The sequence below is a fragment of the Dipodomys merriami genome, unplaced genomic scaffold, assembly GCF_024711535.1.
Source record: "Dipodomys merriami isolate MVZ:Mamm:240054 unplaced genomic scaffold, mDipMer1.0.p SCAF_9, whole genome shotgun sequence".
NCBI classification, from domain to species: Eukaryota; Metazoa; Chordata; class Mammalia; order Rodentia; family Heteromyidae; genus Dipodomys; species Dipodomys merriami.
Window position 1 is genome coordinate 11228374 of NW_027206512.1, and position 71267 is coordinate 11299640.

The window sequence follows — 71267 nt, forward strand, 5'->3', positions numbered from 1 at the left end:
CCCACGACTGAACCAAAGAGAGAGAGAGAGAGAGAGAGAGAGAGAGAGAGAGAGAGAGAGAGAGAGAGAGAGAGAGAGAGAGAGAGAGAGAGAGAGATTGAGAAGCTCAGGGACAGTGACCAGGTCCTGAGTTCAACCCCCAGGACTGGCAAAAAGAAGGAAAGGGAGAAAGGGAGGGAGGGAAGGAAGAAAAAGAAAGAAAGAAAAAAAAGAAAGGAAGGAAGGAGGGAGGGTAGGAGGGAGGAAAGAAAGGAGGAAGGAAGAAAGAAGAAAAGAAGAGGCTGGGAGCTAGTGGCTCACACCTATAATCCTAGCTACTCAGGAGGCTGATATCTGAAGACTGTGGTCAAAAGCCAGCCAGGGCAGGAAAGACTGTGAAAATCTTGTCTCCAATAAACCACCAGAATACTGGAAGTGGCACTGTGGCTCAAGTGGTAGAGCGCTAGCCTTGAGCTGAAGAGCTGAGGGACAGCGCCCAGGCCCAGAGTTTAAGCCCCACAACCAACCAAAAAAAAAAAAAAAAAAAAAGAAAAGAAAAGAAAAAGAAAGAAAGAAAAGAAAAAGAAAAAGCTTCAGGGCCTGTGCTCAGGCCTTGAGTTCAAACCTCAGGACCAGCATAAACAAACATTAATTAAAATATAAATAAAATGTCATTAGGATCAAGAAAAAGAAAAAGAGAAAAATACATGAAGCTGGATGCTCAGTAGCTCAAGTTACTCAGGAGGCTGAGATCTGAGGATCCTTATTCAAAGCCAGTCTGGTGGTGTGGGGGGTGGGGGGAGAGGAGAAGGGATGGTATGGGAAAACAAAGGAGGAGGCAACAATGCTTGATAAGAAATGTACTCATTATCTTGCCCATGTAATTGTAACCCCTCTGTATGGTATTTTCACAATAAAAAAAAAAAAAAAGCCAATCTGGCCAGAAATGTACAGTGTTATGTCCAATTAACCAGCAAAAAAGCCAGAAGTGGAGGTGTGGCTCAAGCGATAGAAAGCCAGTCTTTTTTTTTTTTTTTTTTTTGGTCCAGTTGTGGGGCCTGAACTCTGGGCCTGAGTGCTGTCCCTCAGCTCTTCAGCTCAAGGCTAGCACTCTACACTTGAGCCACAGCGCCACTTCCGGCTTTTTTTTTCTTTTTGCTTATATGGTGCTGAGGAATCGAACCCAGGGCCTCAGGCATGCAAGGCAAGCGCTCTACCACTGAGCCAACTTCCCCCCTAGAAAGCCAGTCTTGAGCAAGAAAGACTAGCAAGAGCAGGAGGCAGAGTTCAAGCCTCAATACTTGTGCAAAAAAAAAAAAAAAAAAGAAGAAGAAGAAGAAAAAAAAAAGGAAACAGAAAAAGTAGATCTGTTGTAACAGCACTGAAATCCTAGAAATAACAAATATTGATATAATGGGTACTTTAGGAAGAACTGAGAGTCGTGAGAGGATGTGTACATAGAGAACATGTGTATATAGATATGTGCATATGAACATGCATACTTATTTATATTAGCAGTACTGGGGATTAAATACAGAGTTTGTTTAGCCCATGCTAGGTAAGTGCTGTACCATTGTGCTACACTCTCCACCCAAAATTTAATAAATAAGTAGGAAGGAAACAAGTTACAGTGGTATCAGTCCAGGAAACAAGAACTATACTGAGATATATATGAATTTGGTGCCAGTCCTGGGGCTTGAAACTCTGGGCCTGGGACCTGTCCTTCAGCTTTTGTGCTCAAGTCTAGCATTCTAGCACTTGAGCCACAGCTTGATTTCCAGCTCTGTGTGTGTGTGTGTGTGTGTGTGTGTGTGTGTGTGTGTGTGTGTGTGTGTGTGTGTGTTTGTATTTAATTGGAGATAAAGTCTCACAGACTTCCTGTCTGGTCTGGCTTCAAAATGAGATCCTCAAATCTCAGCCTCCTGAGTAGCTAGGAATTCAGGCATGAGTCACCAGTGCCCAGCTTATACAGCTATTTTATCAGGAAAAACACTAATATACAGTTTATTAACTAATAAAACTTAATTATTAAGAAGGATCAAGAACAACTCTAAAGAATAGCGGCAGTAGTTTTATATCTGCTTTTAAAGCTAAGAATTACCCAAGGGAGGAGCACAGGTAGAAAACGTGAGAACTACAGGATACTCCTTTCGGCGGGTGGTACAGAGTGCTGAAGGCTTAGGTTCTCTAGTGGGTCTCAGGAAAGAGCCCCTGGGAAGCATAGCCATCGCCTGGCTTTGCTTTACACTGTCCCTCTAGTGTCCTCTGCTGGTGAGGTCTAATATTGCACCAGCAAGCAAACGAGAAAGGCGCTCCAGATCCAGCTCCAGATCCAGACTGGTAACTCAAAGTAAGATAAGGAAAAAAAGGGGCTGGAATGTGGCTCAGTGGTAGAGTGCTATGTTCAAGCCTCAGTACCAACACCCATCCATCCACCCACCCACCCACTCAACCCCACCCTCCACATTTATATAATCACAAAATGGCTAGTATTGCAAGAGTCTTCTTACATGAGGTCTCCAGAAAAGTCCAGTTCATAGAGATAGAAAGTAGAATGGGTTGGGAGGAGGACAGGGAATGTGGCTTAGTGGTAGAGTGTTTGCCTAACATGTATGAGGCCCTGGTTTGATTCCTCAGTACTACAAAAACAAAAATAAAACTAATAAAAGGAAAGGAAAAAAATAACCATAAAAAAAGAAACTAGGCCCGGGCACCTGTGGCTCACGCCTGTAATCGAGCTACTCAGGAGGCTGAGATCTGAGGATCGCAGTTAAGAGCCAGCCCGGGCAGGAAAGACCATGAGACTCCTATCTCCAATAAACCACTAGAAAACCAGAAGTGGTGCTGTGGCTCAAGTGGTAGAGTGCTCACCTTGAGCTGAAGAGCTGAGGGACAGTGCCCAGGCCCAGAGTTCAAGCCCCATGACTGACCAAAAAAAAAAAAAAAAAAAGAAAAAGAAAAAGAAATGTACATATCATCTGATGAGGAAGAAATAGCTTTATTGTCAAAGCTCATAGATAACAAATACTTTTGACCATGATAATGACAATTTGTCTTGTGAAGTTTAAAATCTGTTTGTGACTTTAAGCATCACTATCTCACAATACTGTGAAATTTGTGAAATTTATGTAATCAATCTCAATAAAATTATTTTAAAAAGTAGAGCTGGGTTTAATCACCAGCATTAAAAAAGGTTAAAATTATAAACTTTATGTTATGTACATTTTATCAAAACATTAAAAGTAAAAATATACTTTAGTATTGGGTATATTATTTGCTTTCTTAGTTCAGTCACAGTTCTACTAAATTCTGTTATCCAAAGCCTAATTGTAGAGCTAATATCAACAACTTGTATATGGAATCTTCTTCTTTCTTCTTTTTGCAGTCCTGGGGCTTGAACTAGGCACTGTCCCTGAGCTTCTTTTGCTGAAGGCTAGCATTCTACCATGTGATCCAAAGTGCCACTTCTGGCTTTTTCTGTGTATGTGGTACTGAGGAATCGAACCCAGGGCTTCATGCATGCTTCAAGCACTCTACCACTAAGCCTCATTCCCAGCCCTGGAATTATCTTCTCCTTTTATCCATATAAAAGAAGACAAGCTGGGTGCTGGTGGCTCATGACTATAATCCTAGTTACTAAGGAGAATAAGACCTGAAGGATCCTGGTTTAAAATTAGCTGGAGCAGAAAAGTCTTCAGGATCCATCTCCAATTAACCAATAAGCTGGATTGAAGATGTAGTTCAAGTGGTAGAGCTCTCGTCAGGAGCCAAGCACACATGTGGCCCTGATTTCTATCCCCAGTATGAACACAAAGACACAAAAGCTTACTCTGGATGGGAATCCCAGTCTGGATGGGAAGCTTCTATTTGGTACAGTAGTAAGATGAGCCACGCCCTGTTATGCCCCTTGATTCTTGGACCTACGTGTCCTTCCTGTGGTAGAGATGACTGTATATAATGTTCTCTGACTTAAATCCCACCCTTCATCTTGCAAGACAGAAGATGTCTTACTCTGAGGAGTGAGGAAATGGACACTCTTATCTCCAATTAACTATCAAAACTCCAGGAGTGGAGCTGTGGCTTAATTAGTAGAGTGCCAGCCTTGAGGGAAAAAGCTAAGGGATGGTGTCCAGTTCCTGAGTTCAAAACCCAGTACTAGCACACACACACACACACACACACACACACACACACACACACACACACACACACACACACACACACACAATTGTCTCAAATCTGGTCCTGCTGTGGTCTGAATTTTATCCTGAAACCTTACCTCTCATAATATTATTTGGAGGTAAGACATTGGCATAGTAGCTTGTGGACACAGAGTCCTTATGAATGTGCCTTATAAATAAAAGGAATACTTTTATTTATAAAAGAGACTAATAGGGCTGGGAAGGTGGCTCAGTGGTAGAGCGCTTGCCTTGCATACCTGAGGCCCTGGGTTCGATTCCTCAGCACCACATAAGAAAAAAGAAAAAAGCTGGAAGTGGTGCTGTGGCTCAAGTGGTAGAGCGCTAGCCTTGAGCTGAAGAGCTGAGGGACAGTGCCCAGACCCAGAGTTCAGGACCCACGACCGGACCCCCCCCCAAAAAAAAAGAGACTAATAAAATACAACAAATATAATAAATATTACATTGTTAATAATAAAAATATTATAATAAAATATAATAGAAGAGAGCAATACTTCCCTTTTGTCAGCATAAGAAAATGGAGTCAATCTGATGGCATCTTGCTCTTGAATTTCCCAGCCTCCAGAAGGAACTAAGTAAAATTTTCTTTTCTTTTTTTGTCTGTGCCAGACCTGGGGCTTGAACTCAGGTCCTGGGGACTGTCCTTGAGCTTTTTGCTCTGTGTGTGTGATTAACTGGAGATAAGAGTCTCACTGAATTTCCTGCTCAGGCTGGCTTTGAACCACAATCCTCAAATCTGAGCTTCCTGAGTAGCTAGGATTACAAGTGAAAGCCATTGGCACCACACCTAGATAAATTTGTGGGTTTTTTTTTTTGTGGGTTTTTGTTTGCTTGTTTGGGGGGGCAGTCCTGGGGCTTGAACTCAGCCCCAGCGGGTTTTCTCAAGGCTAGCACTCTACAACTTGAGCCACAGCACCATTTACAACTTTTTCTGTGCATGTGGTACTGAGGAATCGAACCACAGGCTCCATGCATATGAAGTAAGCACTCTACCATTAAGCCACATTCCCAGCCCAGTTTGTATTGTTTATAAACCACTCCATCTATAATACTTTTTCTTTTTGCCGGTTTTGGGGGCCTGAACTCTGGGCCTGGGCACTGTCCCTCAGCTCTTCAGCTCAAGGCTAGCGCTCTACCACTTGAGCCATAGCACCACTTCCGGCTTTTTCTGCTTATGTGGTGCTGAGGAATCGAACCTAGGACCTCATGCATGCCAGACAAGCACTCTATCTCTGAGCCATCTTCCCAGGCTTCAGTCTGTAATTTTATCTTTAGGTTATGGGGTTAGTCTCTGCGTGTGCATGCATGTGTGTGTGTGTGTGTGTGTGTGTGTATGTGTGTGTGTGTGTGTGTGTGTGTGTCTGTGTGTCTGTGTCTGTGCATGCATGCACTGGAACTGGGTCTTGAACTCAGGGCCTCGGCACTGTCTCTTAGGTTTTTTGCTTAAGGCTACTGTTCTATCACTTGAGCCATTGCTCCACTTTTGGATCTTTATTGGTTAATTTAGAGAAGAGTCTCATGCATTGTTGTGTATGTGTGTGTGTGTGTGTGTGTGTGTGTGTGTGTGTATAGAGGTCTTGGGGCTTGAACTCAGGGTCTAGGCACTATCATTGAGCTTCTTTTGCTCAAGGTTAGTGCTGTACCACTTTGAGCCATAGCACCACTTCTGGTTTTCTGGTGGTTAATTGAAAATGAGTCTCACAGACTTTCCTGCCTGGACTGGCTTTGAACTGTGATCCTCAGATCTCAGCCTCCTGAGTAGCTAGGATTATAGGTGTGAACTACTAGTATCCAGCTTCATGATCTTTTCTTCATGGGCTAGCATTGAACTATAATCCTCAGATCTCACCCTCCTGAGTAGGTAGAATTACAGGCATGACTGCCACAGAGTAGTCAAATAGTATAAGCTTGTGAGTTCACAGCCAGCTTTCCATTACTGAGAAATGAGTTTGTTGATCAGAAGCAGCAGTAGAGTGGTAATGCTACTCCAGGGCTGAATAAAGTGCTCTGCGTAGGTGTAGAGACCATCTTCGTGGATAGACACAGAGCAGAGTTGGTTCTAATGAGGATGAATGTCCAGTCATTCTGCAGTGAGAGTCTCAACATAATCAGCCCAAATGGCATAGCTGATGATCACCCAGGCAATGGCAGCATATCAGTGGACCTTGCTGGTGTCTGCTGTTGGCAGATATGACACTCAGCAACTGCATTGCTGGTCAGCCTTGATAGGCAAAAGTAAATGTCACTGAGCCCCTGTCCAGCCCCACCACCCCTGCTCACTCTGTTGGATAGCTGGAACACAATCGATGGTTCCACATTCACAGAGTATGTCATTTTGTACATTCAGTTGAGAGCTTCCTGTGCAGTGAATCTCCTTTGCTGATCCTTGTAACACAAATAGCTTGGTAGTTGTATCCTTGCCAAGAGAGCCCCCCCCCATACCTTTTTTTTTTTAACTTCTTTTTCCCCAAAATGAGGCTTAAAATCAGGTCCATGAGCTCCCACTTGACTTGTTCAGTCAAGTCTACCACTTGAGCTACACCTCCACTTCTGGCTTTTTTCCCCTAGTCCTGGGACTTGAAATCAGGGGCCTGGGCACTGTCCCTGAGCTTCTTTTTGCTCAAGGCTAGCACTCTACCACTTGAGCCATAGCACCATTTCTGGCTTTTTCTGTGTATGTGATACAGAGGAATTGAACCCAGGGCTTCGTGCCTGCTAGGCAAGCACTCTACCACTAAACCACATACCCAGCCCCACTTCTGGCTTTTTGGTGGCTCATTGGAGATAAGAGTCTCACAAGCTTTCTTCTCTAGGCTGGCTTCAAACTTTGGTCCTGAAATCTCAACCACCCGAGTAGCTAAGATTACAGGAGTGAGCCAGGAGTGCCCAGCATTTCCAAAAGTGGGTCCACTGACATACTTCCTCCCTCCTTCTTTGTCACCAGTCTGTCAGCCTCCTCCCTTCCCTGACCACATGCATCAGGCATGCGCATCTGCCCTCTTGTCTAGACAAAGTAGACATACTACATTCCTAAGCCTTCCATTACAAATTATAGTGCCAACACAATTTTTTTTCTCACTTCTGCAGTCTAGAAGTCTGGCATTTATGTGAGCAAGGACCTGCTGTCTATGGAGGCCATGGGAAAGGATTGATTCTTGTCTCTCCCAGGCTTCTGATGTTGCTGCAATCGTTGATGTTTCTTGTCTTGAAGAAATACTACTCCAGTCTGTTTCCATCATCACATGGAAACTTTCCTGTTGCCTTTGATTCCAGATTCTCTTCTTAGCAGGACACCAATCACTGAATTGGGATGCGCTCTGTCCACTGTGACCTTATTTAACTTGATGATGTCTACAAAGACTCTATTTCCAAAAAAAAAGTTGTATTGTGGGTAGGCATGGATGTGAAGGGGGAAAGGACATTGATCAACCACATGTTGAACTCAGGAACAGAGCCCAGGCCTTGAGTTCAAGCCCCACAACTGAAAAAAAAAGTTTCATTGACAATAGAAATGAAACTTTAATGGAGAAAATTATAAAATGAAACCAAGAGAGAAGATTATCCGAATTAATCATCTTTGAATCAATGAGCAGACATCTCATGCTTTCAGATGAGATATTCTATTATAAAGATATCTAATTTTTCTTAGCCAAGTGTAGTGACTCACACTTATAATCCTAGCTACTCAGGAGGCTGAGATCTAAGGATCACAGTTTAAAGCCAGCCAGGGCAGGAAAGTCTGTGAGACTCTTACCTTCAATTGACCACCAGAAAACCAGATGTAGCTCTGTGGCTCAAGTGGTAGAGTGCTCACTTTGAACTCAAGAGCTCAGGGACAGTGTCCAGGCCCAGAGTTCAAGCTCCATGACCGACAAAAATAAATAAATAAATAAATAAATAAATAAATAAATAAATAAATAAAATTGCACCTAGAACTTTAATGAGCTTGTTACTGTTTGACTCTTCCATGCCCCCCACAAGCTCATATATTGGAGGCCAGGTTGCCTGGTACTGGATTTCTAGGGAAATGATTGGATGGTGGGGCCTTCAATCTCATCAGTCTATTCATCTTCATGGACTTATAATCTGATGAGATTCTTACTTTTTGTGCCAGTATTGGAGCTTAAATCAGCCTGGGCAATGTCCCTTAGATGCTTTTTTTTTTCTTCTTTGTCGGTTGTGGGGCATGAACTCTGGTCCTGGGCACTGTATCTCAGCTCTTAAGCTCAAGGCTAGCACTCTGCCACTTGAGTCCAGCTCTACTTCTAGTTTTCTGAGTACTTTATTAGAGATAAGAGTCTCACCAAGGGCTGGGAAGGTGGCTCAGTGGTAGAGCGCTTGCCTTGCATGCATGAAGCCCTGGGTTCGATTCCTCAGCACCACATAAGCAAAAAGAAAGAAGCGGGAAGTGGCGTTGTGGCTCAAGTGGTAGAGCGCTAGCCTTGAGCTAAGAGTTGAGGGACAGCGCCCAGGCCCAGAGTTCAGGCCCCACAACCGGACCCCCCCCCCAAAAAAAAAAAGAGTCTCACAGACTTTCCTGCCTACTGGCTTTGAACCGCGATCCTCAGATCTCAGTCTCCTGAGTAGCTAGGTTTACATTGATGAGCCACCAGTGCCCAGCTCCCTTAGCTTTTTTGTTCAAGACTAGTGCTCTACTTGAGCCACAGCTCCACTTTCAACTTTTTGGTGGTTAATTACAAATTAAAGTCCCATAGACTTTCCTGCCTGGGCTGGCTTCAAACCTGGATCTTCAGATCTCATCCTTCCAAGTCACAAGAATTATAAGAGTGAGCCAGTGGTTGATGGCATTACTGAGAGGAAGAGGGAAGTAGGAGGTGAGGCCTAGCTGGAGGAAGTGTGTGTGTGTGTGTGTGGGGGGGTGCCCTGGCCACCACAAAGTGTACTGCTCCACCATCCCCTTTTCTCATAACAATGGACAGAAACTTCTGAAGCCCTGAACCAGATAAAGCATTCCTTCTCTTGTTTATTCAGGTATTGAGTCACAGCAACAAAAGAGCTCACTAACTCAGAATTTGACAAACCTTCACAGAACAGTGAAAGTGCCTACATACATAGCTAAGTCAACCCTGGAAACAGGATAAAAGTAGATCTTGGCTGGGAATGTGGCTTAGTGGTAGAGTACTTGCCTAGCATGCATGAAGTCCTGGGTTTGATTCCTTAGTACCACATAAACAGAAAAGGCCAGAAGTGGTGCTGTGGCTCAAGTGGTGTGGTGCTCTAGCTCAAGTGGTAGAGTGCTAGCCTTGAGCAAAAGCAGCTCAAACACAGTGCCCAGGTCTGAGTTGAAGCCCCAGGACTTGCAAAAAAGAAAAAAGAAAAAAAAATTAGTAGTCCTTACACTTTGAGGTGTTAGGACATATTGCAAAGATAGAAGAATAAGTACTGTTATTGGCACAGAGATAGATACATGAGAAACTGGGTCACCATATGGAAATCAATCTTCTTAAACCTATGTACAGAGGCAGACTATAGATGATTGAAGACATAAATGTGAAAGACAAAACTATACACAGTCATCCCTCAGTGTCTTCAGGCATAGAGTTCAGCTCCACCCAACCAAAATCAACAGATGCTCAAGTGCCTGACAGAAAATGTTGTATGCATTAAATCCATTCATATCCTCCCATTTGTTCTAACCATCTCTATGTTATTTTTTTTAATTGTGAAAATACTGTACAGAGGGGTTACAATTACATGGGCAAGATAATGAGTACATTTCTTATCAAGCATTGTAGCCTCCTCCTTTGTTTCCCCTTCCCATCCTCCCCCCGCCCCCCCCCCCAATCTATGTTATTTATGATACCCAATGCAAAGTAAATTCTATAGGAACAGTTGTCATATATTGGTTAGGCAAGTATGACAGGAAAATATACATCTACATGTTTAGTACAAATGCAATTTTTCTGAAGTTTTCTTTTATTAGCATTAATTGTCCAAAAGGGTTTTACTGGGATATTTACACACATGTGCACAATGTATTTGGTTCAATTTTACCCCTGTCTATCTCTCTTCCTTATTCTACTCCCTTTTCTTAAAATGATTTCAATAAGTTTCACTATTCTATTTTCTTTTGTTTTTGTGCCAGTCCTGGGGCTTGAACTCAGGGCCTGGGCTCTGTCCCTGAGCTTATGCTCAGGGCTAGTGCTTTACCATTTGAGCCACAGTGTCACTTCCAGCTTTTTCTGAATAGCTTCTTGGAGATAAGAGTGTCACAGACTGCTGGGCACCACTGGCTCACACCTGTAATCCTAGCTACTCAGGAGGCTGACATCTGAGGATCGTGGTTCAAAACCAGCCAGGGCAAAGAAAGTCCCTGAAACTCTTATCTCCACTTAACCACCAGAAAACCAGAAGTGGCGCTGTGGCTGGCCTTGAGCTGAAGAGCTCAGGGACAGTGCCCAGGCCCAGAGTTTAAGCCCCACAACTGACCCCCCGCCCCCCCCAAAAAAGAGTGTCACAGGGGGCTGGGAAGTTGGCTCAGTGGTAGAGTGCTTGCCTTGCATGCATGAGGCCCTGGGTTCGATTCCTCAGCACCACATAAGCAAAAACAAAAAAGCCAGAAGTGGCGCTGTGGCTCAAGTGGTAGAGCGCTAGCCTTGAGCTGAAGAGCTGAGGGACAGCACCCAAGCCCAGAGTTCAGACCCCACGACCGGACCCAAAAAAAAAAGAGTGTCACAGACTTCTGTAATCCTCAAATCTCAGTTTCCTGCGTAGCTAGGATTATGTGAGCCACCAGTGCCCAGCTTCACTGTTCTATTTTTATACATACAAACAAGTTACTTGGACTATATTCACCCTAATTTACCTTCTTTATTAGCTCTACTCCAACCCCCAGCAGATCTTGATTTCCTGTCATTTGTGTGTGTGTGTGTGTGTGTGTGTGTGTGTGTGTGTGTGTGTGTGTGTGTGTGTGTACACATTGTGGATCAAACACAGGTGTTCATGCATGAAAAGCAGGTGTTTCTACCACTGACCTCATACCAGTTTAGCTTTTTCATTCAATCTTTGCACTCATCCACTTGAGCCACATCTTTATTTCTGTCCTTCCTTCCTTCCTTCCTTCCTTCCTTCCTTCCTTCCTTCCTTCCTTCCTTCCTTCCTTTCTCTCTTTCTCTCTTTCTTTCTTGGCTATCTGGAGATAAGCATCCTCATAATTTTCTACCCATATTGACTGAACCTCCATCTGCAGATCCTGGCCTCTGAATTAGTTAGGATTATAGGCATAAGCCACAAGCACCTGGCTCTAACTTATTACTTTTTTTTTTTTTTTTGCAGTTGTGGGGCTTCAACTCAAGGCCTGGGCTCTGTCCCTCAGCTCTTTTGCTCGAGGTTAGTGCTCTATCACTTTGAGCCACAGTGCCAGTTCCGGTTTCCTGATGGCTCATTGGAGATAAAAGTATCAGGGGCACCTTTCTGCCCAGACTGGCTTTGAAACACAATCCTAAGATCTCAACCTCCTGAGTAACTAGGATTACAGGTGAGAGCCACCAGTACTTTTTTTTTTTTTTTGTAATCAGTCATGGGGCCTGGATGCTGTCTCTGAGCTCTTTCACTCAAAGCTGGTGCTTTATGACCTTGAGCTACAGAGCCACTTTCAGTTTTCTAGTGGTTAATTGCAGATAAGAGTCTCACAGATTTTCCTGCCTGGGCTGGCTTCCAAATGCAATCTTCAAACCCACCCTTCTAAGTAGCTAGGATTACAGGTGTGAGCTACCAGCTCCTGGCTAATTTATTACTTTTTTTTGGGGGGGGGGAGGGGTCCAGTCGTGGGGCCTGAACTCTGGGCCTGGGCGCTGTCCCTCAGCTCTTCAGCTCAAGGCTAGCGCTCTACCACTTGAGCCACAGTGCCACTTCTGGCCTTTTTCTTTTTGCTTATGTGGTGCTGAGGAATCGAACCCAGGGCCTCATGCATGCAAGGCAAGCGCTCTACCACTGAGCCACCCTTCCAGCCCTAATTTATTACTTTTTAATGAGTGAATACTATCTCATTGTATGGATATTCCATAAAAATGTGTTTGTTCATTCATTCGGAGATGGACATTTAAGTTGTTTCTACCTCTGAGATATTGCTTTTGTGTGGTTATGATTTTATTTTATGGTTTTTATTTCAAAGGGTAGATTTGCAGGTCAAATACTAGCACTATGTTTAGCTTTTAATAGGACTGCTAGATTCTTTTCCAAGGTGGTTGAATCACCTTACCTTCACAGCAAGAATGTATGAGGGTTCTAATTTCTCTACTTGGTTTAAAGAACCATTATGACTCCCTGCCAAAGGCCTTCAGAGCTTGAATAAGGTGAAGATGGCCAGATATATGGCGTCAGAACCTGCCAGGGTTAGGCATACACTCATGGCTGGGAATGTCAGGCACTGGGTGTTGGAGCTCAGGAAAGGAGATCAAAGACCCATATGTGGGAGCTGCCTTGCATAAGGAGGAAAAGGGTGTGGGGCAGCTGAGAGGATACAAAGGCACCTGTGCTGTGGTCTAAATGAGTCCATTCAACTATGAATGAGGGAAGGAGGTATCTGTATGGTGAGAGGCTTCTGCATAGATGCGAGGTGGGGTATATTCAGGAAGACTCATTAAACCAAGTAAGTTTATTGATGAACGACAACAGGACCAGATTTCTCTGTGTCTGTGAAGGGATTAAAAGTATAGAAAGGAGTCTGGGTGCCAGTGGTTCATGCCTGTAATCCTGTAAGTTTAGCTACTCAGGAGGCTGAGATCTGAGGATTGCAGTTCGAAATCAGCTTGGGCAGAAAAGTCTGTGAGTCTCATCTCCTATCAACCAGCAAAAGAGCGTAGAGTTGGGAGCTGGTGGCTCACACCTGTAAACCTAGCTACTGGGGACTATGGTTTAAAGTCAGTCAGGTGGTAAAGACCATCAAACTCTTATCTCTAATTAACCTCTCGAAAACTAGAAGTGCTGCTGTGGCTCAAGGGGGTAGAGTACTGCCTTGAGCAAAACAGCTCAGGGATAGTACCCAGGCCCCAAGATCAAGCCCCATGACTGACCAAAAAAAGAAGGAGGGGGAAAGAGAGTAGGATAAATCTTTTGGTGGTAGATTAGAATTGGAGGTCATGGTGTAAGCTCTTGATTTTTAATATAGAGAAAATGAGCTCCATTCCTATAGCTTAGTCCACTCCTTCCCCTCTCCAGCTTAGCATGCTCCCTCCTAGACAACACTAGGCCCATTTAGTAAAGGCAGTAAATAATCAGCCTCCAACCCCCTTTACGTTGGGATGGCACTTCTCTGGGGCAGCTACCACCATATAAGGCAACAGGAATCCCTTAGAGTGACCTTCAGGTCTGGGCAGCTGCAGGGCCCTTATCTACTATTTGGACAGCAGCCATAAATCCTAGTCCACCATGATGAAGCCCCTGGCCCTTATATCTACACCAGGGTCTCTGCCTCCTAGTCCCTTCTAGTTCCTTCTAAACTTCCTAGGTTATATAGGTCACCAGGGACAATAGCTGGCACTTCTTCTCACTTCTCCCTTGTGAGAAGGAGTCTTGCCGGCTACTTTCCTGGCAATAAACCTTTCTTTGTTCTCTGTACCTGGATATATGCATGGTTTTCTGGCAAAGTCGAAATAATCTAACAGAGACAGCCATGTATCTTTTTTTTTCTTTTGTTGGTATGGGCCTGAACTCTGGGCCTGGGCACTGTCCCTGAGCTCTTCAGCTCAAGGCTAGTACTCTACCACTTGAGTCACAGGCCACGTATGGTTTTCTGGTGGTTTAACCGAGATAAGAATCTCACAGACTTTCTTGCCAAGGCTGGCTTTGAACCGTAATCCTCAGCTCTCAGCCTCCTTAAGTAGCTAGGATTACAGGTGTGAGCCACGGGTGCCCGGTGCAATGTACATGTTTTTAAATTATGTATCCATACATACGGGTATAAATTATCTACACATGTAGTTATTAGTTCTGATTTCCGAAGGGATCAGAGCATAGTGACATCTCCACATCCAAGGAGTAGTTTCTAAGTAGTAGGGATAAGTTTCTAAATAGTAGGGATTATTTTCTTCTTTTTGGAGCTTGGGGCCTTGCAATTTCTAGGCAGGTATTTACCACTAAGTCACACATCGAGCCCTTATTGGTCCTGTTTATTTGTTTTGTTTTGTTTTTGGGTCCGGTCATGGGGCCTGAACTCTGGGCCTGGGCACTGTCCCTCAGCTCTTCAGCTCAAGGCTAGTGCTCTACCACCTGAGCCACAGCGCCACTTCTGGTTTTTTTCTTTTTGCTTATGTGGTGCTGAGGAATTGAACCCAGGGCCTCAGGCATGCAAGGCAAGTGCTCTACCACTGAGCCACCTTCCCAGCCCTGGTCCTGTTTATTTCAAGATATGTTCTTGCTTTTTGCCTAGGCTCTTGACTGGACTTTGATCTATTTTATGCATCCAAGCATAGCTAGATTGGCAGGTGCATGCCATCAAGGCAAACTTCTCCCACTGAGATAGAGTCTTGTGAAAGCCCCTTGCAACTCCCCTTGAAATGTCCTGTGATCTCCCACGTAGCTGGAATGACAGGCATGAAATATCATGCTCAGCTATTGATTGAGAGGATGGGTCTCACCTAGATGCCTGGCCTGACCTTGAACTGTAATCCTCTTGGTCTCAGCCTCCCAAGTAGCTAAGATTACCAGCAAGGGCCACCAGCACTGTTTAAATAGCATTTTGAGAGCCGGCAAAGCAATAGGCATGTAGATGAAGGCAGAGGGTGACTCTTGAGAGACTGTGAATTCCATGAAGCAGTGAGAAAGCAGTGGGGACTGGAGCCATTTAGGACCCAAGCTTTGGTCTGAGATCAAGAGAGCTTGAGCCGGCTCTGGTCACTAACTACGTGATGTTCAGGCACCAGCCTCCCTCACTTTTTACAGTATCATCTTCTCCTTTGTGTCACGGGTTATCATAAGGACAAAAAGAGACAACATAAGTAAAATCCATGGCATGTTGTGAACACTGGCTCTTCTCACTGGGAGCCCTGGGAAGGCTGAAGCAGCAAAAATCAATCACAGAAATAAACAAACCCTAAAACCCTAGGAAAACTTCCCAAAATCTTTATCTGAGCTCAGGACAGGAACTTGGTGGTGTTCCAGGGGCTTTCCAGTCTCATACACCAGGCATGAGATGAATATGCAACACTTGGTATTTTAATTAACCTATTGAAATGATTTGAAATAAGAGAGCTGACCTTTGTGTTGGATTTTCCCAAGAGCCCAGTGAAGGACGGGGTGGGATGAGAGGAATTATGCCAGTTTGATTTTATTCCAGGAAACCACTGAGATGAAAATTTTCTATAAAAAGGCATTGCTCCTGGGTTTCACTGCTACTCAAAATCAAAACCTTTTTTTTTTTTTTTTTTGGTGTTGGTACTGGGGCTTGAACTCAGGGCCTTTCTCTCTTAGTGCTTAGCTTTTTCTACTCAAGACTGGTGCTTTGTCACTTGAGCCACACCTCCACTTACAGCCTTTCTCTTGTTAATTGGAGATGAAGAGTCTCCTGCTCCCAAGAGAGCTCATACAGCCGGCCAGTCACCAAGCCTTCTACTTCAATCTCTCTAAGATCTTCTTTACACCTCTATCACCATCCTAGGGTTCCAGCCTTTAGTTCTGACTTGGTGAGTTTATGCAACACTTTCTACTAGTTCTTTCTACCCCTTGTTTTCACTGTCCACAGCATAGAGGTAGTTTTTTCTAAGCATAAACTAGATTTATGTCCCAGTCCTGGGACTTGAACTCAGGGACTAGTCACTGTCCCTGAGATTCTTTTGCTCAAGAAAAGTACTCCACCACTTGAGTCACAGCTCCAAATCTGGTTTTTTGATAGTTTACTGGAGATAAGAGTTTCACAGGCTTTCTTGGACTGGCTTTGAACTGTGATCCTCAGAACTCAGCCTCTTGAGTAGCTCAGAATTATAGGCATGAGCCACCAGCCCAGCTGTCTGTCTCCCTTTTGCGGTGATTGTTTCTGCTTCTATGCTGTAAGAGCCTGAAAATCTGAACTGTGAGACACCAAAGGACTGGGAGTTTGGAAAGCCTTCTCCCAACAAACTCTGAGAGTTTCCTGGAAAGGTCAATCAGTCCTGGCTTAACCAGAATTCAGATTTCTATCCTGGGTGTGGGCTAACTCCACCCTAAACTGTGTGGGAGCCTGTGAGAGAGTTAGGTTTATACAAATTGTAAGCTGTTTATGTTTAACTCTCTTTCCCAGAGTAAGGAGGTTATCTACCACTTGTACGCAAAATATTGTCATGTGGGGGCTGGGAGGGTGGCTCAGTGGTAGAATGCTTGCCTCACTTGCATGAGGTCCTGGGTTCGATTCCTCAGCAACACATACACAGAAAAAGCCACTGTGGCTCAAGTAGTAGAGCGCTAGCCTTGAGCTGAAGAGCTGAGAGACAGCACCCAGGCCCAGACCACCACCAACCAACCAACCAACAAACAAACCAAAAAAACAAACAAACAAAAAACAAAATCCTTTGTGAATGGAACCTTGGGATCTGAAGTTGGCAGAAGGCTACAGGTCCCCTGGTACCCCCAAAATCAATTCCATGGTCTGGTCTTTGTTACTGCTTTGCTCCCGGTAGAGGTGGGTTAAGGGGCACACAGGGGTAGGGCTTGAACTAAGGGCCTGGTCACTGTCCCTGAGCTTCTTTTGCTCAAGGAAAAGAAGCTCTACCACTTGAGCCACAATGCTAGTTTTGGCTTTTTCTGTGTATGTGATATTGAGGGATTGAACCCAGAGCTTCATGCATACTAGGCAAGCACTCTACCAGTAAGCCACATTCCCAGCCCTATTTATTTATTTTTTATTTTTTTTTGCAGATGAAAAAAAAATGGGTCAGTACTAGGACTTGAACTCAGGTCTGAGTGCTGACTCTTTAAGATTTTTTTTGCTCAAGACTGGCATTCTATCATTTGAACCACAGATCTGCTTCTAGCTTTTTGTGATTAATTAGAGCTAAGTGTCCCATGAACTTTGTACGATGATCCTCAGATCTCAGCCTCCTGAAGAGGCTACAATTACAGGCATGAGACACTGGCACCCAGTTTGCCATATAATTTTTATCAGACAGCTCCCAAAATTGTTGTGAAGTCAGCAGAGAGTGTCTGCTTTTCTTCTTTCCTTCCAAGATTATCCCGCTGCGCCCCCCCCAATTAAGATAGGCTGCTTCAAGCCTCAAAGTGGCTTAAAAATAAGCAAATCCCTTTCATATAAGAAATTCAAATGTGGGATGTCTACATGAGGATGTTGCTGTTAATTCATTGGTAAATGACATAATCATTAACCCTGGCCTTTTTATTTTTCAGCTTTTCCCTCCTTGTTTTCCTTAGCTGTCCTCATGTCACAAGATGATTGGAATAGTTCCAGGTGTATCTAATATTCACACAGATAACAGAGAGGAAGAAAAGATAATTTTACATCTGTATCTTTTTTCAGGAGTGAAGAACATTTCCTAGAGCCTTCTAGCTGGTTTTCCTTCACGTGTCATTGGATAGAATATGCTACCTGCACAGGCACAGGCCTGAATTAATCAGTGACAAAGAAAATGGTATCAGCAGAGCTGGGAATATGGCTTAGTAGTAGAATGCTTGCCTAGCATGCATGAAGCTCTGGGTTCAATCCCTCAGTACCACATACACAGAAAAAGCCAGAAGTGGTGCTATAGCTCCAAGAAGCAGAGGGACAGTGCCTGGGCTCTGAGTTCAAGCCCCAGAACTTGTAAAAAAAGAAAGAAAGAAAGAAAGAAAAGAAAAGAACATGGTCCCAGCCTACTTGGCTGAGATGAGTCACAGTCATCTCTCCTGTGCTGGAGGAATGTCTGCGTGGGTAGAAGACCAGGGTGGAAAAAGGCAGATACCTGAATGGAATGAAACTGGAGCTGTCACAGCAAGGAAGGAGGAGAAATGATGTGGGGAAGGCAATCAGCAATGCTACTACATTCCTGGAAATACTTTCTTAATTATTGATCCTGACTTAATTACAGTTCCCCTAAGACTCTTCTCTTCTGACTTGCATTGACTCTCAATCTTCCTGTCTTTTTTTTTTTTTTTTGTAGGCAGCTGAAGAGTAGGTTTGAGTTTTGGAGTCTCCCTAGGAAATCACTTATCCTTGAGCACTTGATATAGGTCTTGGATTAACCTTGAGTCCTGTTTAATGTAGATCACACTGAGGTCTCTCAGGACCTTTTTACTGAGTCTACTATCCTCCCTTCTCCTCTGAGCTAGGAACTTGTATCTGGCCATTCATTCTCAGGGCTGGGTGGGTGCTTGGCTTCTTGTTATACTGAAACCTCCTCCTCCCTCCATCATCAGCTTCAAGGCTTGTTGGCTGTGGAGAGCACCTTGAACCCAAGTTAAACTAATTTAATAATTCTCTCTCTCTCTCTCTCTCTCTCTCTCTCTCTCTCTCTCTCTCTCTCTCTCTCTCTCTCTCTCTCTCCTCCCCTCCCTCACCGCCCCCCCCAAGTCCTTGAACTCAGGGCTTGGGTACTGTCCCTGAGCTTCTTTTGCTCAAGGTTAGCACTCTACCACTTGAGTCACAATGTGCTTTTTCTGTGTATGTGGTACTAAGGAATCAAACCCAGGGTTTCATATGCATGCTACGCAAGCATTTTACCACTAAGCCACATTCCCAGTCCCTGTTTTTTTTTTTTAATGTGTGTGCACGCACTGTGTGCAAACACACATACACTGCTACTGGTGCTTGAGTGCAGGGCCTAGGTGTTGTCCCTTAGCTTTTTCCACTCAAGACTAGTGCTAGTGCTAGCTCTCTACTACTTGAGCAATACCTCCACTCTGGCTTTTTTTTTGGGGGGGGGGGCGGTTGTGGGGCCTGAACTCTGGGCCTGGGCGCTGTCCCTCAGCTCTTCAGCTCAAGGCTAGCGCTCTACCACTTGAGCCACAGCGCCACTTCCGGCTTTTTTCTTTTTGCTTATGTGGTGCTGGGGAATCAAACCCAGGCAAGGCAAGTGCTCTACCACTGAGCCACCTTCCCAGCCCCCACTCTGGCTTTTTCATAGTTAACTGGAGATGAAATCTCATGGACTTGCTGGGTACCAGTGGCTCTTGTGTGTAATCTTAGTTACTTGGGAGGCTAAACTCTGAGGATCATGGTTTGAAGCCAGCCCAAATATTAAAGTCTGGGGCCCCAGGACTGGACCCCCCCCCAAAAAAAACCCCAAAAAACCAAATATGAAAGTCTGTGACACGCTTTTTGCTGTTGTTTTTTGTGGGGCTTGAACTTACGGCCTGGGTGCTGTCCCTGACTGAGCCTCTTTGTGCTCAAGGTTTGTGCTCTAACAATTGAGCCACAAGTCCACTTCCAGTTTTTTTGAGTGGTTAATTGGAGATAAGAGGCTCATGGGAAATTTTCTGTCCCAATCTCAGCTTTCTGAATAGCTAGGATTACAGGTGTGAGTCACCAGTACTGAGCTGTCTATGAGACTTTTTTTTCTTTCTTTCCTTCCTTCCTTCCTTTCTTTTTTTGGGTTGGTTGTGGGGCTTGAACTCTAGGCCTGGGTGCTGTCCCTTGCTCTTTAGCTCAAGGCTATCACTGTATCACTTGAGCCACTGGGCCACTTCTGGTTTTCTTTTTTTTTTTTTTTGGGGGGGGGTCCGGTTGTGGGGCCTGAACTCTGGGCCTGGGAGCTGTCCCTCAGCTCTTCAGCTCAAGGCCAGTGCTCTACCACTTGAGCCACAGCGCCACTTCTGGCTTTTTTCTTTTTGCTTATATGGTGCTGAGGAATCGAACCCAGGGCCTCAGGCATGCAAGGCAAGCGCTCTACCACTGAGCCACCTTCCCAGCCCCCTTACTTCTGGTTTTCTGGTGGTTAATTGTAGATAAGATTCTCACAGGGCTGAACCAATATCCTTATTACAAATCCCCCATGTTAAAACCAGATCCTTGCAAGTTACGCTCTTTTTAACCTAGTCATCTTGATTATGGTCAATTTTTCTGGACAAAGATTATGAAATCTTAGAGCTTGTGACTCCATCATTCACTCAGGTCATCTCTCATTCTCCCTTACCATCAGATTTTCTCTCTTTGAAACCTTGTAGGAATCTGGTGGAAGCTGGAAGCTGGGCTGGTGTAAGCAAGGAGTGGTAGAAGCGAGGGGGGGGCATATTTGACTCACACAGGATGTTTTATCTTGTGGCATATAGTTAGCACTTAATAAATATTTGAACAGATGGGCATCTCATTCCTCTTTAAATCTGAATCTGATAAAAAATTAAAATTTAAAGTGATTGCTAATAGCTGCTGTGTCACACTCAGTGTGCTTAATTGGTGCACCTGTGGCCATTGTATTAGGCCTTAGCCCTAAATTCATTTAGTTGGTGACTTCTGCCTGCATACCTCCAGTTTGTGGAGGTTAGGACATCCACACTGCTGCAACAGGCAAAGTTGCAAACAGCAGGGACCTGAACAGCTACTTTTTTCCCCCCTCTCTCACATTCTACACTGATTTTGCCACTCTCAGCCATGCATGGGTCTTTTGAGAATTCCCATTATCACTTTATGATTCAACTCCTCATGTACACCACGTTAGCTTATCCAAGCTAGAACTATGGCTCCCAGAGCACTCTTCCTTTCCTGATTTATGTTAGAGTTGGAAATAGAAGCTTGTTTGAGATTCATATGAGAGGAAGACCACAGGGGCTAGCATATCCTCAGCATGTCCCACTGCCATATTAAAAGGTAGTCAAAGGTAATGGTAGGTTTCATACATCTTTGCTGTTTCCTACACCATAGTCAGATCTTCTTCTCAAGCACAGCCCTTGCTGTCCAAAAGTAGCCCAAACTGCAAGGCCTCACCAGATAGATGGATCCAGACTGAATCTTGTACACCTGTCCCAATGCGTCAGGAAGCCTGATAATCCCACCTCTGCTTCTAGACCCCAAGTTTTTTAGTTTCTCCAACAATCCTATATAGTAACTATGTCTTGTTGGTTGTCCCAGAAGTAATCATAGTTTCTAGCATATAATGAACCCTCTCCCTCTCCTCTCTTCATTTCAAGGTTGGGAATCTACTCCAGGGCCTTGCCCACTCTAAGAGTTTATCACTGAGCTATTTCCCCAGCTCTCAAAAGAATATTTTACTGCCTAAGGTTCTTGAAATTTACCCACAAACCTTTGAAAGCTAGATTCACGCCTGTAATCCTAGCTACGTAGGGAGGCTGAGGTCTGAGGATTATAGTTCAAAACTAGCTGGGGAGAAGTTTGTGGGATTCTTTTTTTTGTTCATGGGTTTGTGCCAGTTCTGGGACTTGAACTCAGGGTCTGGGCTCTGTCCCTGAGCCTCTCTGTGCTCAAGGCTAGCGCTTTACCACTTGAACAACAGTGCCACTTCTGGTTTTTCTGTTTATGTGGTACTGAGAATTGAATCCAGGGCTTCCTGCATGCTAGCCAAGCACTTTACCACTAAGCTACACTCCCAGTCTCCTGTGGGATTTTTTTTTTTTCATGTGGCCTGAACTCAGGGCCTGGGTGCTGTCCCTCAGATCTTCAGCTCCAGGCTAGCACTCTACCACTTGAGCCACAGCGCCACTTCCAGCTTTTTCTGCTTATGTGGTGCTGAGGAATCAAACCCAGGGCCTCATGCATGCAAGGCAAGCACTCTACCACTGAGCTACCTTCCCAGCCCCAGCTACCTTCCCAGCCCCTCTTGTGGGATTCTTACCTCCAATTCAACAACAAGTCAGAAATGGAGCTGTGGCTCATGTGTAGAGTGCCAGCCTTGAGTAAAAAAGCAAAAGGACAATACCTAGGCCCTGTGTTCAAGCCCCAGTACTAGTACACAAAATAAAATTAAATAAAATCTGGAATCATGAGCCCCATTGCCAGCTCCAGATTAAAAGTTAGAAGCCAGGTGCTGGTGGCTTATACTGGCAGTCCTATCTACTCAGAAGGCTGAGATCTGAGGATCATGGTTTGAAGCTAGCTCAGACAGGAAAATCTGTGAGACTCACATCTCCAATTTGTTAAGGTCCCCCCTGGGAAGGCAGGGCAGACTCCTCCCTCCTCTTGCTAAGTCTCCGCCCAGTACCTGTGTCACCTAGGAAACTAGTACACCTGGAGCAGTCACCTTCCCCTCCTCTGAGGTCACATTCTTGGCTGCCCCAGGTCACATCCTCCCCCACATCCCCAACAGACCAAGAGAGTGTCCCAGACCCTGAGGTCACATCCACATCTGGTGGTGCCACACCTTCCCTTCCCTGGCCACACCTCCCTGCTCCTTTCCTAGTTAAGGCTGGACAAAATAGCCCTCTGGCCCCTTCCGCCATGCCTCTCCACCAAGCACAGTGGGGCAGCAGTTCAGTAATACAATAAACTTCCCTTCTTGCCAGAATACTGAGGGGCGTTCTCTTTATTGGCTGCCTAATTAAACCTATTTAATTTACCTTAAATAATTATAAAAAAAGCTGAAAGTAGAGCTGTAGTTCAAGTAGTAGAGAATTAGCTTTGAGCACAAAAGCTCAGGAGCAGAGCCCAGGCTCTGAGTTCAAGTCCAGGAATGGCACAAAATAAAATAAAATTTAGAAAGTCCAGGGAACTTGTACTTTTCACAAGATTCCAGGTGTTTGTCTCCTGTTAAAAGTCTCTGTGGACTATGTTAGGTTTTTAAAAAGAGGTAGCTGAGTAAGAACAGCAGCACGCACGTGGTATTCAGGTAAGGGGTAGGTTTATTCATCGTTCAGGCTGGCAACAGGCCATCTTGGTCCACCACATGGTGGGGAAAGGCCTGGGAAAGAGAGCGAGCTGGGAAAGAGAGAGAAAGAGAGAGAGAGCTAGAAAAGAGAGAAAATAGCTAGAAAAGAGAAGAGATAGAGAAGAGCAGAGAGAGCATCTGGGCCTGGGCTAGGCCTTATCTAGGGTATGGACGGAGAAAGGTGTGGCCACATGAAATTCTGATGTGACCTCAGCAGATACAGATGTGACCTCTTCCAGGTGTCCCAGTTGCCTAGGTAACGCAGGTACTGGGTGGAGACTTTGCTGCGAGGAGGGTGGAGCCTCTTTTTAAAAACCTAACAGACTATCCTTGGTGACATCTCTAAAAGTATGTGGATTTTAAGACACTTACTGAAAACTGGATCCAGGACTGCCAGAGCAGCTCAGCAATGGTTCCAAGACCCAAGTGTTTTATCCTTCCACTTGGCCATCCCCGAGTTAGACCTTTCCATCTTTGCAGTCTCCATTGCATAAGATGCTAGCCTCACACAAACTCTCAGAAGTGTGTACTTCTCTATGCTACAGGGACTAAAATATTTCCCAGAAATTCCCAGCAGGCTTCTCTTTCTTCTCATTGACCAGAGCTTGTTTTAAAACTTCCTAGTGAGAAAGCCTGGATATTGAAGAACTGAGATTACCAGGATGGCTCATGAAACCCAACACAGATTCAATGACTAGGAAATGCTGGGTTATATTATTATTACAAACAGCATAAATATTTACCTAAAATGTAGGAACATAACAATCTCTCTGTCCTCAAAGACAACCTTTCATTTGTCCCAGCTGCATCCTGTATTTATATATAGGACCCTCCTCTTCATTCTCACACCTTTTCTTTTCTCTTGTGTAAGGTATATTAAATAGGTAGGTTTCATTAGGTAGCCGATAAAGAGAACACCACGTGCTATTCAGGCAGGAGAAGTTTATTTACTTAACTGCTGCCCCAGCCTTGCATGGTGGAGAGGCATGGCTGAAAAAGGAAAAAGGGGGTCAGCGAAGGTGGCTCAGTGGTAGAGCTCTTGCCTTGCATGCCTGAGGCCCTGGGTTCGATTCCTCAGAAGCAAAAAGAACAAAGCTGGAAGTGGCATTGTGGCTCAGGTGGTAGAGCACTAGCCTTGAGCTGAAAAGCTGAGGGACAGCGCCCAGGCCCAGAGTTCAGGCCCCATGACCAGACCCCCCCCAATAAAAAAAGGAAAAAGAGGTGACCCACCCCTAGGCCTGGACTTATCTAGGCCAGGGACAGGAAGAGGTGTGGCTAGGAGGGGAAAGGTGTGGCCACACTGGATCCAGACTTGACCTCATGTGACCAGAGGTGGCCGGGGATGTGGACCTAGTAGGAGGGGAAGGTGACTGTTTCCAGGTGTGCCAGTTACCATAACAGATAATGGGCGGAAACTTAGCCAAGAGGTAGGGAGGTCTCCCTGTGCAGACCTTTCTCTCTCTCCTTCCAGCCTTTTCTGTTTATGTAGTACTTAGGAATTGAACCCAGGGCTTCATGAATGCTAAGCAAGCACTCTATCACCAAGCTACATTCCCAGCCCTTGATCTCTTTCTTTTGTAAGAGTAACCTAGCTGATTGTGTTTGAGAGCTTGTTTGGAGGTTCTAGCAGGGGAGCACAGTTACTCATATACCCTTGATGGAAGACCGGTCCTCCTCAACTGGGGATGGTCGTCTTCTTCCAGCACATGCAGCTTGGGGAGGGATGTACCGGCCTAGCCAGCCAGATCAGCCCAATCAACCCTGGTATCAATGGGGTGACAGAGGTTGTGGCCAGATCCTGATTGTGTCCACTGAGGGCAGTTTAGTTGGGTGTATCTTTTTTTTTCTTTTTTTTTGGGTCCAGTCATGGGGCCTGAACTCTGGGCCTGAGCGCTGTCCCTCAGCTCTTCAGCTCAAAGCTAGCGCTCTACCACTTGAGCCACAGCGCCACTTCCGGCTTTTTTTTTCTTTTTTGCTTATGTGGTGCTGAGGAATCGAACCCAGGGCCTCAGGCATGCAAGGCAAGCACTCTACCACTGAGCCACCTTCCCAGCCCTAGTTGGGTGTTTCTGTTGATTAGGGTTGCAACTATATAAAAGCTTTGCTCAAGCTGAGGATGTACTTTTTCAGCTTGTTTTTGTTTTTGAGATTGGGTCAGCTTAGTCTGGCATCCAAATTAATTTTTTTTTCCCCCTGAATCAGACTTTTTTTTGGTTGGTTGTGGGGCTTGAACTTTGAGCCTGGCACTGTCCCTGAGCTCTTCAGAACTTAAGGCAAGTACTCTACCATATGAGCCACAGGACCATTTCTGTTTTTCTGGTGGGTGGTTAATTGGAGATAAGAGTCTCACAGACTTTCCTTGCCCAGTCTGGCTTTGAACTGTGACACTCAGATCTCAGCCTCCTGAGTAGTAGGATTATAGGCAGGAGTCCCTGGCGCCTGGCTTTTTGCATCAGACTTTTGAGTGCTGGGATTACAGGAGTGTACTGCTATGCCTAGCTGGAGGATTTACTTCTCATTGATGTGGCTCATTGATATGGCTGTTGGTTAGGGGGTCTCAGTTTCTTACCCCCGTGGCCTTTAAAATTCTTCACATTATGGAAGCTGGTATCTTTCGAACAAAAAAAAAATTAAGAGAAAACATGCAGGTGGCCCTGGTCCCTTTTTTAAAAATTCAGTGTTCAGTGTAAAATTTAGGGCAAGCGTTCTACTGCTAAGTTACATCCCTGGTCCATCATGGTCTTCCAGGCAGAGCACATGGACTCTTCAGTTGGTCTCTATTTCCTCAGGAAGAGTCAAGTTAAATGACATATACTAAAGTCAATAAAATGTGGCTCATTTGGGCTGGGAATGCGGCTTGGTGGTAGAGTACTTGTCTAGCATGTATGAAGTCCTGGGTTTGATTCCTCAGTACTACATAACAGAGAAAGCTGGAAGTGTCACTGTGGCTCAAGTGGGAGAGTATTAGCCTTCAGCAAAAGCAGCTCAGGGACAGTGCCCAGGCCCTGAGTTCAAGGCACAGGCCTGGCTTGTTTAAAAAACAATCAACAGCTAAAGATCTTATCTCAGTTTCGCAATTCCTCATACTTTGAAGCTACTGATAGACTCTTAAGGTAATTTCCTACTATTTATTACAGAATTAACATTTCAAGTTTGCTGGGCACTGGTGGCTCACGCCTGTAATCCTAGCTACTCAGGAGGATGAGAGCTGAGGATCATGGTTCAAAGCCAGCCCTGGAAGGAAAGTCCTTGAGACTCTTATCTCCAATAAACCATAAGAAAACCAGAAGTGGCTGTATGTCTCAAGTCATAGAATACTAGCCTTGAACTGAAGAGCTGAGGGACAGCGCCCAAACCCCAGGCCCAGCGCACACCACAAAAGGAAAACGAATGCTTTGTACTTGCTCAGTGGAAGACTCCCGGCTAGTCCTCTGGACTCTGCTCTCCTCAGGGCTGAGCCCTCCTGGTTAAGCCTGGCAGCTTCCATGGCAGAGGCAGGGTGGGGTGGAGTGCACTGCTTCTAATTATGTTCTGGGGAATTCACAGCCATAAATCACATACAACATTCATTATCTCAGGGTAATGGATTCTGACTGGCTTTGCCTCAAGGAACTGGGAACCTGGGAGATTACAACTTCTCTCTCTAAAGAGAGTAGAAGTGCCTGGCCATTAGGTAGGCCACTATTCTGCTGCAACAATAGTATGGTTAAAGGAGAGAGACCCTTGGCTGGACACTGGTGGCTCATGCCTGTAACCTTAGTCATTCAGAAGGCTAAGATGTGAGGATTGAAGCCATCCCAAGCAAAATTTTTTTGTGAGACTCTCATCTCAAAAAAACCCCCAGGGGCTGGGAAGTTGGCTCAGTGGTAGAGCGCTGGCCTTGCATGCTTAACGCCCTGGGTTCGATTCCTCAGCACCACATAAGCAGAAAAAAAAAGCCAGAAGTGGCGCTGTGGCTCAAGTGGTAGAGTGCTAGCCTTGAGCTGAAGAGCTGAGGGACAGCGCCCAGACCCAGAGTTCAGGCCCCATGACTGGACACCCCCCCCCAAAAAAAAAAAAACCCAAACAGAAGTAGAGGTATAGCTCAAGCCATAGAGCACCACTTTTGAGCAAAGAAGCCAAGGAAGAGCAAGAGGCCCTGGTTCAAGCCACAGTACTGACACAAAAATGTGTGTGTGTGTGTGTGTGTGTGTGTGTGTGTGTGTGTGTGTGAGAGAGAGAGAGAGAGAGAGAGGGAGGGAGAGAGAGAGAGCGCACCATCTTGTTTTGTGAACAGAGGCAAGTGAGTGAATGTTACTGTATGTAAAGATGTGATGGGACTCTCATGGAAATGGGAACTATAGCCTGTCCCTGGAATCCAATAAACCTGAAATGGCAGCTCACCTGAGTTTAAGTTAGGCCCTGAATCTTTTTGTGTAATCATAAACAAGCATTTTATGATGGCTCTTTAAACTTTTTCTTTAATAGTACCAGGAAAACGAATATCTTTTCTCCTTCTAATCTCTGAAGATCGGTTGTCATGTGAAGTGGTCAGGAATGGTGGCCGATCCAAGTGCTAATGTCCCATGCCTATAATCCTTGCTAATGCAAGAGGCTGAGATCCAAAGACTGTAGCTTGAAGCCAGCCTGGGGAAAAGAAAAGTCCATAAGACTCTTTAAAAACTATTACTGGGAGGAGGCTGCAATGCTTGGTAAGAAATGTATGCATTATCCTGCCCATGTAATTGTAGCCCCTCTGTACAGTATGTTCTCAAATAAAATAAAATACAATTAAAAAAAAAAAACAAACTATTACTGGGTCTGGGAATGTGGCTTAGTGGTAGAATGCTTGCCTAGCATGCATGAAGCCCTGGGTTAGATTCTTCAGTACCACATAAACAGAAAAGGCTGGAAGTGGCTCAAGTGGTAGAGCTCTAGCCTTGAGCACAGAGAGGCTTAAGGACTGAGCCAGGCCCTGAGTTCAAGACCCAGGACTGGCACACACAAAAAAAGGACTTCAATACTCTAAGGTTGGTCCTGGGAGAGTCCAGGGCCATCTCTAGAAGTAACAGAGATAGAGCTTATGGGATGGGATGGGAGATTTTGAGTACACTGAAATTTTCATCAGAATAGGATAGTTAGGTAGAAAAGTCCCTTAAAGTGATGAAAATAAAAGGATGGCTAGAAAATCAGGATTGGGAGTGGTCCAAATGAAAATTACACACACACACACACACACACACACACACACACACACACACACACACACACACACCTATATATAATTATGTATATATATATATATATATATATATATACATATATAAAAGGACTTCTACAGTTTTGCTACACACAAACTTACAGGGTGGGAACAAGTGAAGGATGGCTAGAAAGGTGAGATAATTATGAATATGCTGGAACAAAATGGTGGAGAACATTTAGGGTTTCAATGCTATTATTTGATCATAGAGAGGTTGGTGTCATTACTAGAGAAATTTTGGAAACAGCCATGAAAAAAAGTGTAAGTACATCTGTCATTTACAGGTTAAGATAAACAAAAACATTGATCTTTGAAATTGGAGCAACTACTAGAAAGATTATCAGAATGTTTAAAAAGGGCAGATGCAAAAATATTTACAAATAGATCATCTTGCCCTAATTATTATCCTGGGAAAATGTGTAGTGTAATAAAGTTAAGGTGAAGAAAGAACAACATTCAGAATCAGGTTGTTTGGGGTTTAAATCCTATGTCATTGGAAAGGTTACTGATACTTGAAGTACTTGTTTCTTTTTCTATGAAATGATGTCACTAGGCCGGGCACAGTGGCTTATACCTGTAATCTATATCTGTTAGTAGCCAGGAAGTCCTTAGGAGAAGTCTAAGGCAGGCTGAGGCAAAAGCAAGGTACCCTATATGAAAAGCAAACTACAAAAAACAAAAGAACTAGAATGTGACTCAAGTGGTGGAGTGTATGCCAAGTAAATGAAACACCCTAAATTGACTTCCGAATACCAAATACCATTGATAAATTAATAGCTAATTACTAATCTAGTCAATATATATGAAGGATACTGAACAACACCCCAAAATGTAATAAATGCTACCCACATAACTTTTTGTGTTACCTCCTAGGACATTTTCTGGTTTCTTTTGTATTACTCATCATAATAATATTAACACTAGATGGCAGCAATGCTCTTAGCCAACTAAAATGATACTCACTTAAGTTTCTGGGACAGACATAAGGGAGGGAAGGGGATAACAAGATGGGGAGTCAAGAGAGATTTTTTTTTTTTGGTAGGTCAGGGGGCTTGAACTCTGGCCCTGGGCACTGTCCCTCAGCTCCTCAGCTCAAGGCGAACATCTATCACTTGAGCCACAGCGCCACTTCCAGTTTTCTGGGGGTTTATTGGAGATAAGAGTTTCATGGAGGGCTGGGAAGGTGGCTCAGTGGTAAAATGCTTGCCGCCTTGCATGCATGAGGCCCTGGGTTCGATTCCTCAGCACTACATAAGCAGAAAAAGCCAGAAGTGGCGCTGTGGCTCAAGTGTTAGAGAGCTAACCTTGACCTGAAGAGCTGAGAGACAGCACCCAGGCCCAAAGTTCAAGCCCCATGACCAGCAAAAAAAAAAAAAAAAAGTTTCATGGAGGGCTGGGAAGGTGGCTCAGTGGTAGAGCACTTGCCTTGCAAGCCTGAGGCTCTGAGTTTGATTCCTCAGCACCACATAAGCAAAAAGAAAAAAAAAAGCCGGAAGTGGTGTTGTGGCTCAAGTGGTAGAGCGCTAGCCTTGAGCTGAAGAATGCAGGGACAGCACCCAGGCCCAGAGTTTAGGCCCCACGACCGGACCCCCCACCAAAAAAAAAAAAAAAAGAGTTTCACCGAGGGCTGGGAAGGTGGCTCAGTGCATGAGGCTCTGGGTTCAATTCCTCAGCACCACATAAACAGAAAAAGCTGGAAGTGGCGCTGTGGCTCAAGTGGTAGAGCGCTCGCCTTGAGCTGAAGAGCTGAGAGACAGCACCCAGGCCCAGAGTTTAGGTCCACGACCGGCAAAAAAAAAAAAGTTTCACAGACTTTCCTGCCCGGGCTGGCTTTGAACAGTGATCCTCAGATCTCAGCCTCCTGAGTAGCTAGGATTACAGGCGTGAGCCACCCGTGCCCAGTTCCCTTTTCATTTTGACCTGAGTGTGTCCTCAGATAGCTTCTGTTTTTCATCCCTCAAGTGAAATGATCTAAGACAATATATCCGGTTTAGTTTTTCCAATACAGAAGATTGAATTTAGGGCTACACACATGCTAGGCTAAAGCACCACTGACTACATCTCCACAACTAAAAGTGCTTTCAACCTTTTAGATTCACTATAAGAATTGTATGTTACATTGCAGTGAATCACACACCGGCAGGAGCCTATGTACATAAATGTGAAAGAAGCCAAAGTCCATCAACCAACTGTATTTTACACTTGTGTGCTACATTTGTTTCCCATTTTAAAATAATTTCAGGCCAAAATCTACTCCATTGGTCTCACAATTCAATTAAGGGCTTGTTGGGAGCTGACAATAAAGCTCAAAGGTCATCTTGACCCCTGTGCTCGCTTAAAGGCACGTACAAGGAACTGGCTCACTTAAAAGACACCAGGTGCCCAGGATTGCTTTGCTATGTCTGCAGAGTTTGTTTTAAATTTTCCTTGTTTTTCTGGACTATAGTAGAATGGCCTGAGTGTGGGGGCCCACGAGGATGCACTGTGCTGCATGTGTGGAACTCCCAATACCCAGGCTGCTCCCATGTTCTGAAGAGGACGACCTTACGAGAGACTGACTTTTATATATGCCCAGGAATTAACTGAACTGCTTCCGACATTTCTAACTGTGGTGGGACTGATGTTTATTACTGTGCTAGGTGGGGATGTGAGGTCACTGGAATGGGCTCTTGGATCATGCACAAGGGCCCTCCCTATTTTTGTCTGGCAAATCTTGCCCCCCAGACTTGCCTCAAGCCCCCTACGTGGCCAATGATATTCTTACCAATGTAATCCTGTTAAAATAACCTTTACAGAGGAGGGAAAAGGATAACTAACTGGGAGGTGGGTCTGCCATTAAAACAAAAAAAAGGGGGAATCTGTGGAGCATATGGGCAGCAAAGATGGTGCTGAGAGGGAGTTGAGTGGGCAGAGCCCGATTTGCTTTACATTCAGTGCATAACCAGCTCATGGAAGCTTAGGTGCATGATAGGGTGTGACCTTGACATTGATTGGTTCCTCTTCCTCCCCTGCCATGCCACCTGCTCTTTTTTGCTTTAAAAAGGGCTTGCTCTGTGTTATAAAATAGTTTTTTCCTGCTTGACTTGACTCCCTGCTGGGTCTGATTGTCTTCCAGGCTGAGGGAGGCCGCACTTACCTTTCCTGGGACCCCATCCGTCTTTCATGGGACAGACCCGACAAGGGCTCATCCGTTTGTTTTTTTGTTTGCTTATTTGCTTTTTTTTTTTTTTCCTGTGCTGATACTAGGACTTGAACTCAGGGCCTAGGCGCTGTCCCTGAGCTTTTTCACTCAAGGATTTCACTCTACTACTTGAGCCACAGCTTAATTTCCAGCTTCTTGGTGGTTAATTGGAGATGAGAACCTCAGGGACACTCAAGAGGGTTCCTGATCCCCAGGGTTCATCCATCCTCAGAACTCAGCCTCTTAAGAGTAGCTAGGGTTACACAAATAAGCTCACAATTAGACCCTAATCACGCACAGTATATAAAGGTACGCTCTTTAATCTCCATAAGTCCTCAAGCAGAGCACTCACTATCCTTCCTGTATAGATGCAGAAATCGAAGCTTAGTAGAGTGACGTGTGCAAGAATTTTTAGAGACATCAAGTAGCCAAGCTAGAAGCCCAACCAGGTCTGGTCTCAAACCTCTCACACAGAATGACACTGCAAGCTGTCACTGTCACCGTAAGCCCTTCACTGGTGATCACCCGACAAGTTCAGATAGGGCCTCGCAGAGTCACAGCAGCACACCCATTGTCGGTCTTGGGGCTTGAACTCTGGGCCTGGGCGCTATCCCTCAGCTCTTCAGCTCAAGGCAAGCGCTCTACCGCTTGAGCTACAGCACCACTTCTGATTTTCTAGTGGTTTATTGGAGATAAGAGTCTCACGGATTTTCCTGCCCGGGCTGGCTTTGAACCGTGATCCTCAGATCTCAGCCTCCTGAGTAGCTAGGATTACAGGCGTGAGCCACTGGAGCCCGGCTGCGCATCCACTTTTGAAATCGGTCCCTCCGGACAGGGTCCCCTAAGATGTCACAGGCAGGCCCCGAGCTTCCGCCTGTGAACCGCCTTTCCCACTCAAGCGTGTGAACCTGTGCCCGCGCTGGGCGTGCCAGGCTTTCCACGCGCCCCCAGCGCAGTCTCCGGGCCGCCGGGGGTCGGCCCTGCCGGGTGGGCCCCGCAGCCAGCCGCGCCCGGCGCGAGGCCACGCGCACGGCCACCACAAAGCCCTTTATTGAGGCCACGGCATGACGCACTTCGGGGGCGGGGTCTGGGCGGCCGACGGCCTCCCGGGCCAGCTAGAAGAGAGCGCGTGCCCGCTGCGGGCCCGCGGCGAGTGCGCGGCCATGAGCTCCTAGCCCGCGCGCGCCCTGCGCACAGTCTGCGAGGACCGCGATCCACCGACATCCACGAGCCCGGGTCCGCAGGCGGCCGCGCGCCCGGCGAGGCGGGAGGGAGGAGAGTAAGGCCCGGCCCGGGCGTGGGAAGCTGCAGGGCCTGGTCGCCTCCCCTCGCCTTGGCCCCGGGCCTGCGGCCGCCGCGGCCTCCGCCCATCCTGGGAACGCGTTCCCGCGCCTTCCGGGACGGGAGGGAGGGAGGCCCTCCTCCGGTCTCGGGGTGTGGGCAGGGACGCGGGGCGGGGGCGCGCGCTTGCCAACTTCGGACTTGGAGTTGAGGGCAAGCTGGGGAGGGTCCTGCTGAAAGGCCCGGCCCCGCCCACCCCTGGCCCCGCCCCTCCAGGCCCCGCCCCTCCCGGGCCCCCGGACGCCGCCGCCCTGCGGAGACTTGCTCTGGCCAGGCCGCGTCGGCGCGGGTTTGGCAGGTTCGGGCACAGTGCACACGCCCAGAGCGAACGCCCCTGCTGTCAACCGAAACCTTGTCTCACGATGACACAATCTTGTCTGGCGTTTTCTCCCTAGATGGTGACAAGACTGTTCAAAATGAGTTCATGGAAATTCAGCGCGCCCAGGTTTTCATTCAGAGGCTCAAGGTCAAGGAGCCTTTATTAAGAGCAGACCGACATTCCTAAATGCTTTCTCTGGACCTTTTACTCTTTGGCTACGAAACAGTGCAGCGAAAGCCATTAATTGGGTCTACTGCCATCCTCTCAGGCGAGTCACCTACATCAGACACCCATGTAAAGAAATTTGGACTGTGATCATTCACCATGGCTTATGGTTTACCACGAAAGAACACAGTAAAAACCATTCTGCGTGGCAGCTGTTACAAAGTGTAAGTATGTTATAATTCCTGGAGCAAACCTGGAGAGAGGAATGTGTTAGTGAAAAGAGTTCTGGATACCCTTATATTTTATTTTATTTATTTTTTGTCAGTCGTGGGGCTTGAACTCAGGCCTGGGCACTGTCCTTGAGCTCTTCAGTTCAAGGTGAGCGCTCTACCACTTGAGACACAGTGCCACTTCCCGTTTTCTGGTGGTTAATGGGAGATAAGAGTCTCATGGACTTTCCTGCCCTGGCTGGCTTTAAATCATAATCCTCAGATCTTAGCCTCCTGAGTAGCTAGGATTACAGGCATGAGCCACTGGTGCCCAGCAAGAAGAATCTTAACAGATTACATCATTAGCTGGCACAGACAAGTCTGCCTGCTTTGGCAGGCAGACAAAGGGTAGACAACATAGACTTGAAATCACAAAAACCTAGGCTCTGAGCCTGGTCCTGCCCTGGCTTCCTCTACATCCTTTCTCTGGGCTATCTATGAGAGACTTCCACATCTATAAAATGGTGTGATAACACCAATCTGTGTGGTACAGATTGCCCATGAAATAATGCATGTCAAGTGCTTGTATGCTGCCTGGAGTGTAGAGAATATATAATGACTATGTGTAATCGCTACCACACAGTTTCATTCCATGACCTTATTGTAGTACTTTTTTTGTTGTTTTGTTTTTGGCTGCTGGTTCTGGGTACTCACTCAGGGCACTGTGCGCTTACTTGACTATTTCACTCAAGTTTGACAGTACCACTTGAGCCACACCTCTACTTTTGCCTTAAAACAACAACAACAACAACAACAAAGGATCAATTGGAGATGAATCTCATGGACTTCTTGCTCTGTCTGGCTTCAAACTGTGATCCTTAGATCTTGCCTCTTGAGTAGCTAAGGTTACAGGTGTGAGCCACCACAGACTGTTCCTCCTCCTATCTCTTCCTTCCTCCTCCTTCCTCTTCCTCCCTTTTCTTTCTTCCTCCATCTTTCCTTCTCCTCCTTCCTTCTCCTTCTTTCTTCTTCTTCCTGCTATCATAGGGCTTGAAGCTAGGATTTGGGCACTGAGCTTTTTCACTCAAGGCTAGTACTCTACCACTCTGAGCCATACCACCACTTTCAGTTTTCTGGTAATTAATTGGAGCTAAGAATCGCATAGTCTTTCCTACCTGGACTGGCTTTGAACTGTGATCTTCAGACCTCAGCCTCCTGAGTTGCCAGGATTACAGGTGTGAGCACAGCGGCCAGCTCCTAGCTATTCTTTAAAAACTGCTATATATAAAATTAAAGGAAGGCTGGGTGCCAGTGGCTGAGATCTGAGATTTGAGGATTATGATTTGATACCAGCCTGGGCAGGAAAGTCCATGATACTCTTATCTCAAAAAACTAACAAAAAGTGGGCAGTGGAGTTGTGACTCAAGTGGTAGAATGAAGAAGTTCAAGGGACAGTGCCCAGGCCCTGAATTCAAGCCCCAGGACTGGCACAAAGAAAATAAAAATAAAAAATTAAGTGCTTACCTAGAAAGTATAAAGCCCCCAAACATAAAACAACCCCCTCCTTGTATAGATTGATTTCTGTAATTCAGACTTTACTATACATAACTGCCTCTTATTACCAGAGACAAGTTCTTTTTAAAGAAAATTTTATTATGAAAATACCGTACAGAGGAGTTACAATTATATGGGCAAGATAATGAGTACATTTCTTTCTTTTTTTTTTTTTTTTTTTGGTCTGGTCATGGGGCCTGAACTCTGGGCCTGGGTGTTGTCCCTCAGCCCTTCAGCTCAAGACTAGTGCTCTACCACTTGAGCCACGGCACCACTTCCGGCTTTTTTCTTTTTGCTTATGTGGTGCTGAGGAATCGAACCCAGGGCCTTGAGTATGCAAGGCAAGCACTCTACCACTGAGCCACCTTCCCAGCCCCATGAGTACATTTCTTATCAAGCATTGTTGCTTCCTCCTTTGTTTCCCCTTCCTATCTCTTCCCATATCCCCCTCCTGCCCCCAGACAAGTTCTTTGCTTTTCAATTTCCTAATCTGTAAAATGAGGTTGGTAAATAGTATGTGCTCTCTTCATGGAATTGTTGTAGTAATTAAATTAGTTCAGATGCATAAACTGCTTAAAACAGTGCCTAACATATAGTAAGGACTATAAAAGCATTAGCTCCTTTACTGTTCACTTTCCTAAATCAACATATAAGGGTAGACCAAGCCAGGCACCAGTGGCTCACACTGTAATCCTAGCTACTCAGGAGGCTGATATCTGAGGATTGTGGTTCAAAGCCAGCCCAGGCAGGAAAGTCCGTGAGACTCTTATCTCCAATAAAACACCAGAAAACCAACATCGGAGGGAAGCTAGGAGGAGGACACAGAATCAGAGGGAAACAGGGGAAAACAAAGAGGCCCATCAGCTGCACTGGACATTGAGGAAAACGAACTAGGCCACCCAAGGGCGGTGATGGGAGGGAGGGAATGAGAGGGAAAGAGGGAACAGCTAACACTAAGCAAAGGAAAAAAAATAGTTGTATTGTCAAAGCTCATAGAATTCACAAACTTTATTTTATTTTATTTTATTTTTTTGGGTCCAGTCGTGGGGCCTGAACTCTGGGCCTGGGCACTGTCCCTCAGCTCTTCAGCTCAAGGCTAGCACTCCACCACTTGAGCCACAGCACCACTTCTGGCTTTTTTCTTATTGCTTATGTGTTGCTGAGGAATAGAACTGAGGGCCTCAGGCATACAAGGCAAGCGCTCTACCACTGAGCCACCTTCCCAGCCCTGAATTCACAAACTTTATAGACCACAATAATGACAATTTGCCTCATGAAGGTTAGAATGTGTTTGTGGGGTCTGGGAAGGTGGTTCAGTGGCAGAGTGCTTGCCTTGCATGCATGAAGCCCTGAGTTTGATTCCTCAGCATCACATAAGCAGAAAAAGCTGGAAGTGTCACTCTGGCTTGAGCGCTAACCTTGAGCTGAAGAGCTGAAGGACAGCGCCCAGGCCCAGAGTTCAGGCCACATGACCGGCAAAAACACACACACACACACACACAAAAAGAATGTGTTTGTGACTTTATCTAAGTATCACTATCTCACAATATGGTGAAATTTGAGAAATTTAATCAATCACAATAAAAATATTAATAAAAAATAAAAAACACCAGAAAACTGGAAGTGGCGCTGTGGCTCACAGGGTAGATTGCTAGCCTCAAGATGAAGAGCTGAGGGATAGCTCACAGGCCTATAGTTCAAGCCCCATGACTGACAAAAGAAAAAAGGGTAGACCATATTCCCTTTTTCATGTTTGCACAACTGTTTATTATGTAGCTTAGGCTGGCCTTGAACTTGTGATCCTTCTGCTTCAGCTTCCTTAGTATTGAGATTGACCATGTTTAATGAACATTGTTTTTTTTCTTTTTTGTCAGTCGTGGGGCTTGAACTCTGGGTCTGGGCAACATTCATTAGCTCTTTAGCTCAAGGCTAACACTCTACCACTTGAGCCACAGCATCACTTCCGGTTTTCTGGTGGTTCATTAGAGATAAGAATCTCTTGGCCTTTCCTGCCCAGGCTGGCTTTGAACTATTATCCTCAGATCTCAGCCTCCTCAGTAGCTAGGATTACAGGTGTGAGCCACCAGAGCCCAGCTGAACATTTTTTTTTTTTAAATTAGGAAAACAGCTCTGGTTTATTAGACTTGCCAACAAGATAAAAGTCACAGCTATGTGCTCACCAAATTCCTCTGATAGCAGGAGGCCAGTTCCACAACTGTTGTCCTTCCTGTGATAGAAAGGAAGGGGACTCACAACTACCATGAAATCTATGTCCACCCCGCTGGGGGCATACGAGGGAATCCATAAGATTTTTACTGTTCTGAGGTTGAGTGATGTGGCAGGTTTTTTGTTCATTTTGTTTGTTTGTTTGCTTAATACTGGGGTTTGAATTTAGGACCTCACACTTGCTAAGCAGGTATTCTACCATTTGAGTCACTCTGTTGTTTTTGAGATAAGGCCTTGTTTTATGCCCTGCCGGCTTGGATCACTACCCTTTGTCACTGGGTTATCAAACGTGAACCACTGTGCCCAGGCATTGGTTGAGACAGAATCTGGTGAACTTTTATGCCTAGGCTGGTCTTGAACTGTCATCTTCTGATCTCTACCTCCCAAGCAGATGGGATTATAGCCTTGAGCCACTATACCCTGCTCTGATGTGCCAGTTTCAAAAAGATGACTACAAATGTGTTGACACTTCTCCTATTGAGAAGTGGAGTCTAAGTCCCCTTCCCTTGACTCTAGGCAGGCTTGTGATGGCTTCAACTCTGAGTGTGGTAGAAATGATGCTGTGTGCCTTTCAAGCCAGCTTTTAAAAGGTCATTCAGGTCTACCCTTTCCATTGGAGCACCAACTCCTGGAGCCCTATGCTAAGCTTTCCAAGCAAGAAGTCTGACAATCCCAAAGCTGCCATGTTGTAAGGAAGCCCAAGGCACATGGAGAAACCATGTCAAGGCTCCAGTCAACATCCCAGCGAGACCCAGACTTTCAATCTTCCCAGCCCCATTCTAGTCCCTTCTACTGAGTCACTTCATGATGTTTGGGTCTTTCTAGCTGCAGAACAAGGCATCACAGAACACTGATAAACTATCCACATGTGCCCTGACCAAAATAAAATGCTGGCCCACAGAATCCTTGAGCATAATAAAATGGTTTCTATTTCACACTACCAGCTGAACTTTTTTTTTTTTTTTTTTGGGTCCAGTTGTGGGGCCTGAACTCTGGGCCTGGGTGCTGTCTCTCAGCTCTTCAGCTCAAGGCTAGCGCTCTACCACTTGAGCCACAGTGTCACTTCTGGCTTTTTTCTTTTTGCTTATGTGGTGCTGAGGAATCGAACCCAGGGCCTCAGGCATGCAAGGCAAGCGCTCTACCACTGAGCCACCTTCCCAGCCCTGAGCTGAACATTTTTATATGTGTGTAATTTGTTCAAATACATGTATAATGTTTATAAACTATGTCACTCCTTAAAATTAGATGATAAATTGTCAAGGAAGTCAGAGTAAACAAAGGGCAATACTATCCCTTTTTGTTCTCTTAACAAAGCATGTTTTCTACTTTCCATATGTAAATGAGATTGTTTTGTTTTGTTTTTTTGGTAGGTTGTGGGGCCTGAACTCTGGGCCTGGGCACTATCCCTGAGCTCTTCAGCTCAAGGCTAGCGCTCTACCACTTGAGCCACAGCGCCACTTTTGGCTTTTTCTGCTTATATGGTACTGAGGAATCGAACCCAGGGCCTCATGCATGCAAGGCAAGCACTCCACCACTGAGCCACCTTCCCAGTTCCCATGAGATTGAACTCATATAGACTAAGATGAAAATAAAAACTAACATGCATGTTTTTACTCCAGCTAATCAAACAGTTCATTTAAGGTTCAGGGTAATTTTTTTTAAAATAAAAAGCAAAGTAACAAAAAGCCTTTTGTTTCCATCCCTTGGAGTTCATTTAAAAAAACATTTTATATGATCATATGCACCTAGCGATTGAGACTTTGTGATCCTCTCCTAAGAATATCCTCCATTGATACCACTGTGTGAATGTTTAGAGTCTTACATAATTTATCATGCCTAAGTATAATTTTTGGTCTTATCATCCAGTGTGTTTACTTGTAGTGCTATAGACACATTCTAGTTACTACAAATTAGGGAAACCATACAACCTATTTTTCTTTGGGTCTGGCTTGCTTCACTTTATTTATTTTGTCCAACTCTTCTCATTTCCTTACAAATGGTGAATATCATTCTTTCTATAGAAGCATAGAATTCTATATCGTGTGTGTGTGTGTGTGTGTGTGTGTGTATATCTCTGTATATATATCTATATATCACATTTTCTTGGTCCATTCATCCACTGAAGAGCACCTGGATTGATTCCATATCTTGGCTATGGTAAACAAAGCTGCAATGAACATGGTTGTGTTGGTAGCTTTAGTGTGGCCCTGTTTGTGGTCTGTTGGATAAATACCCAGGAGTGGGATTGCTAGGTCATAGGGGAGCTCTATGTTTAGTCTTTTGATGAATCTTCAGACTGCTTTCTAGAGTGTGAATAAGTTTACATTGCCCTAACAATGTAGTATTCTTGGGCTGGGAAGGTGGCTCAGTGGTAGAGTGCTTGCCTTGAATGCATGATGCCTTAGGTTCAATTCCTCAGCACTACATAAGCAGAAAAAGTCAGAAGTGGCGCTGTGGCTCAAGTGGTAAAGTGCTAGCCTTGAGCTGAAGAGCTGAGGGACAACACCCAGGCCCAGAGTTCAGGTACCACTACCAACAGAAAAAACAAAACAAAACAAAACAATGTAGTATTCTTTATTGGTCTCATCCTCACTAGCATCTGTGATTGTTAGTTTTCTTCTTCTTCTTCTTCTTCTTAATAAGTTTCTTTTATTGTGAAAATACCATACAGAGGGGTTACAATTACATGAGCAAGGTAATGAGTACATTGCTTATCAAGCATTGTTGCCTCCTCCTTTGTTTGCCCTTATGATCCCTGCCCTCCCATCTACCTGCCCCCCTGTCACCCCTGTTAGTTTTCTTTTTTTTTTATTGTAAAGATATTATACAGAGGATTACAGTTACATGAGTGAGGTAATGAGTACACTTCCTCTTGAACATTGTTACCCCCTCCATTGTTTTCCCCCTACCATCCCTTCCCTCCCTACCTTCCCCGAGGTTCTTTTTTTTTTTTTTTTGATTGTGATTAAGTGATTACATAATTTCCCGAATTTCACAGTATTGTGGAATAATGATGCTCATTTAAAGACACAAGTTTTCTTGATAGTTGCCATTCTAATTGAGGTGAGGTAAAATCTCAGTGGTGTTTGTTTTTTTTAAGTTGATCTCTTTTTTTTTTTAGCAATTTTTTTATTGTGATTAAGTGATTACATACATTTTACAAATTTGCGCTAGGAAGGTGGCTCAGTGATAGAGCGCTTGCCTTGCATACATGAGGCCCTGGGTTCGATTCCTCAGCACCACATAAGCAGAAAAAAAAAGCTGGAAGTGGCTCTGTGGCTCAAGTGGTGGAGCGCTAGCTTTGAGCTGAAGAGCTGAGGGACAGCGCCCAGGCCCAAAGGTCAGGCCCAAGACCGGATCCCCTCCCAAAAAATTAAATAAATCAATAAATTACACAAATTTCACAGTATTGTGGGATAGTGATACTTAAAGTCACAAACACATTCTAACCTTCATGGGGCAAATTGTCTTTATCGTGGTCTATAAAGTTTTGACAATACAGTTATTTCTTCTACATCGGGTGATAAGTACGTTTCTTTCCTTTTGCTTGGTGTCCGCTGTTCCCTCTTCCCTGCTTATTCCTTCCCTTCTGTTACTTCCAATGAGTTGCTTAGTGCATCTGATGGGTCCCGTTGTTGTATGTTTTCCCATTTCCCTCTGTTTCTTTGTCGTCCTCCTAGTTTCCCTCTGATGTACACACACACATACACACACACGCACACACACACACACACAAATATATATATATATATATATATATATATATGTATCTATCTATATCTATCTATATATATCTCCCACATATGCGGTTAGCAGCATGGGATTTTTTTTTTTCAGCATGGGATTATTTAGTAATGATTTGACCAGATGAGTGGAGGTCCTTCATTTCTCGAGTCTTGTTTACTTTGTTGTATCTCCTTACCTTTTGGATTTAACATCCACTTATCAGGGAGACCATGTGCTGTTTGTCTCTTTGCTCTTGGCTTACCTCACTCACCATGATTTCTTCTAGTTCCATCCATTTCCCTGAGAATGGATTCAGGGTAATTTTGAGAGTGAATGTGTGTGTGTGTGTGTGTGTGTGTGTATGTGTGTGTGTGTGTGTATGTGTGTGTGTGTGTGTGCATGTGTGTGTGATTGCACACACACGTACCATTGGATCTGGTTTGAATTCAGCCTCACGCTCTCACTCAGCTTGCTTACTCACAGTTGGTGCTCTACCACTTGAGCCATACCTCCAGTTCTGCCATTTTGCTGGTTAACTGGAGATTAAAAAAGAAAACAAAAACAATAACAACAAACTCATGGATTTGTCTGCCCTGGCTGGCTTTCTTATCTCAGCTTCCTGAGTAGCTGGGATTACAATAGCTTGGCTCAGAGTGACTGTTTTAATTGTGGTTTCATTCTCCATACTCAAAGTCTTACTCAAGGGCCATGTACCCACACAATACTGTGACAGCATCAGTCTTTAAAGCTGTCCTCTTTACCACCTTCTTCTTCTTCTTCTTCTTCTTCTTCTTCTTCTTCTTCTTCTTCTTCTTCTTCTTCTTCTTCTTCTTCTTCTTCTTCTTCTTCTTCTTCTTATTATTATTATTATTATTATTATTATTATTATTATTATTATTGTCAGTCCTGGGACTTGAACTAGGGGCCTGAGCATTGTCCCTGAGCTTCTTTTGCTCAAGGCTAGCACTCTATCATTTGAGCCACAGCACTCCTTCTGGCTTTTTCTCTTTATGTGGTACTGAGGAATAGAACCCAGGGCTTCATGCATGCTAGGCAAGCACTCTACCACTAAACCACATTCCCAGCCCATTATTATTTTTCCATGCATCTTTGAATGACATTATAATTTTTCTACTATGATTAATAACTTAAGTGACATCTCTGACACTTCTCTGGACACTTATTTATCAAATACCCTCAGTTTTTTGTTTGTTTTTTGTCGGTCGTGGGGCTTGAACTCTGGGTTTGGGCACTGTCCCTCAGCTCTTAAGCTCAAGATGAGCACTCTACCACTTGAGCCACAGTGCCATTTCCAGTTTTCTGGTGGTTAATTGGAGATAAGAGTCTCACAGACTTTCTTGCCCTGGCTGGCTTTGAAGTGTGATCCTCAGATCTCATCCTCCTGAGTAGCTAGGGTTACAGTCATGAACCGGGGACCCAGCTTACCTTCAGTTTTAATGTAGGTGACAGCTATAGACTAAAGATTTGTTTTACTGAAAACTTCCTAATGTACTCCTTTTTGTATCTGTAATAGGTAATATTTATTTATTTTTAAATTTTATTGTAAAGATGATGTACAGATGGGTTACAGTTATATATATAAGGTAATGAGTACATTGCTTTTTGAACAGTTACCCCCTCCCTCATTTTTTCCCACTTCCCCCATCCTGATCCTCCCTGCCTTCCCCAAGTTGTAAAGTTCATTTCCAACATATTATCTTGTGAGTATCACTGTTGTATTGGTTCACCATTTGTCCCACCATTTCTGGGATTCCCCTTCCCATCCCCAAATCAAAAAACTTATATACAAGGCAAAGGGTATAGAAATAAAAAAACAATCACAGCAGGGAATAAACCACAGGAAAAAAGGAAAGAAAAAAGAAATAACTGCAAACAGTAAACTAAAAATACCATTTGTTTCCATTTCTTACAGTTCATTTTGATAGGCATCATTTTATATGCTCATATGCACATAGCTATTGAGATATGTGATCTTCTGCTAAGAATATCTTGGACATATTCTAGTTATTACAAATGAGGGAAATGATGCAGCCCATTTTTTTTTTTTTTTTGCTTATGTGGTGCTGGGAATCGAACCCAGGGCCTCATGCATGCAAGGCAAGTGCTCTACCACTGAGCCACCTTCCCAGCCCAAAGTGTAGCCCAGGCTGGTCTCGAACTCGTGATCCTCCTGCCTCATCCTCCTCGTTGATAACTGGCGTGCGCCACCACGGCCGGCGCAGCCCATGTTTCTTTGGGTCTGGCTTGCTTTGCTTAATATAATTTTTTCCAAGTCTTTCCATTTCCTTACAAATGGGACAACGTTATTCCTTCTGGTGAAAGCATAGAATTCCATTATGTATATGCACCACATTTTCTTGATCCATTCATCTGTTGAGGGGTAAAGCTATCCTCTTACATGAAAAGATTGGATTGACTCCCCGGGAGATGTATTTTGAATAAGAGTGCCTGGCATCATTATGTGCCTTCATTAGTTAATGGAAAGCTTCTCTTAGAGTTACAACTCTGGAAAATTCTGAATACTCCCTTGTAATGCAAAATGTCTAGCAGTAACTAGACCTGTGAATGAGCAAGTCATTGTATTTCACACAGGATGTGCTAAATAAACATTAATTGAATGAATTTATGAAATTTTGCCCCAGACAGGAACCCTGGGATCTTGCACTGCTTACACAAGCCTGGTATACTAACTTAGCCCAAGTCCAATTGCCTTTCTTGGAAGAAATTACATATGGTTGTTCTGTGCAACTCACACAAAGTAAAAATGCAAAGGACTTTATGCTCCCTTCAGCAGAAAGTAAGTTCCTTATGATCTGCTTTAACAAATTGTAAAGAGTGTATGTTAATTGCTTTTTTTTTATTTGTTGGTCATGGTGCTTGAACTCTGGGCCTGGGCACTATCCCTCAGCTCATCAGCTCAAGCGTAATGCTTTACCACTTGAGCAACAGCACCACTTCCAATTGCTTATTGTTAAAGAAATATTTAGATATTCCATCCATCCCCATACTTCCTATCTTTTATTTTTTATACCTTCTGGATTTGTAGCCTGGTATCTTTTTTTTTTAATTTAATTTAATTTTATTTGTGAACATACTGTACAGAGGGGTTACAATTACATGGGCAGGATAATGTGTACATTTCTTACCAAGCATTGCACCCTCCTCCTTTGGCTTACCCTTCACATCCCTTCCCAGCCTCCCCCCTCCCCCCCCAATCCCAATCCTTCTCCTTCCCCCTCCTCCCCCCCCCCCCCCCCCCCGCACCGACGTTGTAAAGCTTGTTTTGGACATGACAACTTGTACTTCTCATTGTTGCAACAGGTCCACCTGTATCCTTAAACAACTGGTTTTTCCCCATCTCCTCCACAAGTTATACTGACATCAAATATAGTGAAAGCAGGGGTTATACTGTGGGGGAGGGACATACAAAGCAACAAAGAGAGAATCTTATAAATGCGTTAGAAACACACGCATGAAAGAAAAAAAAACATTAAAATACATATCTAAGGGTTCATTTTCCTGACCTCACATTATCTGACCTTTTCCTCTTGACTCATACATATACTAGATATTGCAAATAAGGGAAACCATGGGACCTATGTTTCTTTGGGCCTGGCTTACTTCACTTAATATAATTTTTTCCAAGTTTTTCCATTTCCTAACAAATGGGGCAATGTCATTCTTTCTGATGGATAGCCTGGTATCTTGTTCTTTGAATTTTATTGTATTATATTTTGACTACATTATGCCTAATGAATATTTTGTTGTATGGTATTTTGACTCAAATATGCCGTGTGAAAATGCCAGTTGAATGGCTTTATGTGTTTTGTTTTTTAGCTATCAAACTTGAAAGGGAATATGAAATGAAGCGCCTAACTAAACTTAAATGTCAAGAAAAAGCTAATGAGGAAATTGGATTCTCCCTAAGGGAAGGGAAAGCTGGTTTGAGAAGACCTCTTCAGCCCAAGTGACAATCACTTGGTCATCAAATCTGTGCTGTTTCTTGCATCTAAAGAAAATGAAGGTGGCTGACTCCTTTGTTGTGTAAAGTTCAGTGCTCACACAAGAATGACCACTGTTGGGTGAGCCAGCACCTCTAGATGTGGGCTAGTGGACAACTCTGACATTTGCATCACATATGACAGCAATATAATAGATGGAAAAGCATCTGGAATTGAGTCATTTATTTTCTTATTTTTGATTTTTATGATACTGTAGTAAAAGGAGACTTTGTCAGAGCATTATTTTGCATCTTTGAGATCCTATGGAGATCCAAAAAGAAGAGAGAAATTCTCTTTAAAAGGCTAAACTGCTGGGTGCTGGTGGCTCATGTCTGTAATCCTAGTTACTCAGGAAGCTGAGATCTGGGGATCGCCAGTGGGGAAGAAAAGTCCATGAGACTTTTATCTCCAATAAACCACTCAGAAAAAGCCAGAAGTGGCTCAAGTGGTAGAGTGCTAACCTTGAGCACAAAAAGGCTCAAGCGCCCAGGCTGAATTCAAGCCCCACAGCCACTACCACTACCACCACCAACAGAAAAATGGAGAAATTGTGGAGAATTTTGTTTAGTTAAGATGAATGGTAGGGGCTGGAAATGCAGCTTAATGGTCGAGTACGTAGAATGTATGAAGCCCTGGATTTGATTCCTCAGTACCACATAAACAGAAAAGGTTGGTAGGTGGCTCAAGTGGTAGAGTGCTAGCCTTGAGTAGAAGAAGCTCAGGGACAATGCCCAGGCCCTGAGTTCAAGCCCCAGGACTGGCAAAAAAAAAAAAAAAAAAAAAAAGAATGGTAGGCTGGGTGCTGGTGGCTCACGCCTGTAATCTGGCTACTCAGGCTGAGATCTGAGGATCACAGTTCAAAGCCAGCCCAGGCAGAAATGTCTGTGAGATTCTTTTTTTGTTGTTGTCAGTTGTGGGGCTTGAACTATGCTCTGGCCTCGAACTTTGTGCTCAAAGCTAGCGCTTGACCACTTGAGCCATAGCGTTCTGGTTTTTGAGTGGTTAATTGGAGATAAGAGTCTCATGGGGACTTTTCTGCCTGAGCTGGCTTTGAACTGAGATCCTCTGGTCTTAACCTCCTTAGTAGCTAGGATTACAGGCATGAGCTACTAGAACACTGCCATGAGATTATTTTTTTTTGTTGTTGTTAGTTGTGGTACCCGAACTCTGGGCCTGGGCACTGTCCCTCATCTCTTCAGCTCAAGGCTATTGCTCTACCACTTAAGCCACAGCACCACTTCTGGCCTTTTCTGCTTATGTGGTACTGAGGAATCAAACCCATGGCATCATGTATGCAAGGCAAGCACTCTACCACTGAACCACCTTCCCAGCTCCATGAGACACTTATCTCCAATAAACTACTCAGAAAAAAGCTCAAGTGGTAGAGTGCTAGCCTTCAGCAGAAAGAGGTTCAGTGATTGCTTAGGTGCTGAATTTAAACCCAGAACTGGCAAAATAAAAGGCAGATTTCATTTTGGTAACATTGCAGTTTCCAATTTCCAGGGTTATATCATTTCTTATTCTCACATGCTATTTGTGTGTGTGTGTGTGTGTGTGTGTGTGTGTGTATGCACACGTGTGTTGGGGCTTGAACTCATTGAACTCAAGGCCTGGGCACTATCTCTTACCATTTTTTGCTTGCATTCTGCCACTTGAGCCCACAGTTCCATTTATGTCTTTTTGCTAGTTAACTGAAGAGAAGGATCCCATAGGCTTTTCTGTCCAGGCTGGCTCTGAATCATGATTCTCAGATCTCAGTCTCATAAGTATGAGCTGCTGGTGCTTGACTTCTCACATGGTACTCTAAACTAGCAGGTTGCTGGGCTCTGGTGGCTTATGCTTATCATCCTGACTACTCAGGAGGTTGAGATCTGAGGATTACAGTTTGAAGCCAGCCCAGGCAAGAAAGTTTGTGACTCTTATCTCCAGTTAACCATAAAACAACCAGAAGAGAAGCTGTGGCTCAAGTGGTACAGTTCTAGTCTAGAGCAAAAGGGCTCAGGCACAATACTCAAGCACTACTATTGGCACAAAAAAGCAAAACAAAACACCGAACAAGTAAAACTTAACTGTGTTATTGCGTTCCTAAAACATTGCCAGTCTTTTTTTTTTTTTTTGGGGGGGGGGGGTCCGGTAGTGGGCCTGAACTCTGGGCCTGGGCGCTGTCCCCTAGCTCTTCAGCTCAAGGCTAGTGCTCTACCACCTGAGCCACAGCGCCACTTCCGGCTTTTTTCTTTTTGCTTATGTGGTGCTGAGGAATTGAACCCAGGGCCTCAAGCATGCAAGGCAAGCGCTCTACCACTGAACCACCTTCCCAGCCCTGCCAGTCTTTTTATGTCCACCTAATTTCATGTTTTCTCCTCAAAATGACTCTGGAGCATGTGGAACATATATACATATATAAAAGTATAAAGAAGGTCTCAGGAAAACTCTCATTTGCACAGAGTAGTTGGGAACTAATGAGAAAAAACTGAGATTTGGATGTACCAATTTTTCTAGAATTTGAATCCAATAAAGCATAATCTGTTAATGTTACTTTTAGCACAGTTTAATGTTTTCTTGGATGATTATATAAGCACTTAAACATCTTTTCATTTTATACCTCATAATGAAAAGCAGAATTTAATAAATGCATGGGCTTGCCTAGAATGTGTGAAGCCTTGGATTTGATTACCAGTATACCACAAATTACTGAAAGGAAAGAAGAAAGAAAGGAAGGAAGAAAAGAAAGAAAAAGAGAGAAGAGGGGGAAAAAAGTACAGACTTTAGATCTGCTTGCTCTTTTTTCAAATACCAATTCTGCTACTTATGGTGATGTGACCTCTGGTAAGTGACTTTGCCTTGGAGTTTAAATGTTCTTATGCATTAGATGGGGATATTAAAATGACACCTAATGCACCCGGAAGGTAGCTCTGGTAGACTGCTTACCTAGCACGCATAAAGACCTGTGTTCAATTCCTCAATACCACATAAACAGAAAAAGCCAGAAATGATGCCGTGGCTCCAGTGGTAGAGTGCTAGCTTTGTGCAAAAAGAGGTTAGGGATAGCACCCAGGCCCCGAGTTCAGGCCCCAGGACTGGCCCAAAACAAAAACAAACCCCCAAACACACACACACACACACACACACACACACACACACACACACACACACACACACACACTAATAGTACCTAATTTATAAGATTGTTGTGAATGAAAACTGCTTAGCACACAGTGAGATCACTCTGGTGTTAGCTGGAGTATGCATCGCTACCCTGTACCACTATAGTCTAGGTATAAAGTACATATGATGTTTCACTCTGTTGATCTTGTAGAGACAAGAAGTCTTGAATTTTGAAAATTTTACTTTTGCTCATGTTGATGTATATGTACTCAGATCATAGGACCTTTAGTTTAAAATATGGCCATTATAGATACAACAATTTCTGATCTGATCTGTTTAAAACAATAATCCCTGATAATCAGCTTATATGAATCTTTCTTTTAACAGCCTGGAGAATTGGTATGCATAAGTGCCATGTGCCAATGTCTTTGCTGTGTCAGTTTGCCCGCAGCAACCACAGGGGAACCTAAGTATTTCACATATGCTCTCCGACAGAAGCTGCAAGTTACATTCCATCCTTCTTTAGAGTCTCTGTGAAGATGAATAAAACATGATTTTTCTCAAAAATATAATATGGTAACATCCTTTAAGAAAAAAGTAGAATTTGTGGAAGCTATAGTTCTTATTTTCTCAAGGGAAATAAAGCTGTTTACAGTTTTAAGATCCTTCTAGTCAAGAGCCAGTGGCTCATGCCTAAAATCCTAGCTATGCAGAAGGCTGAGATCTGAGGATCATAGTTTGAAGCCAGCCTAGGCAGGAAAGTCTTTCTTTCTTATCTCCAGTTAACCACTAGAGAACTGGAAGTGGTGCTGTGGCTCAAGTAGTAGAGCGCTCACCTTAGCTGAAGAGCTCAGGGACAGCTGGGGCTCAGGCCCAGAGTTGAAACCCCAGGACCACCACCACCACCACCACCAAAAAACCCCAAGAACAACAACACCCCCCCCCCCCCCGCCCCTAATCCAGATGGAAGTAAAGTTGTGGCTCAAGTGGTAGAACACTAGCCTTGAGCTAAAATGTTCAGCAATAGTGAGTTTAAGTCCGAGAACCAGCACTCTCCCTTACTGCTCCCAACTCCAAAAGGGTCATTTCAGTATTTACCTATCTATCTATTTATGTGCTTATTTATTTATTTGGGGGCTTGAATTCAGGACTTTGGGTACTCAGCTTTTTTGGGGGGGGGGTTCTGTCGTGGGGCCTGAACTCTTGGCCTGGGCACTGTCTCTCAGCTCTTCAGCTCAAGGCTAGCACTCTGCTACTTGAGCCACAGCACCACTTCTGGCTTTTTTTTCTTTTTGCTTATGTGGTGCTGAGGAATGGAACCCAGGGCCTCATGCATGCAAGGCAAGCGGCTCTACCACTGAGCCACCTTCCCAGCCCCTGTACTCAGCTTGTTCTACTTAAGGTTGGCTCTGTACCCCTTGAGCCACACCTCTACTTCTGGCTTTTTGGAGGTTAATTGGAGGGGAAAGTCTTACAGACTTTTTGGCATAGGTTTTGATACACAATTTTTAGACCTCAGCCTCTGGAACACTGTTTTCAGTTACTTCTCTTTCTTTCTTTCTTTCTTTCTTTCTTTCTTTCTTTCTTTCTTTCTTTCTTTCTTTCTTTCTTTCTTTCTTTCTTTCTTTCTTTCTTTCTCTCTCTGTCTCTGTCTGTCTCTCTCACTCACTTGCTTGCTTTGGCTTATATCCTGTTATCACTGTAATCTCTGTCTGGTATATAAGTTTATCTGATTTGGGGAAGGGAAGGGGAATCCCAGAAATGGTGGGACAAAGGGTGAACCAATTCAACAGTGATACTAGACATGTTGGGAATGAACTTTATGACTTGAGGGATGAAGGGAAGTAGGAGAAAATGAGGGAGGAGGTAACTGCTCGAAAAGAAATGTACTCAGCATCTTATGTAATTGTAACCCGTCTGTACATCACCTTTACAATAAAATTTTTAAAAAAGTGTTTAGGAAACCTATCCATTGTGTGTCAGCAAATTGTTTAGGCAATTTTCACTGTGTGTCCTTTTCTTTCAGATAGGCACTCTGAAGGTCATCTATAGGTGTTAACCTATAGTTAAGCAATGACCACAAACAGAATTTTTAGCCAGGAGACAATAAACATTAAATGGTTGCCTATAGTGTTCAGGGCAGGTGACAATATCTAGATGATCTTCCTGCAGGTACTTTTCAATGATAGGCCTTAATGCAAAATTAACAGGTAAAGATTCAATACCAATAGGAGCAATTTCAATAATACTTCTGCAATTAGGTCACTTGAGTGAAATTCACAAAGGTCTTTGTATATGCCTGAAGAACACTTTCCAAACAATTTCTATAAACCATATGAGAACTTGGTAATACACAAGTATTTTCAAAAGTACTATAACAAATGGGACTCGTTAACTTGCTCTTAAAATTGTGCATTTCCTTTTTTTGTCAGTTTCCTGGATTGGATACTGAATTTCCTTTATCTCCATGTTTTTCCTAATTTTCTTTTTTTTTTTTTTGTCAGTCGTGGGGCTTGAACTCTGGGCCTGGGCGCTGTCCCTCAGCTCTTCAACTCAAGGCAAGCGCTCTACCACTTGAGCTACAGCGCCACTTCCGGTTTTCTGGTGGTTTATTGGAGATAGGAGTCTCATGGTCTTTCTTGCCCGGGCTGGCTTTGAACCGCGATCCTCAGATCTCAGCCTCCTGAGTAGCTAGGATTACAGGCGTGAGCCACCAGCGCCCGGCTTTTTCCTAATTTTCTTAATCCTTTCCAGGACAAGGCAGATGTGCCCAAGTGCACAGGGCAGGCGGAGCCGGGCTCTGGAACACTCAGGTGATGGTTTTTGGAAATATTTTTATTTGGAGATAAACATGAAGAGTGAATATAGGCCCTAAACTGTTCAAGACAGATCAGAATCAACAAATATACAACTTTTATATAAACAGCTAAAAGTTAGTTTTATATAAACTAACTAAAAGCTGGTTAAAACTGGTGGCAACTTAAGGTTTTTTGTGTTTTTTGTTTGTTAGTCATAGGGCTTGAACTCATGGCCTGGGCGTTGTCCCTGAGCTCTTCAGTTCAAGGCAAGTGCTCTACCACTTGAGCCACAGTGCTGCTTCTGGTTTCCTGGTAGTTTATTGGAGATGAGAGTCTACAGACTTTCTTGCTTGGGCTGGTTCTGAACCCTGATCCTAAGATCTTGGCTTCCTGAGTAGCTAGGATTACAGGTGTGAGCCACCAGTGCCCAGTGCAACTTGTTTGTTTTTTTTTTTTGGTCGGTCGTGGGGCTTGAACTCTGGGCCAGGGTGCTGTCCCTAAGCTCTTCAGCTCAAGGCTAGTGCTCTATCACTTGAGCTACAGAGCCACTTCCAGTTTTCTAGTGGTTTATTGAGGGTAAGAGTCTCACAGACTTTCCTGACCCAGCTGGCTTTGAACTGCAATTCTCAGATCTCTGCCTCCTGAGTAGCTACGATTACAGAAGTGAGCCACTGGTACCTAGCTTCTTTTTCTTTTCTTTTTGTTTAGTTTGGCAAAGAGTTTATAAATCTTGTTTATTATTTTTTTCAAAGAACCAGCTCTGTTTCACTGATTTTTGTTATTCTTCTAGTTACTATTTCATTTAATTTCTACCCTAATTGTTATTTCTTTGGATTTTGTTTAATCTTGATTTTCTAAGACTTTGAGAATTGTCATTAGGCTATCTTTTTGAGATTTTTCTTTTTCTTTTTGTGTAGTAAGAGGTTTGAATTCAAGGCCTCCCTCTTGCTATGCAAGTGCTCTCCCACTTGAGTCATGCTATAGCCCTGTTTTTAGTTGTTTTTTTTTCTTCTTCAGATAAGCTGGCCTGGGCTCACTTTCTTTTTTTTTTTTTGGTCAGTCATGGGGCTTGAACTCTGGGCCTGGGCGCTGTCCCTCAGCTCTTCAGCTCAAGGCGAGTGCTCTACCACTTGAGCTACAGCGCCACTTCCGGTTTTCTGGTGGTTTATTGAAGATAGGAGTCTCATGGTCTCTCCTGCCCGGGCTGGCTTTGATCCTCAGATCTCAGCCTCCTGAGTAGCTAGGATTACAGGCGTGAGCCACCAGTGCCCGGCTTGGGCTCACTTTCTACTGTGATCCTTCTACCCATGTCTGCTGTGGCTGGAATCACCAACATATGCCATAATACACAGCTTATTTGTTGAGATGGGGAAGGCTTCTTATAAACTTTTTTTCCACACTGGTCTAGAGTTGCAATCTTCCCAGTCTCTGCTTTACAAATAGCCAAGATTACAGCCATTTCTCTTTTTGTTTGTTAATTAACTAATTAGCTAATTAATTAATTTGTTAGTTCTAGGGCTTGAACTTAGGGCCTAGGCACTGAGTTTTTTTGTTTGTTTGTTTTTGTCAGTCATGGGGCTTGAACTCTGGGTCTGGGCGCTGTCGCTTAAAGGGCTCTTCAGCTCAAGGCAGAGCTCTACTGATTGAGCCATAGTGCCACTTCTGGTTTTCTGGTTAATGGGAGATAAGAGTCTCATATACATTTTTCTAATTTGGGGAGGGGAAGGGAAATAACAAAATGCTGAAATAAGGATACAGGTTTACCCATTGTAACAATGAGATGTACAAGACACTATGTTGAAAAACGAACTTTACAACTTGGAAGGGATGGTAAGGAATAACAAAGGAGCAGTTAACAATGCTCCATAGGAAATGTACTCATTACCTTACTCATGTAACTGTAACCCCTCTGTACATTATTTTTACAATAAAAAACATTTTTAAAAAGTCTCATGGACTTTGAGCTGGCTTTGAACTGCAGTCCTCAAATCTCAGTCTCGAGTAGCCCTGAGTTTTTTGCTCAAGGCTAGCACTCTACTACTTTGAGACATAGTTCTACTTCTGTGTTTTAGGTGGTGAATTGGAGATGAGTCTCTTAGATTTTCCTTCCTGAGTTGGTCTTGAACCACAATCCTCAGATCTCAGCCTCCTGTGTAGCTAGGATATCAGGTGTGAGCCACCAGTGCCCAGCTGTTTTCTCTCACTTTAACTGTATTTTTTTTTTTTTTTTTTTGGTTGTGTTGGTTGTGAGGCTTGAACTCAGGGCTTGGGCAGTGTCTTGAGCTCTTGTGCTCAAAGCTAGCACTCTACCACTTTGTACCACAGCTCCACTTCTGGGTTTTGAGTGGTTAATAGAAGATAGGAGTCTCTCAGGAATTTTCTGCCCAGGTTGGCTTAAACCTCGATCTTAGATCTCAGCCTCTAGAGTCGCTAGGAGTACTGGCATGAGCCACTGGTGCCTGGCCAATGTCTTTTGTTTTGTTTTTGTTTCTTTAATGTAAACATGATAGCTATAAACTTTCCTCTTTGACTTACCTTTACTGTACCCCAAAGGTTCTTGTAAGTGTGCTTTTATTTTCACTTGATTTTAGGAGTTAAAAAATACCTTTCTAGGGGTTGGGAATGTGGCTTAGTGGTAAAGTGTTTGTCTAGCATGCATGAAGCCCTGGGTTCGATTCCTTAGTACCACATAAACAGAAAAAGCCAGAAATGGCATGGTGGCTCAAGTGGTACAGTGCTAGGCTAGCCTTGAGCAAAAGAAGCTCAGGGACAGTGCCTAGACCCTGAGTTCAAGCCCCAGGACTGGCTACATATAGCCAGTATATGTATAATATATACATATATATATTCAAATATATATTATATAAAATGTATAATATATCTGAATATATATAATATATGTATATATAAAATATATGTATTGACCCCACTAGTCATTCAAAGGTATATTGTTCAATTTCTTTTTGGTATTGTTTCTTTTGCTATGAATTCCTAATTTATTCCATTATTATCTCTTAAGATAAAAAATTATTTCAAATACCACATGTTTTCTTTTGCATGCAGATATAGATATGCAAATATAAACAAAACAAAATTATAATCCTAAGTGGAGAATGCAGTGGAGAAGGGGCTAAGGATGGTAAGAGGGCTTGAATAAGATTAAAGCACATTATATGAATACGTGGAAATTATATTATTACTTTATACAATTGGAAATTGAAAAAACTTACTGAGACATGTAGGTCAGGAGATCATTTTTAGCATGAATATCATTCTTTTAAAATGCTAAGTGTGTGCCTGGCATTGAGCAAGTGAGTGGAAAACTTAGTAAGAATCATTAGGATGTGGGCTTTTGTTTGAGTAGGAAGAATAACATTTTATACAAGTGAGACTCATAAATTATTAATTGTTCTTGTAGTATAGACTTTGAGTCAGCCTCCATCATAAGCCTATCGTAGACTGTTTAATCTCCATGAATCACTACACACATTGTAAATGAGAGTATTATTAGTATCTGCTAGATGGGGTTGTTGGGAGGACAAAGTAAGTGAGATGCACAGGGATCTGTCCCAGGTCTTAGAATACAAGAATAACTGGTAGTTATCATATAAAATTACTATCATTGATGTGTTAATTTAGTAGGGATAAATTGTCTTAGTTTTTGTACATTCTGGAGTATTATAAGTGGTACTATTGTCCTCTAGTGAATGACAGCTTCACTGGGTAGATTATTGTAGGTTGACAGTTGCTAAAGTTCAGTGCTTGAATATATGCACTCCTCTCTTGAAAGGATTCTGTTGAGAAAGATGTTGGTATTCTGATAGGTTTCCCTTGTGTGTGACATGCTTTTTCTCTCTTACAACTTTGCTTTCTCTCTGTGCTCATTGTTTTAACCATAATACATTGTGGAGAAGTTCTTTTCTAGTCTTGTTGGATGTTCTAAAAGCCTCCCATATATGGATTAGCTTTTCTTTTCCAAGATTAAATTTTTCTGGTGTTACTCTGTTGATGTTTCCTATGACTTTCGCTATCTCCACTTTACCTTCAACTATGCCCTTACTGTGAAAATTGGTCTTTCAAGAGAGTCCTGAAGTTCTTGTGAATTCTGTTTCAATTTCTTTGATCTTTTTTTCTCTTCTTCCTCCTCCTCCTCCTCCTCCTCCTCCTCCTCCTCCTCCTCCTCCTCCTCCTCCTCCTCCTCCTCCTCCTTCTTCTTCTTCTTCTTCTTTTCTTCTTCTTTGTCAGTCATGGGGCTTGAACTCTGGGTCTGGGTGCTGTCCCTGAGCCCTTCCAAGGCAAGCATTCTACCACTTGAGCCACAGTGCCACTTCTGGTTTTCTGGTGGTTAATTGGAGATCAAAGTCTCATGGACTTTCCTACCTGGGATGGCTTTGAACCACGATCCTCAGATCTCAGACTCCTGAGTAGCTAGGATTACAAGTGTGAGTCACCAGCACCTGTCTTTCCTTTCCGCCAATATATTTTCTTTTTCTACTGTGTCTTATCTTCCTTATCATCTACTCTGATAAAGAGGCTTTCCACGTTATTTTTTATTGCTAGGACTTCAGTATGATTGTTTTCCCAGGATGTCTCTGTGAGAGCCTCCAAAAGCAGAGCTGTAAGACCTGAAAGGATTGGGAGGATGGGATGCCTCCTCCCAACATGAACTCTCAGAATGCTAAGCGTTTCCCAAAAAGGTCAATGAGTCCTGGCTTAAAAGGAATTCAGGTTTCTATCCCAGGTATAGTCTATTTCCACACCAGACTTTCTGGGAATATGGGGATAGACAAAAGTTTATGCTAGGTGCTGGGAAGGTGGCTCAGTGGTAGAGCACTTGCCTTGCATGCATGAGGCCCTGGGTTCGATTCCTCAGCACCACATAAGCAAAAAGAAAAAAGCTGGAAGTGGCGCTGTGGCTCAAGTGGTAGAGCGCTAGCCTTGAGCTGAAGAGCTGAGGGACAGCGCCCAGGCCCAGAGTTCAGGCCCCACGACCGGGAAAAAAAAAAGAGTTTATGCTAACCGTAAGTCATTTGCTGCTTACACCTATTTCTTAAGATAAAAAAGGTTATTTAGCCGGGTGCCGGTGGCTCATGCCTGTAAACTTAGCTACTTAGGAGGCTGAGATCTGAGGATCATGGTTTAAAGCCATCTTGGGCAGAAAAGTCCTTGAAACTGTTAGCTCCAATTAACCACCAGAAAACTGGAAGTGGTGCTGTGGTTCAAGTGGCAGAGCACTCGCCTTGAGTTGAAGAGCCCAGGGATAGGTCCGAAGCCCAGAGTTCAAGCCCCATGACCGACCAAAAAAAAAAAAAAAGGGTTATTTATCACTTGAGTAAAATTATACCACGTGATTGGTGCTTGTGACTTCCAGAATTAAGATTTTTATCACATTATTGATGCTTGTGACTTCAAGGAAACTGTAACTTCACTTTCTGTGTATATACCTATGCCCTTCTCAATAAAAATGGACCCAGGACACTTGAAGCTGGTGGAAGACTTGGGGGCCCCTGGTGCCCCAAACCTCAATTCCATAGTCTGGTATCATTATTGTCTTGCCTGGTTGCTGCGGGTTGCAACGTGTCTCTTTATTAAGATCCTTTTTCATTCTTTGCATTGACTTCTTTTCTTGATTAATTTGTCTATGACTTCTTTGAGCTCTTTTAGCTCTTCATATTCTTTTTTTTTGCCAGTCCTGGGGCTTGAACTCTGGGCCTGGGCACTGTCCCTCTGAAATTCATTTCACTCAAGGCTAGCACTCTACCACGTGAGCCACAGCACCACTTCTAGCTTTTTCTGTGTATGTGGTGCTGAGGAATTGAACCCAGGGATTCATGCATGCTAGGCAAGCACTCTACCACTAAGCCACATTCCTAGCCTTCTTTACATTCTTTTTGAGCTCATTTAGCTGTTCACTTGTATTTACTTGGTGTTCATTTAGCTTTTTATCTGTATTCTCATTTTTTAGTTGTTTGCTTGTGTTCTCTTTGCATTCATGTAATTGCATATAAATAACCTTTCTTTCATTTTTTTAAAATAAGTTTTTTTATTGTGAAGATACTGTACAGAGGGGTTACAGTTACATGGGCAAGGTAATGAGTACATTTCTTATCAAGCATTGTTGCCTCCTCCTTTGTTTTTCCTTTTTTTCATTTTCATTGAACACTCTTATTCCTTGTGTTCAGTGTATGGGGTTTCCTATACATCACTGTCATTCTGATACTTCTGAAGATGTAATTTCTTGTTTTCTCTTATTCCTCCAATTTCTGTGTTGGAATTGATTCATGTGAGACCCTTTGTGATTTAGGATTTTAGTTGCCTGAAACTTTCCTATTGCTTTTATTGTCTATTTTCTCAAAGGATGGTTTGAGCTCGGTTGATCAGTTGTTTCTCACTACTCATGTGCGTATATCTCAGCTCCAACAGATTCACCAATTCAGAACTCAACTAGATATTTATAAATAGTAAAGTACCACTGATAATATTATCTGTATGACCAAACACATTATATGAGCAGTGGGTTAGGGGTTTTGTATGGTACTATTAAGGACCAGAAGGATAATACTATTGCCGAGCATTGGTGGATCATGCCTGTAATCCTAGCTACTCAGAAGGCTGAGGTCTAGAGTATCATAATTCAGAGGCCTGGCAGAAAAATGCAGGAGACTCCATCTCTAATTAACTAGCAAAAAGCTGGGCTGGAGCCATGGCTCAAGTGGTGGTGTGGTAGCTGTGAGCAAGATAGGTGAGTGACTGTGAAGCTCTTGAGTTCAAGCCTCAGTACTGTCAAAAGAACAAAAAAAAGAAGAGCAATAGAATAAGGGAATAGGGAGATGAAATAAGCTACTACAGAAAGAAAGGGGAAACCAGACATCAGTGGCTCACACCTTTAATCCTAGCTAATCAGGAGGCTGAGATCTGAGTCAGGATCAAGATTCAAAGCCAGCCCAGGCAGAAAAGTTGTGTGAGACGCTTATCCCTAGTTAACTACCAAAATACCAGAAGTAGAGTTGTGGATCAAGTGGTAAGAGTGCTAGTCTTGAGGAAAAAAATCTTGGAGAGGCTGGGAAGGTGGCTCAGTTGTAGAGTGCTTGCCTTGCATGCATGAGGCCCTCGATTCGATTCCTTAGCACCACATAAGCAAAAAGAAAAAAAAGCCGGAAGTGGTGCTGTGGCTCAAGTGGTAGAGCGCTAGCCTTGAGCTGAAGAGCTGAGGGACAGTGCCCAGGCCCAGAGTTCAGGCCCCATGACCAGACACCCCCCCCCCAAAAAAAAAAAAAGTTTGGGAACAGTGCCGGTGTCCTGAGTTCAAGTCCCAGGACCTATACACACATGAAAATGATGGAAGGCGTTGCAATGATCCTCCTCTCAGGTAGACATGCTCTCCTGTCACTGAAATACTCCCCTGAGTCCCTGCACTCAAACCTTCTGAGTCAGTGTGGGGGAAATTTCTAGGGAAATTTGGGGAGGCCTGAGCGAACAATATTGAATGCCAGCTTAATAAGTGCAAGGTTCTGAGTTCAAACCCCAGTAATGGAAAAGAAAACCAAAGAAAACCAAAGAAACAACACCAAAACACCACCAACAAAACAAAAAAGCTCTGAGTTGTGAGTGCAGGAGTGATATACTTGGTAGAGTGTCAACTGTAAGCAAGAAAGCCCACTGAGCGAGCACAAGGCCCAAGTTCAAGTCCTGGTACCATCCTCTCCCCCAGTAGGGAAGTTCAGCAGCATTTTCCCCCTTCTCCAGTGAGGTGAGGGGAAATTCTTCTATGCTACTTCCTGGTATTCATCCATGATGAAATAAGGTGAAGGCTTCTTCTCTACCCAATTAGCTGGTTTTCTCCTGTGCAGCCATGTGTTTAGGCCTTGTTTTGTGTTGGGCTGGCCAGGCAATCCAAGATGCTACCTGCTGTACCTGTCTTGCCCTGAGCAGAGGGACACAGACCAATGTGTTCCTGATTCTTCATTTCCCCAAACTGGCTTGCTGTTCTTGGTGTAGCTACACTTCTGCCAGTACTTCTCCCTTGTTTTTTGCCTGGAGGGACTTGGAGAAGGAAAAGAGAAAAACAAAAACAAAAGCTAAAACCCAAACCAAAAACTTACCACAATTCAAAAGAAGTAAAATAATAACCAACACAACAATAAGAATGTTCCAGGCTCTATCCAGCTGACTAAGGTTGATTTACTTTCTCCTTTCTTTTTAGAGGCTTAAGATTAGATTAATTTGGGGCTGGGAAGGTGGCTCAGTGATAGAGTGCTTGCCTTGCATGCATGAGACCCTGAGTTCGATTCCTCAGCACCACATAAATAGAAAAGGCCAGAAGTGGTGCTGTGGCTCAAGCGGTAGAGCACTAGCCTTGAGCTGAAGAGCTGAGGGCCAGCACCCAGGCCCAGAGTTCAGGCCCCAAGACCGGACCAAAAATAAAAATAAATAAAAATAAATAAAACAAAAAAACAAAGAAATAATTGCTACAGAAGATTTGGAGTCTAGGCTGGGAAGGTGGCTCAGTGGCAGAGCGCTTACCTTGCATGCTCAAGGCCCTGGGTTCGATTCCTCAGCACCACATAAGAAAAAAGCCGGAAGTGGCGCTGTGGCTCAAGTGGTAGAGTGCTAGCCTTGAGCTGAAGAGCTGAGGGACAGCGCCCAGGCCCAGAGTTCAGGCTCCACGACTGGACCCCCCCCCCCAAAAAAAAAAGAAGATTTGGAGTCTATTATTTACTTTCTGCCTGCCATTAATGTGTGTGTGGCTAGGAATCGAACCAAAGGCTTTATATATGCCAGACATGCGCTCTTTCACTGGTCTATTCCCTCTGATCAATTTGAGAGAGAGAGTGTGTGTGTGTGTGCGCGCGCGCGCACACACACGCGCATGCGCTGGTCTTGGGGCTTGAACTCAGGGGTTGGGTGTTGTCCCTGAGCTTTTGTTCTCAAGTCTAGAATTCTACACTTGAGCTAGAGCCTATCTGGCTTTTTGGTGGTTAGTTGGAGAAAAGTCTCTTGGGTTTGATTGCTCGGGCTGGCTTTGAACTGTGACCCTCAGATCTCTGCTTCCTGAGTAGCTAGGATTACAGACATGAGCCACCGGTGCCCAATTTGTGTTTCTTATTTTAACATAGCTGGGAGCATTTTGTCCATATCATTGAATCTTTTTTGTCTAATATTCTGTCATAAGTATTTTCTCCTTTTATTTTTTGTAGTACTAGGAATTGAACCCGGGACCTCATGCTTACTAAGCAAGTACTCTACCATTTGAGCTAATCCCCACCTCTAGCCGCCCCCCCCAGAGCCCATGATGTCTAATTTTTTTTTTTTTTGGATGTTTAAATTGTAAACTGCTGGCTGGGTGCTGGTGGCTCCTAGCTACTCAGGAGGCTGAGATCTGAGCACCATCAAGGAAAGTCTATGAGACTCTTATCTCCAATTAACCACCAGAAAACCAGAAGTGGCACTGTGGCTGAAGTGGTACAGTGCCCACCTTGAGCTCAAGAGCTGAGGGACAGCATCCAGCCGAGTTCAAGCCCCATGACCACCAACAACAACAAAAGAAAAACACAGATTGCAATACTGAAGATGATAAGGATGGCTACTAGGTCTTACAGTAATGCAGGATAGTAGTATGTATTCTCTGGCTTCTTTCAGAAATAATGTGAATTTTCAGCCCTGCTTGTACTATGTGAGAATGTCCCTTTTGTAAAAGGTACTTTTTTTTTTTAAACTAAAAAACACTTATTTCCTTTGCACTATAAGACTTTATCTGAGTACACAGCTAAATTGTTTCCACACCACCCCGTCTTGAAGGGTTAGTTAGTATGTGAGTGTTATAAAGTAGATAGGAACAGTTTGAAGGACTGGAACCAACCTTAACTGACAACAAACAACTTCTACCTAAATCATCACAGAATTTTTTTTTTTTTTTTTTTTGGGTCCAGTCGTGGGCCTGAACTCTGGGCCTGGGCGCTGTCCCTCAGCTCTTCAGCTCAAGGCGAGCACTCTACCACTTGAGCCACAGAGCCATTTCTGGCTTTTTTTTCTGCTTATGTGGTGCTGAGGAATTGAACCCAGGGCCTCATGCATGCAAGGCAAGCGCTCTATCTCTGAGCCACCTTCCCAGCCCCCAGAAATGTGTAAGTAAAAAAGAAAAAAAGATACAATGAGGGCCTGCCATAGAAAAGATCCTCATTTCATATAATACATTCACTCATGGCTGGACTGTAACAAAATGGAAACGGCATCACTGTAATACAAACTCCCACTTTAGCACATTGTACACACCTTTGTTCCAAGCCCACCCCCTGTGCCCTAATGCTTCCAACTCAATTATTTCCCAGCCTGTTGGGCCTGCCGACCGAGTCCATAGAGCTTCTCTCTGATCCAGTTCTTGTTGTGAGGCTGGTATGTCTGGGTATCAGCTTAGAAAACAGGGCAGCTGAGATCTGCCAGACCGTCGATAAAATCAAACAACAGACTGATATCATATGTGATCGAGGGGCTGTTGGGATTCATTCTCTTCAGATGTTCTTCATACATTTTTTTTTTTTTTGGGTCCGGTCATGGGGCCTGAACTCTGGGCCTGGGCGCTGTCCCTCAGCTCTTCAGCTCAAGGATAGCACTCTATCACTTGAGCTACAGCGCCACTTCCGGCTTTTTTTTTCTTTTTGCTTATGTGGTGCTGAGGAATTGAACCCAGGGCCTTGAGCATGCAAGACGAGTGCTCTACCACTGAGCCACCTTCCCAGCCCCTTCTTCATACATTTTACAAACACCTCCCATGCATTCATTCACAGATTCATGGCGTAAGTTCTGCCTTCTGGCCTCTTGGTACGCTGCACCAGCAAAATGGTGTGTGGCATCAAGCTAAACCCTTGCTGCCGCCGCCGCTACTCATAAGCCTAAAAGGTACTTTTTTAATAGATGCTTTTGGGTTCTAAATAAACTAAAACCAGAAGAGAGATTTATTTGTTTGTTTGTTTGTTTTGCTAGTCCTTGAACTCAGGGCCTGGGCTCTGTCCCTCAGCCTCTCTGTGCGTAAGGCTAGCACTCTACCACTTGAGCCACAGCACCACCAGCGTTTTCTGTTTATGTGGTACTGAGGAATCAATGCCAGGGGGTCATGCATGCTAGGCAGGCACTCTACCACTAAGCCACCTTCCCAGCCCCAAGACATTTTTTTTTCTTTTTTAATCTGTCTTTGCTTCAGGAGATTCACCCTGTAGTCATCTTGGAACCCAGGAAGGACAAGATTGATGGATAACAAGTTTGCAAGGAGGGATGAAAGAAAATATCCCTAAGAAAAGAAAGAGCAGAGCTTCTGCAGGATGGACCACCCACCCAGCAACAGTGCTTATCTTGGCCGGCTTGCTTTCTTCAAATGCCAATAGCAATAACAACTTCTCTAGAATTCCTCAGTAATGATCAACCAGGCCATACTTTCAGCAGGACTGTTTAGTAATTCTGCATGCCTCTTACTTTCCCCCTGTCTTCCTTTTTTTAAACCCAAAGCTAAAATTTGAGCAATAGTACTAGTTTTGCCTTTTTCTCCAGCATACCAATATCATGTCAATTAAATCTTTTTTCTCTGTCCTTCACTGTTATTCATCTTGTTACTTGGTGTGTTAGGCTACGTGCTAGACTTGACATCTGGAACCTCTCAGTTTGGGCCTAGGGCCTAAACTTTGGATTCACTTTCACTTAACTGTTAAAAACAGAGGTTAAAATGCCCTGAGTTATATCCCTAAGCTTGCTTTTAGTGAATTTTCTTTTCAAGTATTTTGTCCATTTTTTTTTTTTTTTTTAAATTTTTTTTATTGTAGAGATACTATACAGAGGGTTACAGTTACATGAGTGAGGTAATGAGTACACTTCCACTTCCTCTTGAACATTGTTACCCCCTCCATTGTTTTCCCCCTACCATCCCCTCCCTCCCTCCCTTCCCCAAGGTTCTTTTTTTTTTTTTTTTTTTTGATCGTGATTAAGTGATTACTTAATTTCCGGAAATTCACAGTATTGTGGAATAATGATGCTCATTTAAAGTCACAAGTTCATTCTAACTTTCCTGGAGCAAATTGTCTATCACAGTCTGTAATATATAACGGTGCTCATATGTTATATACCATATATGTGATCAGCAGCATGGGGATATTTAGTAGTGGTTCAACCAGATGAGTGGGAGTTCTTTGTTTCTTAAGTCCTGTTAGTTTTGTCATATCACCTAACATTTTGGATTCATCATCCACTTATCAGGGAGACCATGTACTGTTTGTCTCTTCGTTCTTGGCTTACCTCGCTCAACATGATTCCTTCTAGCTCCATCCATTTCCCTGCAAATGCCATTATTTTGTCATTTCTAATGGCTGCATAATATTCCATTGTGTATAGATACCACAATTTTTGGATCCATTCATCTGTGGTAGGGTATCTGGGTTGTTTCCATATCCTAGCTATTGTGAACAGTGCTGCAATAAACATGGAGGTGCACGTGTCCTTGTATATTGGTTCCTGTTGTTCAGGGTAGATGCCTAGAAGTGGTATGACTGGGTCGTAAGGGAGGTCAATCTTTAGCTTTCTAAGGACCCTCCAGACTGCTTTCCAAAGTGGTTGTATGAGTGTACATTCCCACCAGCAGTGTAATAGCGTTCCTCGTTCTCCACATCCCCTCCAGCATTTGTCGTTGGCTGATTTGTGGATGTGGGACATTCTGACTGGGGTAAGGTGGTATCTCAGGGTTGTCTTTATTTGCATTTCCTTCACCACCAGGGATGATGAACATTTCCTCATGTGTTTCTTTGCCATTTTTATTTCTTCATTTGAGAAGTCCCTCTTTAGTTCCCTTGCCCATTTAGTAATTGGTGTGTTGGGTTTGGGAGGGATTAGTTTCTTGAGTTCCCTGTATATACAGGATGTTAACCCCTTGTCTGATATATTGCTGGTAAATATTTTTTCCCAATTAGTTGGTTGTCTTTCTAGCTTGGTTGCGATAGCTTTATCTGTGCAGAAGCTTTTTATTTTAAGGTAGTCCCATTTGTCGAGTCTCTCTCCAATTTGTTGTGACCCTGGGACTCTGTTCAGGAAGTTCCTTCCTGTGCCTATTAGTTCAAGTGTCTCTCCTACTCTGTCCTGCAGTAGTTTCAGAGATTCAGGTTTAATGTTAAGGTCTTTAATCCATTTTGAGTTGATGTTGGTGCATGGTGATAGGCTGGGGTCCACTTTTAGTTTTCTGCATGTGGCTGCCCAGTTTTCCCAGCACCAGCGGTTGAAGAGGCTGTGTTTCTTCCATTGTATGTCTTTGGCTCCTTTGTCGAATATCAGCTGGCTGTAGGCCTGTGGATTTATTTCTGGATCTTCTATTCTGTTCCATTGGTCTTCGGGTCTGTTTTTGTGCCAGTACCATGCTGTCTTTGTTATTATAGCTCTGTAGTAGAGTTTGAAGTTCGGCATGGATAGCCCTCCCATATTGTCTTTATCCCCTAGAATTGTTTTGGCTATTCTAGGTCTTTTGTTGTTCCATATGAATTTTTGGACTGTTTTCTGTATTTCAGTGATGTACGTCATTGGGATTTTAATAGGAATTGCGTTGAATTTGTATATTAGTTTTGGAAGTATTACCATCTTTACTATATTAAGTCGGCCTATCCAGGAGCATGGGAGGTCTTTCCATTTCCTAGTGTCTTCTGCAATTTCTTTCTTTAACTTTTTATAGTTCTCATTAAATAGTTCTTTTACATCTTTGGTTAGGTTAATTCCTAAATATTTTATTTTTCGGGAGGTTATTGTGAATGGGGTTGCTCCCTTTATTTCCCTCTCTTCCTGTACATTATCAGTGTATAGGAAGGCAACTGATTTTTGTGGGTTTATTTTGTATCCTGCTATTTTGCCAAAGTGATTTATGATTTCTAAGAGTTTGGGGATGGAGTTTTTGGGATCGTGGAGGTATAGTATCATGTCGTCTGCAAAAAGGGATAGTTTAACTTCTTCTTTTCCTATGAGGATCCCTTTAATATCTTTTTCTTGCCTTATTGCCCTGGCTAAGGGTTCTAGGACTATATTGAAGAGGAGTGGAGACAGTGGGCATCCTTGCCTTGTTCCTGATTTTAGGAGAATTGGTTGTAGCTTTTCCCCATTAAGTATAATATTGGCTATTGGTCTGTCATAAATGGCTTTTATTGTTTTTAGAAATGTTCCTTCTATTCCTATTTTCTCCAGAGCTTTTAGCATGAATGAATGTTGAATTTTGTCAAAGGCCTTTTCTGCATCTGTAGCGATAATCATGTGATTCTTGACCTTGGCTCTGTTGATATGTTGGATTACATTTATTGACTTACGTATGTTAAACCATCCCTGTGTCTCTGGGATGAAGCCTACCTGGTCATAGTGAATTATTTTTTTTATGTGTTTCTGGATTCTGTTAGCTAGAATCTTGTTAAGGATCTTTGCATCTGTGTTCATCAAGGAGATTGGCCTGTAATTCTCCTTTTTGGTTGGGTCTTTGCCTGGTTTGGGGATGAGTGTGATATTGGCTTCGTAGAATGAGTTTGGGATAGCTCCTTCCTTCTCTGTTTCTCTGAAGAGCTTGAGGAGTATGGGTATTAGTTCTTGTTTAAAGGTCTTATAGAATTCTGCTGTGAATCCATCTGGTCCTGGGCTTTTTTTTGTTGGAAGACTTTTGATAGCTTCCTGTATCTCATTATAGGATATTGGCTTATTTAATTGGTTAACTTCTTCTTTGCTCAGTTTGGGCAACTTGTATTTCTCTAAAAATGCATCCATTTCTGCCCGATTTTCTTCCTTTAGAGAGTATAGCTTTTGAAAGTAGTCTGTTAGAATTGTTTGGATATCTTGGGTACGTGTGGTGATGTTTCCCGTGGCATCCCTAATCCTATTAATATGGGTTTCCTCTCTTCTTTTTTTAATTAATCTAGCCAATGGGCCATCAATTTTGTTTATTTTTTCAAAGAACCAGCTTTTTGTTTGGTTTATTTTGGTTATGGTTTTCTGATTTTCTAATTGGTTAATCTCTGCTTTTAATTTGGTTATCTGGCTTCTTCTAGTAGCTTTAGGTTCCATTTTTTCCTGTTTTTCTAGCTGTTTTAATTGCAACATGAGGTTATTTACTTGGTCTGTCTCCATTCTCTTGATGTGGGCACTGAGGGCAATAAATTTGCCCCTCAGGACTGCTTTTGCTGTGTCCCACAAGTTTCTTTGTGAGGTGTTTTCATTTTCATTGAGTTGTAGGAAGTGCTTTATTTCTTCTCTGATCTCTTCTGTTATCCAGGCATTGTTAAGGAGTGTGCTGTTCAATTTCCATGTATTGGAGAAATTTCTGCGGTATGCTTTGTTATTGAGAGCTAGCTTGATTCCACTGTGGTCAGATAGGATACAGGGGATTATGTCGATCCCTTTGTATTTGCTTAAGTTCCTTGCATGAACTATGATATGGTCTATTTTGGAGAAAGTTCCGTGAGCTGCTGAGAAGAATGTGTACTGTGTTGTTTTAGGGTGAAATACTCGGTAGATGTCAGTTAATTCCGCTTGAAGTATGGCCTCTCTTAATTCGGTAGCTTCTTTGCCAATCCTCTGGTTGGTAGACCTGTCCTTTGGTGAGAGTGGTGTGTTAAAGTCTCCTAGTATTATCGTATTGGGATCTATTTTATTCTGTAAGTTTGAGAGCATTTGTTTGACATATCTGGGTGCACCAATATTTGGGGCATATAAGTTGATGATGGTTATATCCTCCTCTTGGATTGTTCCCTTTATTAATATGTAGTGTCCGTCCTTGTCTTTCTGTACTGATTTTAATGAAAAGTTTATTTTGTCAGATATCAGGATAGCTACACCTGCTTTCTTACTGGGGGCGTTTGATTGGTAGATCCTTTTCCACCCCTTCACTCTGAGTTTGTTTGTATGTTTGGCTGAGAGGTGGGTCTCCTGAAGGCAACAGATGGATGGGTCTTGTTTTCTTATCCAGTCCTCAGTTCGTTTTCTTTTAATTGGCGAATTCAGCCCATTTATATTAAGAGAAAGTATAGAGAGATGCATTGTTGTCCCTGCCATTCCGTTTTCCTAAGTTTTTCTTTTTTCCTTTCCTCCTGTGCTTGCTCAGTTAGACTTTGAGTAATGCCTGTTTGGGGCAGGCCCCAGTTCCTGGCTGCTTTCTTCAGGTTGTGTCCCCCCTCTTAGAATTCTTTGTAATGCTGGCTTAATGTTTATGTATTCATTTAGTTTTTCTTTGCTATTAAAAGTTTTCAGTTCTCCATCAAATGTGAATGCTAGCTTTGCCGGGTAGATCAGTCTGGGTTGGCAGTTATTGGCTCTCAGGGCTCGTATGGTGCTTTCCCAGGCTTTTCTTGCATTCATTGTTTGTGTGGAGAGATCTGCAGTAATTCTTATTTTTTTCCCATTGTAGTATAGCTCCTTCTTCATTTTTGCTGCATGCAGGATTGTTTCCTTATTATTCAGATCTATCATTTTTACTATAATGTGTCTAGAAGTGTTTCTCCTGGGGTCTTGCTTGTTGGGTGTTCGATAAGCTTTTGTGATGTAGTTAAGATGGTCGTTTTTGAGGTGGGGAAAATTTTCATTGATTATCTTGTTAAATAGGTGTTGCATTCCCTTGCTCTGGAATTCTTCACCTTCGTCCACTCCAATTATGCGAAGGTTAAATTTTTTAGCATTATCTGCTTGCTCTTGAATATCCCTTTGGTTTAATTTGAGTAATTTTTCCATATCTGTCACTTTTTGGTCCAGTTGGTGTATTCTGTCTTCTGTATCTGACACTCGACCTTCCATTTCATTCACTCTGTTGACAGTGGCTTCTATTGTGGTTTGCATGGAGGAAATGGATCCCTTTATGGATTCAATGTTGGTTCTCAGAGTACTGATCTCACCTCTCAATGAGGTATGCATTACCTCTAATTTGGCGTTTATCTCACTTCTTATTGAGGTTTGTGCAGCTTCTATTTTTGCATGCATCTCTTGTTTGATACCCTGTATCTCTTTGGATAGTTCATCCTTGTGCTCTTTCAATTTCTGATAAATTTCTCGCTTTATTTCTTGAGTCATTGCCTCCAGCAACCCTTGGAAGTAGCCTTTGTCTTCCATTCCTGCTTTGCTCCCACTGGGGCTCTCCCCTGTGTGGCTGCTGGCTTTTGAGGTGAGCTTGCTGTCCTGGGTGGTAGTAAACCTTGTGATTTTTCTCTGTGATTTTCGCATGGAGGTTCAGGAGACTGCTCTTCAATTTTGTTTTGGTGTGTCTGTCTTTGCTTGGTTGCTGGTTCTGTATTGGTAGAGAGAGTCTGTGCCTGATCTGGGTTCTGTTGGGAGCCTATTTCCAGCTGCTATTCTGACTTACTTAGGATTCTCAGCTCTCTGCTGTAGATTGCTGACAGTTCCCGCCTTTGGAAGGGTTGAGCAGCCTAGACTGCTTGTGTTTGCTCCTACGGGTGCTCTTGTGAAGAACAGATGCTCTGGATGCACTCTCCCAAATGCTGGAGTCTGCTATGGGCTCCTGATGTGTTTTTGTTTATTTGTTTTGGGCTGGTTGTGGGCTTGAACTCTAGGTTTGGGTGCTGTCCCTCAGCTTTTCAGCTCAAGGCTGGCACCCTACCGTTTGAGCCACAGCACCACTTCTGACCCTTTTTGCTTTTGTGATGCTGAGGAATCAGATCCAGGGCCTCATACATCCAAGACTATCACTCTATTGCTGAGCCGCCTTAACAGTCTGAGCTCCTGCTTACTATCAGGTGCTGGCAGCCTGTGTTGCCCAATTCCCAGTCTAGGGTATATGGGTGGAGTTTTGGTGGGGTTTGGGCTTCTCTTGTCCTGGGCCTCCAGGTCTTTTGTTGTCACAGGCGTGCTTCCCGGGGGAGTGTTGTTTCCTGGTTTTCTCCCCTCTGTTGAGGCGTATGCTCAGCTTTTTACTTCAATTGGGAGGAGTTGGTTTTGTTGTTCAGGTGCCGGATCCCCGGGCTTGGTTCCGGCCCCAGCCTGGAGCGCGCTTGTTAGGCCTGTGCTGATGTGTATACCCCCTAGGTTATACAGCCTGGGGGACACAGTTCAAATTTCTTCTACTGTTGGTAGTCTTGACCCAGGGGCGCTGTTCCTGGCTTGGGCATTTAAGCTCCCTTCCAGGGGTGCTCTTGCTCTAGCCTGGCCAGCTGAGTGTGCTCCAAGGGCTGGTGGAGCTCTCAAACAGTTCCCAGTTTTAGTGGGTCCTGTGGTCCGGGTGCTGGGGTAGGGAGTCTAGGTCAGGGTCTGGGGATTCCCTCCAGCTCTGGTCTCCCTTGAGGGATACACTTCCCCTGTGGGGTACTCACCCTGGAGCTGGTTGTTTCTGTGTGGTGTAGGTCGTCAGTTGTTGTTGCAATCCGCGCTGGGTTGGGCGGTGGTGGCTCTGTGTGATTCTTTTCTGTCTCTGCCTCTGTCGAAGCTGTTGGGTCAAGAGTGTCCACGCTCAGGCAGCTTCTTCTCGGTACCTCTGGGGCCCAAGTGACCCCGCCGGGTTGTTGCGATCGTGATCGGGCGGGCGGGTGGTCTGCAGACAGGACCCTTTGTCGCGCCGAGCCGCTTTGGCGGGATGGAACCTCTCTGCTCGGGTGGAGAGTGCTGGATCGTTGCGATCGCGATCCGGCGGGCCGGGTGGTCTGCCACAGGTCCTTTTGTCACTCTGCTGATGCCGAGCGACTTTGGCGGGATGGAGCCTCTCTGCTCGGGTGGAGAGTGAGGGGTGGGGGTGGGATCCTCGTGGAGACTCCCGGCTGGTAGGTTTCTCTGTTCCTGGTGATCTGCTGTTCTGCAAACCAGTACCAGATGTTCTGAAAGTGGCCCCCTGTGTCTCTGCTGTTTCTCTGGGGCTCCCACAGCCCCCGCCGGGCCGGCTGGCCGGCGGCTTGGCGCGCTGCCGCGCGGCCAGTAAAGGTTGGGGGAGGGGTCTTCGCTTTTCTCTGTTTTGAAATTCTTTTCCTCTTTCTTTTTTGTTATTCTCCGCCTCTGGTTTTTCTCTGAGTGTTCGTCTTTTTGTTGTTGTCGGTCTCTTGGGGAGATTAAGCGTTGGAACTCGAACTCTCTTTTTGGTTGGAGAGAGCTGTGGCGTTTCCCTACTGCCCCGTCGCCATCTTGGTCCCCCCTCTCCTATTTTGTCCATTTTTGAGGTTTGTTTATGACAGGACAGGAGCCTGAACTCAAACCTGGGTGCTGTCCCTTAACTTTTTCACTTTTTCCTCAGCTCTGTTTCTGGCTTTTTGATGATTAATTGGAGATAAGAGTCTCATAGACTTTCCTGCCTATGCTTGTTTTGAACTATGATCCTCAGATCTCAGCCCCCTGAATAGCTAGGATTACAGGTGTAAGCCACAGGCACCTACGGGCACCTAGCCTCAGAGGTATGATTTATTAAAAAAAATATTGAACTGGGCTTTTTACTTTGTATCATATCTACTTTTTCCATAACTGTTTAGGTAAACCTATGGGATCTATCTGACAAATTTAAATCTCATGAATTTATGTAACGTGTATTTGAATCCATAGGATTTTTATGGCTTTTCAGCTTCAAGAACTTTCTCCTTGTGCTAATATTTTGACTTTGTACAATTCCCACAACAGTTTAATCCATGTTCCTTTATGTCCTTTCCCATGTCTTTACATTTTTAGCCTTAAGAGTCCCAGACATTTCTGTTGTTTTCCCAAACCTTTCTTTCACCTTCTGTTTGTTGAGAACAGTGATACATGAAGTATTTCTTGTTCTTTGTAGCGCTAGTTGTCAAAATTTAGGTGTATGCATAAATGTCCTTTGAATTTGTAAGCACAGAAGATAATATTAGAAGCTGGATATGATGGCTCATGTCTGTTATCCTAGCTAGTTTAGAGGTGGAGTTCAGGAGGATCTTCATTAGAGGTCAGTCCTAGGTAAGAAGTTCACAGGTCTCCTTTTTAATCCATAAGAGCTAGCTATGGTAACATGTATCTATGATCAGCTATCAAGGTAGCATGGAGGATCGAGGTCCAGATCTACTTCTGATCTGTGGACCTGAGTGGTTGTCTCTTTTATACCTGGTCCTGTTATCAACTGCTTTTTATTGTTCCCATTTCTGTGTACTCCAGGGAAATATAGACAGACTGAGAATTAGACTAGGATTTAAATCCCAATGTTACAATTTACTTGCTTGATAATTTTGGATATAACTCCTGGGTCTTTGTTTCCTTATCTGGAAGCTAGGGGAATTGTTCTAGGGCAGAGGCCTAACTGGAGGGCACTTGTAGAGGTAAGTAGACAGACTTGTCCCAGTTCATCAAATAAGACAAGGAAGGAGTCAGGGGTGGGGATGGGTGGTGGAGGGGGCAAGATGGTCAGAGAAAAATTTGTTATGATCATAGGCATTCTGAGGAAAGGTGCAAAGTAAGCACTTCAGCTCACTAGGAGCTTTAAGGTGAAATTGACACAGAGTGAGAGATGTACATAATAATACCATCCAGGTCA

General features: G+C 43.8%; 1 protein-coding gene, 1 non-coding gene and 1 pseudogene across 2 annotated transcripts; 1 reads left to right on the forward strand and 2 right to left on the reverse strand.

Moving 5' to 3' along the window:
* The first annotated feature begins 32440 nt into the window (after positions 1 to 32440).
* Positions 32441 to 45685, forward strand: CUNH4orf36 (chromosome unknown C4orf36 homolog). The gene is made up of 4 exons (XM_070013023.1): positions 32441 to 32614; positions 33072 to 33384; positions 43539 to 43693; positions 44734 to 45685. The coding sequence occupies exons 2-4, from the start codon at positions 33320 to 33322 to the stop codon at positions 44865 to 44867; spliced, it is 354 nt and encodes a 117-aa protein (XP_069869124.1). The 5' UTR covers positions 32441 to 32614; positions 33072 to 33319; the 3' UTR covers positions 44868 to 45685.
* Positions 42955 to 43018, reverse strand: Trnaa-ugc (transfer RNA alanine (anticodon UGC)). Its single transcript has one exon. It is a non-coding gene; the product is annotated as a tRNA-Ala (tRNA).
* A 15377-nt stretch (positions 45686 to 61062) lies between the features above and the next one.
* LOC138820769 (enhancer of rudimentary homolog) lies at positions 61063 to 61650 on the reverse strand (annotated as a pseudogene).
* Between the last annotated feature and the right edge of the window lie 9617 nt (positions 61651 to 71267).

Excerpts from the sequence above, each read along its gene's own strand:
- CUNH4orf36 (XM_070013023.1), top strand. The coding sequence starts at position 33,320 with ATGGCTTATGGTTTACCACGAAAGAACACAGTAAAAACCATTCTGCGT. Across the intron at positions 33,385-43,538 it reads CGTGGCAGCTGTTACAAAGT|ACAGGAACCCTGGGATCTTG; the intron begins GTAAGTATGTTA and ends ATTTTGCCCCAG. Across the intron at positions 43,694-44,733 it reads TATGCTCCCTTCAGCAGAAA|CTATCAAACTTGAAAGGGAA; the intron begins GTAAGTTCCTTA and ends TTTGTTTTTTAG.